The 57,922-nt window shown below is 39.8% G+C and overlaps 4 protein-coding genes across 4 annotated transcripts; 2 read left to right on the forward strand and 2 right to left on the reverse strand.

Moving 5' to 3' along the window:
- The first annotated feature begins 485 nt into the window (after positions 1-485).
- On the forward strand, positions 486-24,482 carry iqgap2 (IQ motif containing GTPase activating protein 2). Its single transcript, XM_058070059.1, has 38 exons — positions 486-827; positions 2,590-2,689; positions 6,467-6,623; positions 6,795-6,872; positions 7,962-8,038; positions 9,778-9,845; positions 9,982-10,095; positions 10,189-10,367; positions 11,293-11,380; positions 11,569-11,732; positions 11,875-11,962; positions 12,055-12,218; positions 12,326-12,486; positions 12,679-12,803; positions 12,939-13,102; positions 15,701-15,791; positions 16,336-16,503; positions 16,587-16,729; positions 16,822-16,992; positions 17,104-17,187; positions 17,286-17,357; positions 17,432-17,501; positions 17,592-17,800; positions 17,882-18,025; positions 18,100-18,263; positions 18,359-18,583; positions 18,861-19,001; positions 19,663-19,747; positions 19,819-20,051; positions 20,248-20,380; positions 20,453-20,555; positions 21,286-21,427; positions 22,539-22,626; positions 22,717-22,929; positions 23,002-23,162; positions 23,254-23,397; positions 23,690-23,798; positions 23,936-24,482. The coding sequence occupies exons 1-38, from the start codon at positions 782-784 to the stop codon at positions 24,047-24,049; spliced, it is 4,980 nt and encodes a 1,659-aa protein (XP_057926042.1). The 5' UTR covers positions 486-781; the 3' UTR covers positions 24,050-24,482.
- On the reverse strand, positions 10,486-15,068 carry f2rl2 (coagulation factor II (thrombin) receptor-like 2). The gene is made up of 2 exons (XM_058070070.1): positions 14,829-15,068; positions 10,486-14,521 (listed from the first exon to the last, which is right to left on the reverse strand). Exons 1-2 carry the CDS (start codon positions 14,890-14,892, stop codon positions 13,449-13,451), a joined length of 1,137 nt encoding a protein of 378 aa, XP_057926053.1. The 5' UTR covers positions 14,893-15,068; the 3' UTR covers positions 10,486-13,448.
- Positions 24,483-24,966: 484 nt separating the features above from the next.
- Positions 24,967-29,457, forward strand: f2r (coagulation factor II (thrombin) receptor). Its single transcript, XM_058071723.1, has 2 exons — positions 24,967-25,080; positions 25,664-29,457. Exons 1-2 carry the CDS (start codon positions 25,005-25,007, stop codon positions 26,854-26,856), a joined length of 1,269 nt encoding a protein of 422 aa, XP_057927706.1. The 5' UTR covers positions 24,967-25,004; the 3' UTR covers positions 26,857-29,457.
- A 15,811-nt stretch (positions 29,458-45,268) lies between these two features.
- On the reverse strand, positions 45,269-46,872 carry LOC131128559 (uncharacterized). The gene is made up of 6 exons (XM_058071501.1): positions 46,528-46,872; positions 46,098-46,240; positions 45,957-46,018; positions 45,747-45,884; positions 45,538-45,636; positions 45,269-45,466 (listed from the first exon to the last, which is right to left on the reverse strand). The coding sequence occupies exons 1-6, from the start codon at positions 46,705-46,707 to the stop codon at positions 45,450-45,452; spliced, it is 639 nt and encodes a 212-aa protein (XP_057927484.1). The 5' UTR covers positions 46,708-46,872; the 3' UTR covers positions 45,269-45,449.
- Between the last annotated feature and the right edge of the window lie 11,050 nt (positions 46,873-57,922).

Below are 57,922 nucleotides of genomic sequence, written 5' to 3' on the forward strand. Positions count from 1 at the left end.
GGGGAATTTTTAAAAACATTTTTAAAAATTTTGTTTTAAACTTAAATTTTCTTTTAAACTTTATTTTTACAATGTGCTGCAGACCAATAAAAAATGTTACCACTGACTTAGAAAATGCATAATTAATTTGTCATACAGTTCTAACCATTCATTCTTAAATTACACTTTGATCTTGTGTGATCATTTACAATACAGTACTCTAGTCTGTTCACTGCGTCCTTACTACAAAATAGTACATTTATTAATATTACCGTCATTATCATTATCGTTGGCATCATTAATTATAATAATAATTATTATTATTACTGATTACAATTATTATTTATCGTTGGTTTATCGTTAATGTCTCCAAAAGTCATTTTCACATTTCACTGACAAATAAAGCACTCAAACGCCACATTCCGAAAGACAAACAGAAGGTCTTCAGAAAAGTGGTGGTATTTACACATTTTTGTATTGCCATTGAACGTTACACAGGTAACCTTTTTGACCAGAAGGTGGCGCAGAAAGCTTGCTGTCGGTATAAACCTTTTTAACGTTTCCACATCATAGACACTTTGTCGAGGAGTCCCATCAAAGAGGTACACACAATGGGGACTATCTGTCACAAGGGAAGTTTCTGACGACTTTTGTTCTTGTTAATATTTTCGTTAATTTAAAAGAAAAACTTATCGCTTTGCTTCGCTTAAGTTTGTTAACTGACACTCATATACCAGCTCGTGTCTGGACGTTAGCTTAAAAAAAGTTGTTGGGGGTTCACTACCGGAGGAAACAAGGCAGGATGTATCATGAAGAAGCAGCTGCCCTACATAAGCCCCGCTATGGAAGTAAGTAGCACTTTTCATTCCGAATTATTATTTAAAAATAAAAAAAAATGGTTTCGATGACTGAAATAAGAAGTGGCGTCTGCTGGACATTTGATGAGCAGCAGGTGGTTGAGCAGCACCTGACTCGTTACCTGCAGGAGGTGTGTCTAAACAAACACAAATGTCCTCTGCATTGAAATAACAGGCAAACTAAATATTCACTAAATGATGTCTAAACTTTGGGATACCGATGCTGTCACTCCTGCACATTTGGACTTTTCCATCAACGCATGCGTTTTATCTATTGATTCAACATATCAGCCAATCTCCACATAAGGTCTTTTCTCATAGGTTAACGATTAACTGGAGTGTGAATATATACATTTTAAAAACGAATCAACGCACCACAATGCTTCATCGTGGAGTAAGACTTTACTGTAGTTTATCTTGTCACAGTAAACATGAGGGCAAAGTGCAAGTTTTAACAGATAAGACAAATCAATTGTGTCGTCAGTAGTTGAAGCAACAGTGTGCTGCCTTGCAGACTGCAGGGAAATGTTAGTTTAGCACACAAAGACAGCCCAAAGCTATAATTTGCAAATGTATGTTCACTTTAAGTTTGCATGTTCCCAATATGCTGTATAAGTTAATAAGTTAATACTGTATAAGATAATTACTACTCAAATCAGCATTTTTCTGTTCGAAATCCATGTGCTGGTGGTTCTCCTTCTCTCAAGGCTGCTCAGAAAGTTTGCAATAAGAACTCTGCAGCTGAAAAACAGAATGAGTCAACACCATTGAGCCAATAACTCAAGTCCCATGATGATGTGCACACAAAGGCAACAAAACCTCATCCTGTGGGTTAAATATAACACTGCACAAAACTGCAGGAAGTGCCCATGCTAGTCAGTAATGTTGATTTGTAGTAGTGTCAGTTGGGCTGTTCCACAGACAAAAATAAGTGAGACATCACTTCTGACTACAGAATATACGAACATAAGAATATGCCAAGTAGGTGCATGCAGCATATGATTCCAAGAGTATAAAATAAATGCATTCATATTAAGACAGTTATTGGGTATTGTCATGCTAATTAATGACTATGCGCTATCAATTTCCATCTCATCTTGGCCTTTTGAAGTCCATTGTTTAGGCTAATTAACTAGCTGGTTTAACCACTTTGACTTGGAACAAAGCATGAGTGAGCACACAACCTGCAGAAAAAATTCACATACTCTACATGCGAGTAAAGGTGTAAAGGTATAAAAAGTTCTGCCATTTATAAAGCACAGTAAACACAACGGTATTTTGTTTTAGTTTTTGTTCACGTGTACCTAATGAAGTGTCTGGTGATGTCATGTTCTTCTTGACCTCTGTGTGAAAATATGCATTCAAACAGGCCTTCAGAAATAAAAAAGCTCTCTACTTTTAATCCATATTTATGGGTGATTAACATCAATTGTCACTGCAGGGTTTTTCTTCCCAAGTTTTTCATACTTGATAGTGTTTGGAATGTATTAACACTAGACCAAAGGAATCTCATTGGATTAAATCACTACAATATTAACATTAATGAGCCACTTTTTCAGGAAAGTATCCTACAATTGATTTTGATTTTTTGATTTTTCCCCCAAATATCTTTACTGTGTTGACTGAAACCACCACTAACCCATATCTGGAAGATCCATTTCAAGTTATAGTGCACAAAATGCTTGCCTTATGGAAAAATCTCCCATTTTGACAATATAATGAGCAGTGACAGGATTGTATTTAATTTTTGCAGCCATTCAAGATGATGAGAGGCTTTCAGCAGAGGAGATGGATGAGCGAAGGCGGCAGAACATCGCCTATGAATACCTGTGTCACTTGGAAGAGGCCAAACGGTGAGACAGGGGAAAAAAAATAATCAAACGAGCTCCAAGTGACTTATTATTTGCCTTGTTATAACTCTTGGGGGTGTCAAGTCTTCGTGTTTGCATTTTGTATTGTAAGACTAGTTTAACTGTTGAACACAAGTTGTAGTTATTAGTGAGAATAACGCCAAATGAGTGAACCTGAAGACACAGGTGGTTAAATGATGCTGGCCATTGCATGTAGCTGTTGGGACATGTAACGGCAGTAATAAGATTCACATGAGATGATGACGCACTCCTGCAGGCACTTGAAGAGCTGCTGACTTTGTGGAAAGCAATTGTGCATTTCATCTCGCTCATCCCTGAGAGACTCAAATCAAACTAAATGCAATCCATATTTATCAGTGTATTGTCAGTTTTAGTAGTTAACCTGATTCGTTGTGACACAAGCACCAACAAACTTCCTATTGTCTTGACAACGGCATCTATCTCAGCAGGAAGTGCAGTTGAGTCTCTCCTTAACATACCAGTAGCTTTTATATTCTTGACATCTTCAACCGCTGATCTACTTGACTTGAGCCAGTTTGAATGCGTGTGCGTGTGCGCAGCCATCAGTGTTCTGTCTCAGAGCTGACTCTGTACTTCAACTTTGCCTATGTTATCTGTTTATGTGACAAAATAGGGATATTTACGCTCATAAAGACTCGTGTAAATAGTGAGGCAGTGTTTCAAATGTAATTGCTGCAAAAATCTGTAAGTCTTCCAGAAAACGTGCGCCACTCCTTCACTTCACTGGTAATGTTAAAATCCTTTGTTTCAACTGTGTGCATATGGCAACTCAAATTATTTTATCAGCACTCTTCTATTGTAATTAATTTTATATGTTTTGTTTATGGAATGATTCCAGAAAGGTTTTATGCTTTAAGGAATTTGCCCTTTTGAGTTTGTACTACCCTGTGTACAAATTGTGCTCTGTAAATAAACGTTCCTTGCTTTGCCAGGCTAGACCAAGCACAGACCCCATTACCTAGATTATGATTCTATTTTTTGACTGTGTTTTTAGTGGTCTTGCTTCCTTGTCCTGAGATACTTTACTCCAAACAGTTGCTTCCTTCCTGCTTCCCTCAAACACAACAATGTTGTTTAATTCTCTTGCTTCCTCTGCTACTCGCTAAACTATGGAAAAAAAGTAATGTTACCTCTATTCCGGGAAAGGTGTCAAATTGGATTAGGATTATGGCAGACCTCCTTATGAAGCGGAGAGAGTGAGGGATTAGGCTTCGCTCTATGGGGTCATAAGTCTGCGTTGGCTGAACAAGAATTGAAGCCACTCATCTCCAGCTTAGAGGACCTCTGGAAATAGCATTGCATGAACTAGGAGCATCTTTTTAAACTAATGTTTAATCCATTACTCAATGCACAAAGTGTCTGAACCTGAGGTGTTTAGACGCCAGTTTTCCCCAAGTTTGGGGTACAAATTTGACTAACAAAGATTATATGGCCCTTGTTGGTGGTCTTTCTCAAACATGTGTTTTTTCAGTTTGACTTTGTGCTCTCCTGCTCAAAAACCTGATAATTTTTCTAATCACCTGTATTTGTTGTTGTTTATTATGTATGGTTTGGTGCAGGTCCACTCCTGGACTGCCGTTTAAAGATAATTCACCACTTCCACCACCAAAGGGTGCGATTTCACAGATGCCAGACACTAAACAAACTCCAACCACCATGACAAGGCTTTGAGAAGCAATAGACTTGTGGCACACTTGAGTTTACAAAATTATGCTTGGATTCTTCTGGTGGGTGGCAATGTTAACAAAGAGAGGAAGTTTTGCACTGATAATTACAAACAGGAGAACTAGTCTCTCCTCCTCCAGGAGACATGCTCCTTCTACATTGTTCCAAATACAGGAAGTGACATTTCAAAGACAGGATGTTCCTCTATTCCCGCCAAATTTGTCCTCAGCTGTGTTAACAAGCTCTGAATTTGTTTCTCTATTACTAAGGTTTTCATGTGGATCTCTTCTACTGCTCTGTGATGTTCATAAAAAAATATATTTTCCACATGAGGTCATATTAGGAACCTTCATGTACTTGCTGCACACATTTTTATGGTTTTATGTATTGCCTCAGCACCCAGTGACATGTCTTTCTCCTTAAGTATACATCCTTTTGTTTTGAAATTGATTTTGTTTGTCTGTAATACAGTATTTACTGACACATACAATATTTTGTCAAACATACAGTACAAGTAGGTAACCTAAACATGGTGTGAGTGTGGGAGAGAACATGTTAATTGCTCTTTGACTGAGAAGAAACCTACAGCTAAGGGACTTGGAACCCTACAGTTTTTGGTAGATCATTTGTTCAGTTGTTAGCTGTGAACAAAGCACACACAAATACACATTTCCAGCTGCACAGAGATGCCAGGGCAAGGGTGGAACTTGTGAATATGGCGCCTCTCCAAGCCAGCCTGATAATGTGTAACAGATTCTCAAACCAGCATAATTCACAACCTAACAAATCATTTACCAAATACTTTAGCAGAAATCTCTCCACTGTGCAAGGGAGTAGCTGCTGTTCACGTCTCAAATTGAAGACACATCACATATGTTACACTTGAATATTTCTAACCTCATTTGGACACAACACATGGATTCTTGCAAGTAGAAGGTTCAAGTAGAACCTTGTTGCATGTTCCACAAGGCATCAGTAGCCTCATAATGTGGATGTAAAAGCTAGTATGAAACTAAAAAGTATTTTAAATGTTTAATGTACACACAGCATGATTGTCAAAGCAATCCCTGTTCTGCAGAGGCGGCTGCAAACACCTGTAAAGAAACACAGCATGCATGCATCAATTGCATGGACATTCACAGCAGTGTAACCTCAATACCTTTTGGTTGGTGCATATATGTGAATGAAGACTTTGATAATTAAAGTGACTCTGCAGTGAATGTCCACTTTGCTGGAGCGTTACAACCACCAACACTGAAACCATGCTGTGATCCACCATTACATTTGTTGCTAGTCGCTTTTTCCAGGAAAATGTATCTAGAGGGGTCTGAATACTTACGAAATATAGCGATAAAGTGGCTAAGTTGGAAACACTGATCCCTTCTGCTATGTCTTCCTATTTTCTGGCAGACTAGGTCCCTATGAGGTCTGTTAACAGGACCTGTTAACATGAGTTACAATGCATACCACCATCTGCAGTACAGAGTTGTAACAGCAAGCCCCATTTTCCTGGTGGGGCTCTGGTTACATACGAGTTCTGTTCCTAATAAAGACCACTGCTGTTGTTGTTGTCGCTTGTATAGGAGCAGATCCTGTTAACATGCTCAAAGACACTGTAGAGACCTGGCAGGTCTGTGTAGTGTGTAGGGTTGTAATTTCTAAATGTGTTTGACCATGACATGTGTCCTGACTGAGTGTGAGAAAGATGGCTCTGTGCAGAAAGGCATGGTTTTGCTGACAGTAGCCTGTTTTTATTATTGCAATAAAGAGATTGATTACAACTTCCGGATGAATGTTGCAATGCAATTTGGTTGCAACAGTCCAGTGTTGAGTGTATCTTTCCCTGGAACAAGTTTCCAAGCAAGTCTCATGTTTACAGGCCCAAAGTTTTTAATTCATTTATGGGAGTGTGTTCCTAACTGTGAAAGGACAAAACTCAGAAAACTATAAACCAAGGACCACAACAGCACAAATTTAGGGTTAAGGACATTTTTTTTCTTGCAATAAACATTTTTAGGAAATTTTAGAGAAGCTGTTTCCTGCTATATAATCTCTGTGCGTGTGCGTATTCAGGTGGATGGAGGCCTGTCTGGATGAAGATCTGCCCCCCACAACAGAATTGGAAGAGGGACTGAGGAACGGCGTCTACCTTGGCAAACTTGCGAACTTCTTTGCCCCTAAAATGGTGACCATAAAAAGGATCTATGACAAAGATCAGGCTCGATACAAGGTCCGTATTTATATATTATTTACTGTACTGTATATTCTATGCTGCATTTCTGCCAAGTATTTAATTGCCATCTCTGATGTTCTCACATTCTGAACCCTATTTCAGCAATTCACAAGATCATGTTACTGTATATGTGAGCCCGCCCCCTTCTTTTCTTGTCTTTTCTTTCAGAGCAAAGGGTTGCACTTCAGGCACACTGACAACACAGTGCAATGGCTTAGGGCCATGGAGTCAGTGGGTCTCCCAAAGGTAAGAGGTGTGCACAACCAACAGTAGCGCTCTTGTTTTGGCTAACACACCTACATACCGCATATGTACAAAAGGTGGTGCAGCCTGCCTTTAGCGACTACATCATGTAAGAAAGACATTTGTTATGACCAGTTGAGGTGGAGCGCATGCCGAATGTGATGGAAGTTGTGTGCTGTGTTTAGAGGCCCTCAGAAAATGTGTGTGTAAAGCCTGTGCAGCCTGTGTGTGTAAACAAGGAACAAGCAATTAACATATTAGCCATTCAGCTACTGGAGTTGTACAGTATATGTTCAGTGTTCTGTTGATAATACACAATTAATACATAAAACATTAATTTACAAATTTCCCCACTGAGGGACGAATAAAGGCATATCTTAATCTTAATCTCTTAAACATAGAATTACAGTATATATAACATAACATGTCTGAAATGATGATGTGCAGGAATTTGCAGGCAGTAGACTGCACTACCACCAAAGATAAAGACATAAATGTAATTTTTACCTTTTGGCATACTATGCTCAATTTTCTTGTTGGGGTTTGAAAATTCATGCAGGCAACGTGCGGGTCTCTCTAAATTTTCTCCATTTTTGCACAAAGCCAGCACGTACATTGGGATGTAACTCTGCTGTAAAGTGCACTTACAAATTGAACGGTGAATTTATGATCTTGGTCAAAGTGACTCATATTGAATATATATGAATATATTCACATTGATAATGAATTGTTTCATTAACTTATTTGATATTACTTACAACATGTTTTTGTAATATTTAGTCTGCTAAAAATGCACCACTGGGTGGACCAAGTGACCATTTGTCAACACATCTGAGAATAGAAGAAGTCCCTTTTTTAGTACAGCAACATGTGATATTGTTTCACTTGTGTTATATGGCCAATGCAATACTTAATGTAACTTGGCTGTCCATGTTCTCGCGCTTGACACTATCAAACAGAACAATATGAGATCCTAATAATTAATTGGCTGGCTCCTAACCTGCTTATAAACGAAAGAGTGTTTGTTTTACCCCTGACTGCTTGAAACAGAATCTAGACGCTCAGTCACACCTGTCTGGTGTCTACTTTCAGATATTCTACCCAGAAACGACAGATGTGTACGATCGCAAGAACATGCCCAAGGTGATATACTGCATACACGCATTGAGGTAAGAATTAAAGGGGCACTGTATACAGTATATAACGGTCTTATTAGCTTTTCAAGCCAAATAAGTCACAACACAATGCTTTTGTTTGTGAAAAGGCAGAATATGCTGTCGTCAAACTTGTCACACCTATCCATTGAGAGATTTTCACTTCAGTAAAAACAAAGTAAATGATGACAAGACTAAGTAAGCTAGCCACTTTCTTGCTTGGTAGATTGCCTGCAAGTCAGTGGTGACTTGCAATAAGAATGTGGTTTTGAATTGGCAATGGCAGGGATTCTCAAAGTGACACTGCTGATGGGAATGTCATGCAAATCCATGACAACAAATCCAAATGATCCCTATCAGTGTGCATGTCATGCTGCTGATTTTAAACAATGGAGAACTACTAAAGTCCATATACTTCATCAAGAGATGCAAAAGCCAAACCGGCTGAGATTACAGTTTGATTACATTTGATATTCATATGACCTAGTCTGTTTGATGCAAAATAAGGTTAGGACCGTCGCTGTGAATTTTAATTGAAAACCCCTGTCATATATAAAATAAGGTTGTTTGTTTAGTCATATGGAATCTTGTATGTACTGAAGTGATATGAAAATGTATTGTACTCAATTACAGATCATTAGCTACAATTGGTTCATATTCTGTTAAAATGAATAAGAGTGACCAGTACTACATATTAGATTTGTTACAGATGTTTGAGTGAGCAGTATTTCCCTTCAACCTTATTTCAGTGTAAATCTTCAACAGTATATACATTTTATTCAGGGTCATGACTTGCATGAACCAAAGTGTCCATTTATCTATCTGACCATCTGGTCAGCCTCACAGATTAGCTGCTTGGATTGTTTCTCTGTTGTGGTGTCTCTGTCAGGTCCTTTGAGAGTTTGTTTCCTTCCCAATTTATGCACACATGACTTCTACCTTCCTCTGAGTCAAACGGGGATCCCACAAGGCTGCCCTGCTTCCCCCGGCACAAATCCATGTACACATGGAGACAAAACAGCAGATGTTTTGTCAAGTACATGCAGCATGGTGGAAAAATGTCACACAACAACAATGTGATCTGAACAAACATGGCTTACAGTTGAACAGATCCTGCTGGTCAACAAGCAACATTTTTTTTTTCAATTGTCAATTGAACAAATATTGAACAAAAAGATTACAAAAGTGGTCACTCAGAGTCCATTTTGTTGTATGTGACACTCAAAAGAAAAACTTTGGACATCCCCACCCCCGGTAATTGACCAGATGATGGCGTCAAACTCCACTTCTTAGTGACTGTCACTGATGTTGGTCGGCTGATTCAGTGTTTGTCTGAATTTATATTTTATTTTATTTTTTAAAACAAACACCGTACAGTGTGCCGCATTTGTTTGAGTTGCTGTGATGCCCAAACCTCCAAAGGTATCTATAATTTATTACCACTTATCAGGTGCCTGCAGGGAAATGAAAGTTTGATGAAGTTTCTGGTCAACTGCCTGTTGAAGTCATGCTCCTGCATTATACTCATGTGGCTGCTGTCTGACAGTGCTTGTTGAGCCAACACTACCTCCTTGTGGTGTTTGTGTGATATGTGCAAGTAAAAAATGGTGGGCAGGAATAATCTCTACTAAGAAGGGGAAAAAAATAATCCTAACTATTTTATTATAGTTGTTTGTAGCTGCAGTTTGTTATAAGCTTCTCAGAGCTTCCTAAGGAGTTAATGCTAATCTTACACACAATGTTGTTTGTTTCAGCTTGTACTTGTACAAACTCGGTATTGCACCACAGATCCAGGACCTACTAGGAAAAGTGACTTTCACAGGTAATAACAATAGCACCATCGTTCCTACAGTTGAAGTAGAATGCAGTATTATGTATCAATATCATGTGGATAAGCAGTAGAAATTGAATGAATGAATGTTTGTCATAAATGACATGTTTTTCCATCTGCCCCCCAGAGGAAGAGATCAGTAACATGAGGAGTGAGCTTGAGAAGTATGGTATTCAAATGCCAGCTTTTAGTAAGATTGGAGGTATCTTGGCCAGTGAGCTCTCAGTGGATGAAGCAGCATGTAAGCCTTCAAACTTCATATCTACGTGTATATAAGTTGACATTTATCAAGTTTATTCAAACACTCAGTGTTTATTTTTGCTCTTGTCCTTAGTGCACGCTGCTGTGTTTGCCATCAATGAGGCGGTTGACAGGGGGCAGGCAACTGTGACCATGGCAGCCCTGAAAAATCCAAACGCCATGCTCAGGAACACCGAAGATGCTCTGGCCCAAGACTATCAGGACATGTTGAGGCAGGCCAAGACACGGAAACAGGATCAGTCCTCTGGCAGTGTAAGACACACACATACCACATCATTGTTGTTGTTTTTTTTAAATCTGTGTTTTAGTTTAAATGCTGATATACTAAATGTCTGTCTGTCATACATATAATCGCATTCTCTATGAACCTATTGACCGCAGTCATGCCTGAACAGAAAGAAGGTGGGATATGGTACGTTCGAACTACCACCCCAATTGCAGTACCAAAACCATGAGAGACGGCGCCATTCTTTGCACATTCATTACACTCCTAGTTATACAACTTAAACATAAAAGGACTCAACAAGAATAAGCAATCAACATCAGAAGACATCTTTTACCTACACCCGCATGTGTGTAATTTTGTTATTACAATGCCAGCATTACTCTCTGTGAACTTCATCATAATGTTGATCACAATAATCACAATTTGGATGCACACTTTCAGCATGTAAACTTTATTCACACTGAAAATGAATGTCTTCTTATTTGGCATCACCCCGCAACAAATGAGAGGTCAAATGAGATGAACAGCAATGAACATATCAGCCATTGTTTAAAGTATCAGTGGTGGCTCTTGATTTGTTTGGCTTGCTCTCACTCAATCACCAGAGTGAATAACCCTCTGATCAACTTGCAGAATTTCTTTTAGGGAGCATGAGAGTAAGACATCGCTACTTTGAAGTTGCCTGAGCAGATGGTTGCAATTTCATCAACTGTAGTGGCCCAGAAAATTGCTGCCTATACTGACTCACTCCATAAGCCTTGCCAGCACATTCCAGCTGCTGCAGTGTCAGCTGTACTTCACCAAACATTAATACACTGCATCACAAGCCAGCTCATCTCCCATTTGCTTTACAAGTACACCATAATCAAAAGGGAATGTAGGAATAACTGTGACATGCTCAAATAATATATACCAGTGTATGCAAAAACATATTTTTATCTTTATACCTAGTACTCCTCGGTTTCTACTGAAGAAAGAGATGTTTACGAGGAGCTGCTGACTCAGCAAGAGATTCAGAGCTGCATTGTCTTTGTCAACAGTAAGGAACAAACGTTTTTGCTGTTAACTCAAATCTTTGTTAGTTCGTGTTGCTGATAGACAAACTCTTTCTGTTGTCACTCACATACTGTCACTTATACTGTAAGCAAGTGTAATTGGAGCAAATTACAAAAAAAGTGTATAGTCCACATATATTACAACAAATTCTTTTTTTTTCCCTGTCTGCAGTCCAAGCAGCAGTGAGGCAGGTCAATCAAGCAGTATGTGCCCAAGATGAAGGTGCTCTGTTGGCTGCACTGAGGTTGCAAGCTCTGGCCCTGCTTGGTGTACTGGACACACACCGCAGCTGGTACCTGGAGCAATTTACCGCCTATTGTCAGCACAAATCCAAGGTATACTGAGTCCAAGCTTGCACGGCCTTCAAAACCATGCATATAACTGGGAAGAAATAAATTGTAACTTCAGTTGAAACAAATGCTCTAAATAATTTATTTACATATTGATGTCTCTCTGATATTGTAATTTTTCCTGCAGGATGGAGGAAAGGCAGTGCTGATAGACAAGGAGGAGATTCAGAGAGTTGTCAGCTCTTGCAATGACTTTGCTGAGGCAGAGAGACGAAGTAAGTGCTGTCTAATGGGGCACATTGATAGTTAAAAACCCCATAACATTTGTCAGTGCTTATGTCATGGTTAATCTGATCGTTTTGACCAGAACGTGAAGCAGTTTCCTTAATCAATACTGCCATTCGGCTTGGAGATTCATCTCGCACTGTCGAGGAGCTCATGAACCCTGAGGCCCAGCTTTGCATCGTCTACCCAACAGCTGCCAAGTTGTATCAGGATGAGCTTTTTAGTTTACAGCTGCAAGGGGGACGGGTAGGATATGACTTCCATCATTTTGACTCGTATTTGTTATGTTGATCCATATATAAATACTGAATAGATGGTCAAGTGGCACCTCATGCGTTTCTTTTATCATTCAGGCGGGCCTGAGCCACGAAGAGTTGAGTGTAGCTGTGGAGATGCTGTCAGCAGTCGCTGTGCTCAATGAGGTGTTGGACACCAAAGATCCACAGGCTGTGATTGAGCAACTGACAGACTCTCCTCTGGGTTTTACAAACATGGACCAAGACAACCTAAACAGGTAAGATATGCTGAAAAGATTGTCTTTAGGAATTTAGGTAATGAAACGTGACAATCTTCGCTGCACAGATGGTCTTTGAAGTTCAAAGTCTTGCTCCTCTTATTTCTCAGGCTAGTACAGTATCTGAAGTTGGTGTATATTTAATTTGATGATCTCATGTCTGACGTCTATTTGGTTCCTTCCTTTCATCAGGTATGCTGACACTCTTGTCAAATTGCGGGAAGAGACTCTTACCAAAGGTCAAGAGTTCCTCACCTGGAATGATGTTCAAAAGTGCATCGACACAGTCAACATTCAGGTCCAGGAAGAGCATGAACGTAAGAAAGTAATAGTCTTCCATCATAGCTTTGACTTTTGCAGATTTATGACTCATTTGTCTTAAATTGGACAATGTCTACCTTCTTTACAAACCCACAAATATACTAGTTTTAACATTTTTGTCCTCCATGCAGGCATCATAGCTATAGCCGAGATCAATGAAGCGTTGAACTCTGGAGATCATCAGCAGACACTTGCAGCCCTGCTCCTCCCCACAGCCAAGTTGACAGGGGTGAACCCAGCCATGGCCAAACACTACCATGACATCTTACACTACACCAAACTACTCCTCTGTCAGGTAATATGGTTTTAGAATCTAGAAATTGTATTGTTGATGGAATTGTAATTTGCTTACTTGCCGACTAAATAGTACAATTGTACTGTGGACAAAATCCAAAAGCTATGGATGCATCGTTGTCTGCCAGCTGATAATACCGTATAAATCTTTAAAACGTAATGTAGTTGTTGCGTAAATAGTTTATTTTTTAATTATGATACAGCATATTCCCGTCCCACCACTGTACACCTTTTTGGTTATTGTAAACACTGTTCAGTTAGTGTCTTGGGTTTTGTATATGAAATTGCGCTTCCTTGCTGTGTCTCAACAATGGTCTGGCAAGGCCATGCAGTTTCTGTGCACACATTCAGTCGCATATCATAACCGCCAGCCTCTCTGGTATCCTGCGGATGGAGATGAATTGTATCTCTGATGTAGCCGATTTAGACAGGAGCAAACACAGGAAAGGATCCAAACAACTGTGGAAGCAGCAGAGACATACAGCCCCTCTGTAGTATCCATAAAGTTTGTCGTCCCCACTGGAAAACAGGCAGGCGTAGTGTGCGATGTGCAGGATACCACTGGGCAAAAAACACACCACAAAGACGAGGAAAACCAGGGTGCTCACCCTGATGAAAGGTCTCCAGTCACATCCCGATTGTCCAAGATGATATACCACTGATGCATGTGCAAACAAGGAAATTACAAAGGGAACTACAAAGCCCAGACAAACCAGTACCAGTTTGTATGGCACCAAAAGTGAATGGGTTTTTTCTTCAAGGGGAAGCACATCGTGACAGGTGGTGACTCTCATCTGAGCAAGCCAATAGCTTTGCCGAACCAGGAGCTCTGGAACAATAGCCGCCCCGAATAGGAACCACACGATCACGCACGCCCACATTGCTAGTGCTGTCTTAGCCAGTCTCCTGTACAAGAAGGGCTTAACTATAGCCAGGTAGCGTTTCAGACTGATGCATGCTATAGTTTGTGCTGAGCAGTAGACATTTCCGTAAAACAAGGCTGTCATCAGCCTGCACGGGATTTCCCCAAATACCCAGTTGTTTCCACTGAAATGGTAGTGAACACGTAGTGCCAGGGAAAGGAGCAGCAACAGGTCCGATAAGGCCAGGTTCAGATAAAGCACAACTGTGGACAGGGACTTGGTTCGGAGTCTCACTCTCAGGAAAGCCAGAATGTAGGCATTGGAAGGGATACCCACAATCATAGCTAAAATGTAAGCTAAAGGAAGAATCCAGGTGCTGAAGACCCCTGTGGTGTATGCTGTTACAGCATCATCTGTGTCCACATCCAGCCAAGGGTCTCCACTGGGATGCAGGCTGATTGACAGCTGCTTTGTCAGATTCTGTAGGTACGTCTTGCCCTTGAAAGATTTTGGAACCACTTCAGATTTTGTGTGGTTTATTGTTCCGGTTCTATTCCCTGTTGGGATGGAAAAACATATTTTTATATTACTGACAATTATTCAAGCAAGATGTTATAAAGCTACAGCACTTCATCTTTTGCCATTATTAGTGTGTGTGTATAATGTCTGTATAGGGATAACAAATGTTTGCATTGATAGTGTTTAAAATTGATGCTTTACGTAAAGAAGTTATTATTTTGGTTGTTCTTGATTTTTAATAACTGTCCCTCATACAGAACTGTGCTATTTGCAAATACCCTAATTTCCATGAGACTTGGATTTTTAAAATGTACCGGTATTTATTTTTGAAGCAAATGTACTCACCATCGTGCTGGATGGTCAGCGCTGCCAGTTGACAAATGAGAAATCCAGTAAAGATTTCTGCCATCTCTCTTGGGTGGAGAAAAGTAAAATGTTGTCATTCAGTTTTTTTCAATAAGTGTAATAGTTCTCCACCGATGAAATTCACGTTGGGGCATCTCTCCACTGCTGAAGTACAACTGCTAGCGATGTGTACTTAAACTTGGCTTCCTCACAGAATACAAGCAGAGCTTGTCTGTTGTTTCGGTGGTGCAAGCACGTTTCCTGTCTAGCCTTGAAAACAGAATTCCCGAGCTGCCTGCGTCAGTAACTGCCCACTGACTCACTGGGGAGGGAGGATACAGCTTCATGGCTTATCATGAGCTGTGATATAAAATGCTGTATTTACATACATGTATTTACTTGCCATTTATTTCATAAATATCGAATTAAACAATATAACGCTGCTACTAAATTTTGTTCCAGATAGGGATCATCCACTTTAATAGAAGTTTTGTCTTTCTGGTTCCAATATAATCGTCTTTTGTGTAAGCATGATTTGATGATAGCCTCATTAACTTTTATACAACCTGCTTTTTGAAAATAATTTAATGGGAAAGAAATCCAGCAGAGCCAAATATAAACATGTTTTTTTTTTTTTTTAGTCCCTGAAGTTAATGGTGACTTCCTTCCTGTCGGCCCTGTGGTCAGAGATTGCTTGAACCCTCTCTAGGGTTCTCTAAAATTAACCTCAAAAGAAATTTAAAAGTTAAATCTGCTTTTATGGTTTGCTCGGTACATAGTCGCAGGGTTGGACAAGGACGTATTTGAATTGAAGCTACTGTTTCTTATTGAGTACCTATCTGAAAAATGAACTGATTTTCTCTGAATTGCAGACCTCAGGAGATGACTCTGCTGTGCTGTGGCTGGACCAAATCCAGGAGGCCATACATAGAGCCAACCAGGATGAAGAGGAGGCTCTCACAAGTGCGTAAATACAGTTGCATTTATTGAAATTACATTTGACACAGTATAGGTTTTTAGTCCTCCATTTTTTATAAACTGGGAAAAATAATGTGATAAATTATGAAATATAAAGTTGTAACACAGATGTGTGTAAACTACTATTCACATTGGAAAATCAATTGTACATTATACTCATATGGACTCTATGCCTTATATATGCTGATAATCACCTTTTTGATTTGACTGTTTGTGGCCAAGTCATGGTGACATTATGTTATCATTTTCTATCTTTTGTGGCAATGCAATAGTCAAGTTTATTTATATAGCCCTTAATCACAAAAGAGTCTCAAAGGGCTTTAGAACTTTGCAACAATCAACAACATCCCCTGGACCCCCAACCGTGTAAGGAAATACTAAAAAAAAAGAAACCTTGATTCAAATAACATAATCGTCCAAATACAATACAAACCGAAAACACATACATCATACAAAACAGGAGTAATGCCTACAACTTTTGGTTCCCACCGTTGCCATTCTTTGTTTATGTTTGTTTATATTTTGTTAGTGGCCGAAGCACTAGCTGACATCAACAAGATGGTGACAGAGGGTGTCTCCCAGAATACACTGCAGGCTTTACAATCACCAAATGCTGGAATGAGAGCAGTTCTTCCTGAATGTGCTGACACATATCAGAGTGAACTGGCACAGACACAAACAAACAAGGCAGATGAAGGTAATTAAACTATCAAATGCCATTTGGAAGAATGATCTTTATTGGAGGAACCAATGTGTACAGTGTGTGTGTTTTTCCCATAGGTAGTGCTGATAGTTTGTGGGTGAAGCACTGCATTAATGGCAGAAATGACTACTACTATAACCTAGAGACAAGACAAGGGAGCTGGGAGGAGCCAGAAAATTTTGAACACAATTGTAGCCACCTTACTAAAGAGGAAATTCAGGTACCATGTCCCCATTATGTAGCCATCAAGTGCATTGCACATTTATTTGAAGTTAAATTGCTTAAAAATGAAATAACTGTTCTCCCATTTAGAGTATTGTCAGTTGCGTGACTGCAGAATATAACAGGGGACAACTGTGGTTGGCCAGTGAGGATTTAGTGACTCAACTGCAGGCGAGGATCCGGGGTTTTCTGTGCAGGCGAAGGCATACACAGAGAATGGAGTATTTGCGTCAACAAGAACCGCATGTCATCAAACTGCAGGTAGAGTTTATTGAAGCTTGGTGGATATTGTTGGATTTAGTCATTTTTACATTCACAATTCTTACTTACCTGATACACATGTAAAATTACAATTTGACTTGTTTTCTACAGGCTTGCTGGAGAGGTTACAAACAGAGACAAATATACAAGGACAGAATTAAATTACTTCTTACAAATGTTGCCTCCGTTGTCAAGGTAATACATTATTTGCTTTACAATGTCACCAAATATTCCAATGTTTAAACACTTAAAATGACCATGGGTGTTTTTTTTTGGGGGGGGGGTTTCTTTAGATTCAGTCCCTGGTAAAAATGTGGAAAGCCAAACGTAAATACAATGAGCGTTTGCAGTACTTCAAAGACCATGTGAGTAACAATCATCCTAATGTACACATAGTTGATTATTCCACATATGTGTTTACATCTATTATTGTGTGTAGGAGAAGGATATTGTGACCATACAGGCTTTTCTAAAGGCCAATAAAGCCAGAGATGACTATAGAACCCTGAGTAAGTCAACATATTATTTTCCTGCACTTGTTGGAAAAAAAGTGTTATATATTTGATTTGTCTTTCTGATGGCTGTAATGTCAAAAAAAGCTGGGGCCAAGGACCCACCTCTATCAGTCGTGCGCAAGTTTGTCCACCTGCTGGAGCAGAGTGCTTTGGATCTGCAGGAGGAGCAGGAAGTGACAGGACTCAAGGAGGAAGTGGTCACCAAAATTCGCTCCAACCAGCAGATGGAGCAGGATTTGAACCTGATGGACATCAAGATTGGATTGCTGGTGAAGAACAGGATCACTCTGCAGGTGGCTAAACCTCACTTTAATACGTGCAAATATAGAAAAAATTAGTCACTGTCTAATCACACATTCTTTTTATCTTGAAAGGATGTTGTGTCCCATAATAAAAAAATGAAGAACGAGAAAAATAATGATGACCTGGCCACAGCAGACAAACTGGGAATAAAGGGGCTAAGTAAAGGAAAACGAAAGAAACTGGAGGCCTACCAACATCTTTTTTACCTCTTGCAGGTAAATCAGTAGTGTGTCTCTTCTGTATCTTACAATTGATCTCAAATGTTTTACGCGCTTGACTTCCCTTTCAGACCAATCCATCCTACTTGGCCAAACTCATCTTCCAGATGCCCCAAAACAAGTCTACAAAGTTTATGGACACTGTGATATTCACCCTGTACAACTATGCTTCCAACCAGCGAGAGGAATATTTATTGCTCAAACTATTCAAGACTGCTTTAGAAGAAGAAATCAAGTAACGCCTGCAGCACTCCTCTAAGTTCAAAATTCTGGCTGTTGGTTTATTAAGATGTTTCTGAGCTACTGTACATCGTTCTGGCTTGGTCTCAGGTCTAAGGTCGACCAGATTCAAGACATCGTCACAGGCAATCCCACAGTCATTAAGATGGTAGTGAGCTTCAACAGAGGGGCACGTGGCCACAACACACTGCGACAACTGCTTGCTCCTGTAGTCAGAGACATCATTGAGAACAAAAGTCTTGGCATCAACACTAACCCGGTGGATGTTTACAAAGCCTGGGTCAACCAGCTGGAGACAGCCACCGGAGAGGCCAGGTATAGTCAAGGACTTGGAAAGTTTGTTTTTTTAAGTTACATCATTTTGTGGTTTAATTTTTATTTCAATCAAAAACTCGCTTTTCAGATAAACACATTGGACATAGATGCTTTTTAGGTGCACAGCGTCAATATGCATTCATCAATTTTGTTTGAAAATCCTACCAACCTTCTATAAAATGCCAACTATACCTTATATGAAACCAAGAGTATTAGCTAAAAAGTATTTAAGTGTAGAGCATTAACAGAACTCTTTCTTTGTATTAATGTGCCACAGCAAGTTGCCTTATGAAGTGACTCCTGAACAGGCCATGTCACATGAGGAAGTACGCAGCAGGCTGGAGTCATCCAGTCTGGCACTTCGCTCCACAACAGATAAAGTCCTTAACTCCTTTGTGTCCTCTCTGGATAATATCCCGTAAGTTTTGACACTTGCAAATATCCATGTGCAATCTTTCATCTTTCTGAAAGTTTTAGCTTGCCAATGCTTTGAGCAGAAATCATGATTTTTAATGAATTTTACTTTAGTAATATTTTTCTTGTCCGTACTTGTTATTAAGTTCTTTTGCCCACTTCCTACTTTGCTCAGCTTTTCATATTTTTTTCTGATAGGAGGGGAAAAACATTTGTAGGGCCAAAGTCCTACCTATTTACCACTAGATGGTGCTGATGCTTCAACAAGACTGCGTACTGAGTATTGTCAGAATGTTCTAATATGGATGGATTTGGGGGGTTCTTGAGCTGGATGCCATACAAATCTAAATTAAGACCAAAAAATGGTTTTGACTAATCCACTGCATGCACAATGAACCTCAAATGTAATGAAGGTTTAAATATTTGAATCATATTATGCAACATTCAAATTTTTTTACATTGCTCTGTATTTGACAGAAGACGTCGTCAGGCATCAGTAATGGTTCAGCAATGAACACTTGAAAGAAGGGCAGAATTGTCCCAAGTGAATGACTTGGACACTTGGTGTTCTTTCCCTTCACTGTCATTTGAATTACATACTTTATAAGAACATTTATATCACATTTTGTTTTGTTTGTGTTCATTGTATTTTATTTTGCATACAGTTATGCCATGAGATATGTAGCAAAAGTTCTGAAGAACTGCCTCCACGAAAAGTTTCCAGAAGCATCAGAAGATGAGCTGTTGAAGGTAGAATCCTTCCCTTTTGCTTCACCAAGATGCATTCCACATATTTATGTCTTATTTCCACTCTATTACAGGTTGTAGGAAACCTGCTTTACTACCGCTACATGAATCCTGCCATCGTAGCTCCAGATGGGTTCGACATTATTGACCTGTCAGCGGGAGGCCAGCTCCATGTCGACCAGCGACGCAACCTTGGATCTGTGGCAAAGATGCTCCAGCATGCTGCTGCGAACAAGCTGTTTGAGGGCGAGAACGCACACATGACGCCTATGAATGATTTCATATCTCAAACATATGAGAAGTTCCGGTGAGAATTAACATTTAGTATTGATACTGCTACTGCTTTGATTGTGCATCTTATTTTTTACAATACATGTAAATGTAAACACACGATGACGTGAGGCAATGGATGTAATATAAAAAAGGGTGTAGAAAGACTTTCCTCTAACCTTTCTATTCCATTAAGCCCAACTATTACTGTGAAAACTCTTATTTTCTTGTAGGGTGTTTTTCCAGGCTGCCTGTGATGTCCCTGAACCTGAAGAGAAGTTTAATATTGACGAATATTCAGATATGGTGACCCTGAGCAAACCCATCATCTACATCTCTATTGAGGAGATAATCAATACTCATTCTGTAAGCTCATTGACAGACATTATTTTTGGGGTGTTTCATCAGTTAATGCTATTCACATCTGTGTTCCTCCAGCTACTTTTGGAACATCTGGAGGCCATCTCACCAGACCGCAATGACTTACTACATGAGCTTCTGCAGGACCTGGGAGATGTCCCTGATGTTGAGACATTACTTGGTAAAATCACATTTTTAAAGACTTAGTAGCTTTCTGTATGTGAGTGATGGGTAGTCAAGTGGAGGCATGTGTGGCAAAGCCTCCCTCACCAGTCACGATGGGGGGGAAAAAAACAAATAACACAACTCCATACATAGGGTCGAAAAATTAGAATAATGATCCCCTATTTTAAAAAAAAAAAAAAAAAAATCACTGAATTTTCCCGATCAAGTGAGGATGCCTACCATCACACTGCACACAGAGTTGGATCATGGCACCTCCTGGTTTTTGATAGCCAGCAATAATATAATGTTTCAGACACATTTATTATACACAATGACTTTCTACAGATGCAAGTGTGATGATCTTATTCTTGCAAGTCAGGAAATACAATACAAATGGGATGTACTTACAGTACCGCTGCATCCTGAAGGGGTCAGGTGTCCTTGAGCTGGAAGATCCTTGTCACTGCCGTTCTTCCATAGAGGAAAAAGCCAGTGTGTTTTTTGTTTGCTTTTTGACATCAGGACTAGATGGCAGAAATTCAAATGCATTCAATGTATTTTTATGCTCCAATGAATGACTGAATGACTTGGACACAATGGTTGATTACATACCCAAGCTCACCAGAAGGTGATCAGACTTTTACCACCTCCTCACCAGCCATGAACCTTACTGCACATCACTGGTATATGTATATTTAATATGTGTGTATGTTGTTAATCAATGAACATGTTACTGTTCAAATAAGGTGAAGGAGCTGTTCACAGCAATGATGCAAACAAGGAGACTGTCCTCAGCCAACTGGCCAAGACTGAGATCTCGCTGACACTCACCAGCAAGTTTGAGCTGCTTGAGGGTGATGACAAAGACTTGAAGACGCTTGTGACAAAGTAAGTCACATGACTATTTATTATGACAACACAGACATAGTCCAGCCTCTTTTTATCTGTTGGATCTGAAAGTAAAACTGCACCCCCCCATCCACAATTCTTATGTAAGAAATGAACTCACTAAATTGCAAACAACCCAAATTCCCATTTCTTCTTTTTGCATTTTGAAGTTCTATTAAACCTCCTTAAGATCCAACACTGCAAAATGTAAATTCATGCAATATTTCAACTGCTCTTAAAATGTTGATCAGGAATACCGTTTGGGATGACCCAAACAGCCCAATGGGGCAACTTCGTATTTGTTCTTCTATGAAGACATCTTGCAGGGTTAATGGATATGCGTATACAGTACATGTGTATATGAAACTTTGCTTCATTATATTTGACCTTTTTATGTGGCATGTTTCCTGCCTATCTCCAAGTGACACCATCTTTCTTTCCTGCACTTGAATCATTTCCTGTCCAAACAGGAAGAAGCTTGCTGGCTGTGGTTATCTTGCTGTAAACATGTATCCTTCTGTTTCTTGCAAAACTCTGACCTAAAATAGGAAAACAGTATAGTACATAATCGCAGTTGAAGCTGTCACCACATCAATTGCCTATTAATGTTAATTTTTTAATGTACATTTATACAAATGTCCTGTGAGTTTTCAAAATAACATCTTAACCTTAATTTGGCAAAACAAAGTATGTATGTAGGGATTTTCGCCTATAGATGTAGTATGTTTTCTCTCTAAATTAGGGATGTCTAATGCATTTGCAGCTCCTAGCTCATTTTTTGTTTTTTTTAATGGCCCACAGCACATTGATGCACATTGTGATGGCAAATAATTAAGACTACAAAAAACAGAAGTGAGTGAAGCAAAAACATAAAGGTGTAACATAATGAGAAAAAAAAGCAACTGTTGAAAAGAAATGTCTTCGCCACCCCCAAAATTGCAAATTGCAGAGTACGACAAATTCATACATGTTGGCAGGATTGTACAAATATTGAAAGTCCTCCTTGCATCTCACCACCCCCGACAGTTCACCGCTCCTCTGTATAACTCATTTAATGTAGTACAGTAAACAGATGCCTCATTGAATATGTGTGTGCTTTTACACATTTCAGGACAAAGAAGCTTATAGTAGATGTGGTTCGAATTCAACCTGGAGAGACGTTGCCTGAAATTCTAGAGACCCCAGCTACAGCTCCTCAGGTCACATTTTTTGCCCAAAATGCCAACTCCGCTCTTTCTAGAGTACATACTCTTTATTATGCTATGCTGTTTTTTTTCTTTGTCTCACAGGAGTCAGAACATACCAAAATAGTGGTGCGGCGGGCAGTTCAGGACGCTCAGACCCCAGAGGGTCTGAGGAGCAGCCCAGCAGTACTGGAAGACAGTCAGCTTCCCCTGGAGCAGAAGAAAAGAAAGATCCTGAGGAACCTTCGGAATTTGGAGCAAGCTAACCTCGTAACAGCCTCTAACAAATACCAAGACATCATCAATGACATTGCTAAGGTATGGAAGCAGCTCCCTCAGAAGTTTTGTTTGTCTTTATTTCCCAACTCATGAAACTAATTAAATTAACAGGATATTCGCTTCCAAAGACGCTACAGACAAAGGAGGAAGGCCGAGCTTGTGAAGCTTCAGCAGACACTTTTGGCACTCAATTCAAAAACAGCTTTCTACCAGGAGCAGATGAATTATTACGACACCTACATCAAGACCTGCCTGGACAACCTCAACCGCAAGTGAGGATGACTGTGCCCAATGGTTGGCCAGCTGCATGTTCACTTTGCTTCCGATGTCACTGCTTATGCTTCCACTGTGTTGTGTGGATAGGAATTCACGCAGATCCATTAAAATGGAAAGCAAAGGAGAAGATAAGGGCAGCAAGAAGTGGAAGCCTCCATCATTGAAGTACACTGGAGCAAGGCTGCATGAGAAAGGTGTCATTCTGGAGATCGAAGGACTGCAGACCAACCAGTGAGTGGAACTTGCTTTAAATCAGTTTAACAAAGTTTTAACCATTCAGGGTAACACTTTTACAAATCAGATTCATTTCACTACTAATGTGTTGATAGATTTAAAAAAAACACTCAATATTAATTAATATTAATGACAAGAAAGCTACACCCTTTGTCCTTCATACAAAATTAATCTGTGTGCATACAAAACATGGCATGCGCAATAATAGAGAATTGTTTTTACAGTAAATGATGGTTTCATTTTCCTGGACGTGCTGCATCAACACTTATCTGTTTCCTTTGCCTGCCAGGTTCAAAAATGTCATGTTTGACATTTCGCCGACTGAGGAAGTTGGGGATTTTGAGGTGAAAGCCAAGTTTATGGGAGTTGAGATGGCAAAAGTTCAGCTTCATTTCCAGGTAAACACATTTCCCAAATGACGCAGATGAGATGCTCAGAACATGTGATATTTCATGCCGTCAGCATTATTCGTAACACTGGAGAGAGAAATCATGTTCCTGCAGTCATTTGTGTGTGATGTGATTTGTGTGTCCAGGATCTCCTACAGCTCCAATATGAAGGCGTGGCTGTCATGAAGATGTTCGATAAAGCTAAAGTGAATGTCAACCTGCTAATTTTCCTCCTAAATAAGAAATTCTATGGCAAATGAATGCCAAATAATAATAACGAAAGAAAAGCACCAAGGTGTGTTTTCTGACAGCGCTCAGTTTGTTCAACAAAAATGTCAGGAAAAATGTATGTACTATTATTTCATCATATAATTTGATTGATTAAATCAAAATACATGTTACTGTTTTTTCCTTTTTTTGTCCCTCATGTGGAGAGTTAAATGTAAGGTATTTTAATTATTAAGATATTCTTATTTTGTATGTTAAAGAAACACTATTGTTCTTGTTCAATGAAACAGTTACATCCGACTCTGTGCATCTCTATTGGTTTCATGAATACTGTAGTTCACAGGTGCCTTTTTAATTAAAGATGAGTCATATTTTAATTAATAAAAGTTTTAAATGCTACAAATATTGTATTTTAATATGCATTGTCAGTGTAAAGTGATTTGACAACAAAGCAATGTATAATAAATGTCCAAAAATTATTTGGATGATTCTCTATTTTTTTTTAACCCCTCTGAGTTCTTGAACAAGTTGATACAAATGTGCATATTTGTTCAATGCACCTCTCCGAAAAACAAACTCTAGGCTCGTACTGGTGGATGACGGGTTTGTATTTGATGATAGTTTTACCCGATATATAAATTATACTATTATGTACGTATGTTTTACCATTGTGTTGAAAATCTTTCTTGCTGCTAATACTACTATTTAGATCCATTCTTGTCATGATCATTGACACAAGCCAACAAATAGCTGTCCTCTGCTATATCTGCCAGTAATTAGCAGCTCCTAACCCAAATATTAGCTCCCATTTCAAAGCAAAAAAATAAGCAGAGATATTCTGTCCATAAACGAAATGACCAATTCTGCTGAGGAGGAGTCAAGGGGGCGTGACAGCACCCTGACTGCAGTATTATAACACTGTTGGCATACTGATAAACAGACTGCTGGACTCCTTGCAAAGTAACTCCAAAACCACTTTGAGGAAATATGGCCACAGTTAACCCATCATTTTGGCTGTTGGTGATGTTTTGTATTTACAACTCAGCACTTGGCACCCATAATGGTAAGTATTTTAATATTTGTATGTAAATACAGACATGAACAAAGCAAAACAAAAATGCCCAAGTGGTCATTTCCTACTGGGTGAGGTTAAAGGGGTAATGTAAATATAATTCTATAGCTTACACTGCTATTCAGCTACACATAGTGTTTGGTCTGTCAGCATAATGTGATGGCATTTAAGAGAATAACATTCTGCCTATTTTAATTTACTTAAATGATACATCAATGATTTATCACCAGATAAGCATGCATCGTTGGCTTGTAAATATACTGCTTCCTATACAGCTTAATATATTTCATCATAGTAATAATATAGTTAAATAAATTATTGCCTCTCAAAACAAGAGCATAATCGTGTTTTAACTGTTCTTGTGTGTGTGCTCATTAGATTGTTCAGGTGTACCTAATGAAGTGTCCCATGAATGGTTCTGGCATGGCAGTTGTGTCAAGCTAAATGTGAATTACACTTGATTGTTCTTTCTCGTGTGTTATCTGCTGTCTTACTTCTTTTGTGTGTTCACATCATCAAATAAATGAACATTGGAGCCATCATTGATTTTATGTTTTTGTGTGCTTCATCAAAGCCTCAGAGCCTTTCCTGCGGACCTTCTCTGGCCGCCCTCTGAGAGAAGACGATGTGGACTACTTAGACTTGTCTGTGCTATACAATGATGACCCAGGTTCTGGCTCCTTGTCCCAGGCAGAGCCGGTGAGAAGACATCACAGCCCGCATCCTCATCGCAAGCAGTACTTTGTCTCGGAGGAGGCTAAGCTTTTCCTGAAGGGTTGCCTGTCGACCGCCTTCGTCCCAACTGTGTACACCTTTGTCTTCATCATCAGTGTACCCCTCAACCTTGTCGCTGCCGTGATTTTTGTGCATCCCGTCCGTCCCAGGAAGCCTGCTGTCATCTACATGTTGAACCTAGCCTCTGCTGACCTGCTTTTTGGCCTGCTCCTTCCTTTCAAGATGGTCTACCATTACCATGGCAACAACTGGACCTATGGCCCCTTCATGTGCAGTGTGGTGACGGCGGCCTTCTACTGCAACATGTACTGCTCTGTCTTGCTAATGGCGTGCATCAGCCTCGACCGCCTCCTGGCTGTCGTCTACCCCATGAACTCGCTGACGTGGCGCAGGTCTCAGACGGCATGGGCAGTTTGTGCCGCCATGTGGCTGCTGGCCCTCGCCGGGGCGGCACCTCTCTTAGCCGCAGGTCAAACTGCACACCTGCCCCACCTGCACATCACCACTTGCCATGACGTGCAAGATGCAGAAGAGCTAAAAGCTTATTATCGATACTTCTTCCCTATCTACTGTTCTGTGTTCTTCTTCATTCCTCTTATCATCACTGTGGTGTGCTACGTGCGCATTATCCAGGCCTTGGCAGCCTCCAACATCGAGAACCGCACCAAAAAGACTCGAGCGGTAGTCATGGCGGTCATCGTGCTGGTGGTGTTTGTGGTGTGCTTCACCCCAGCTAACATCATCCTCATGGTCCACTATGTCGAGGTCGCTCAGAAGTCCAGTGACACATCCTACAGGGCCTACCTGCTCGCTACATGTGTAGGCACCCTCAGCTGCTGCCTGGACCCCCTTATTTACTATTTCGGGTCATCTCAGTGCAGGAAACGGGTAGCGGCGCTGTTTGGACGCGGGGGACCGCATCAGTTGACGAGCAGCTTGCGCACAGAGAGCACCCGAACCAGCAGCAGGTCGTGCAAGATGGAGGTTGTTCAAAGTGGCCCGGGGGGCCAGTACAGCATGTTGGACACTTAAAAATGATGTATGTCTTAGTAGTGTGTAACAAGGAAAGAAATTGGGACACATCAGATAATTCATTTACTATATCAAGTTTTGGTGTTTGTTTCTATATTTCATATATTATCTGCATTTTGTTGTATAAACATTGGCTGGATTAGTCTTTACTTTTAGCAGTTGCACAGTCTGGTGAACAGAATAGGACCTTTATTCAAAGTCAGTAGACCTCCGCCAAGGTTGAAAGATATGAAGGACCTCTGCCAAGTCTCATGGGAGTTATGACATAGGTAAACAATTTTCATTCAGTTGCAGACGGTGAGGGAAAACAAGGGTAGAGTCGTCCCTCGCCACTTTGAATTCAGTGACTTCACTCTATCACGGTGTTCAAATATGTATTAACAATTCATGCTATTTTGTGGATGAATTTGCCATATTTTTACTCCAAAAATATGCCAATGGAAGCAAATTGTATGTATGTTTTGCCTCAAAGTAGCCACTCACGCTGTGGTGCAGCTCAAATTATACTTGCTCTCACGTCCGCCACGTCAATAAATGGTGATGCCATCTCAGAATGAAGTTAAACCGAAGCGTTTTCATAGGCTATTCTAAACTCATAACCTCAGTCCAAGTTACCATGGTGATATAGCCGCTTTAAAAGGGTACAGGCAAGCCTGGCTTTAGACTGGACACACCTTGCTAACTGTAAGAAGCAATATTTTCATCTGCTACATTCATTATGTACCCTGCCTCTCGCCCAGAGACAGCTGGGATAGGCTCCAGCATACCCATGACCCTGGTGAGGATAAGCGGTAGAAGATGGATGTATGAATGGGCATTCATTACGTCTGACATGGAAGATAAGCTTTCACCGCTGTCTGGACACCATTTTTTTTAACTATTTCATGCCTTAATGCAACACATCATGCACACTCACACAACTGAACCAAAGAATTTCAATCGCATGCACCATTATTTTATTTTCTCATTATTTTCACTAATCTGCCCAACATTATATATAGATACAGTTTGTATGTGGCCATATTTAATGTGTGACTCGTCCAATGACTGTGCGCATGTTCAAGACTGGGCAGCATGTTAATGTCACTTTAATGACATGTGGTTCAGTTACATTGTTGCACCGGACAAGGTCTAATATAGTCTATCCAAACAATACACATGTTAAGAGTGTATGTTTGGTCTGAGCAGCTACTGTATCTGTGTTAAGCGTTTTTTCACTCTGCAGTCTGCTTGTCATCAGGACACAGCTCTGGAACAGAAGGAGTGAGAGAGACATTTGTACAGGTTTTACAGAAAATCTCCATCTATTAGTAACTTGAATAAATAAGTATAATAAATACATAAAACGTGCAAGCAACACCAAGACCCGCTGACCTGTTATTCCATCATATTTATGGATTTTCTCTGGAAAATTCAAACAGTCCACTTGCTTTTGGAACACTTCAACATCTTTGGGATCTATTTGTCCGCTCCTTGCTGAAAAATTGGATATTACAGTGCATTTATTTTAAAAGGTCACATTCTATACCACTGATTGGTGGATGAGAGAAGTGCAGACTTACTGAACTGCAGGATGAATCTACCAGTCACGTCACCATTCCGGAAGGTGTCTGTCCACAGGAGGCAGTCGGAACAGGTCCTCAGGATGTGACCTTTGTGGTCTGCTAGATTTTCTTTGGAAACACTCAATTAATTATTTAATGAATAAACAAATTTTGATCCCTATATAAAATAAAACTTTTAATGATGCTGTAACAGTAATATGTGTCCCTCTAGTATTATATTCATTCATTTTCTACCTCTTTTTCCTTACGAGGGTCGCGGGGGCGCTGGAGCCTATCCCAGCTGTCTTTGGGCGAGAGGCGGGGTACACCCTGGACTGGTCGCAGGGCACATATAGACAAACAAACATTCACACTCACATTCATACCTATGGACAATTTGGAGTGGCCAATTAACCTAGCATGTTTTTGGAATGTGGGAGGAAACCGGAGTACCCGGAGAAAACCCACGCATGCACGGGGAGAACATGCAAACTCCACACAGAGATGGCTGAGGGTGGAATTGAACACTGGTCTCGTAGCTGTAAGGTCTGCGCGCTAACCACTCGACTGCTGTGCCGCCCTTCTAGTATTATATATTACCAGCAAACCTTCGCCAGTTTTGAAGTTTTTAATTGTAATCATGAAGAAAAAGCCTCCTTTCTCTTCCTCCCACCTTTGACCCACTCCTAGCTAGATGAATGCTGGAACCTATCCCAGCTGTCTTTGGGTGAGAGGCTGGGTACACCTTGGACTGGTCGCCAGCCAATCACAGGGCACATATAGACAAACAACCATTCACACTCACATTCATACCTATGGACAATTTGGAGTGGCCAATTAACCTAGCATGTTTTTGGAATATGGGAGGAAATTGGAGTACTTGGAGAAAACCCACACATGCACAGGGAGAACAGGCAAACTCCACACAGATGCCCGAGCAGGGAATCAAACCCACTGTATGTAATTTTTGCTCATCCACTTACTGCGAAACATGGTAGCAAGTCCAACAACTGTAGCATTGACTTCACCCAGAATACAACGATTGCTGTGTGGGACAAAGCATTTTACAAAATGTCATTTTAAAGTTTGTGAGTTTCCTAATAACGATCAAGTAACTTACAAGCAGCGATCACCCCATCGCAGTGTCACGATGTGACTCGCTGATGTCGGGGACAAGTCAATCCAAGAGCTTTTCATAGACTCCAATGCCTGATGGTACGACAGGGGGTCACCAGCTCCCATCACATACACCCATTTTCCAAATATCTGCAAGATCAACAATACAGACTGAGAGCGGGCTCTGATATTTAGTTGCATCATAAACACAGCGATTAATAGTCACAGCCGAGCGTTATCTTTGATGCAGTACTATGTCTACCAAAATAATACAATAAAATGACTTCATTTACCAGTTTTGGATCCTCTGGCATGAAAGGTTTGACCAGATCCTTGCAGTCCGGTGCAGAAGCACCACAAAGTGTGGCGAGAGGCAACAAAAAAGCAACCAAAGGCACACCAGTCATGTCTCACTGCCACACCACAAAGTGTGTTACTGGCTAACACCGCTGTCTCTGAGGGGCTCTCAAAGTGTAAAAAAAAAGGGGTGTGCAAATGTCTGGAAGGGGTAAAGAAAGGGTGTGTTCTGCACGGTAAATGCACCAAGGAACATTGGGAATAATCATGCTTTCACTGAGTGCTGAATGACCGTCTCAGCAGTCCTCTGTCGGCCTTGAAAGGACTCTGGGCGAAGTGCCATGACTCCTCTTGAATTCGCTGAAAACTTTTCTCTTGTGTAACAAGGCTTGTTTTTCTAGCAAAGGGTAGGTTGTGGTGACAATGTTACCCGGCAACAGTCTTTGTGGAAGTTTCCTGTAAAGAACAGTGAGGAGTTGGATAAATTGCACTTCCACTGCATGGTAGGAGTGAATAATGTTTTATTTTGTATATTCACCTAAATCTAATATTTTCTCCCTAAAACAATGTTTGTATGCATGTTGAAAGCATCAAATTATACCATTTTTACTTGGTCTACAAGTTATCACTAGCACAAGATCACATTTGAACATTTAGTATGTTAGTATGACATATTGTCTACATGTTTCACATTCTAGTTTGTAGAAGCAGGGGGCTCGGTCTTCCTGTTGTCAGGGCACAGATCTGAAACCAAAGCACAGAAAAATGATGCAGCAAGTAGGTTTGTATTTCATGTAAAGTGATACAAAGGTGAAAAAACAACACACTTGTGCCCATAAAGTAGTACTCAGCAGGGAAGTTAAGACAGGCCGCCTGTTTCTTGAAGGTCTCCAACTCGGATGGCTCGAGTTGACCAGTTCGGGCTTGAAAAGGAAGGAACAGAAATGGCTAATGAGGATAACAATACAAAGATAATTACATAATTTTAGAACTAAATTGATATATTTGATACAATCCAGACCAGGTTGTATACATCCCTATGAATTTTTCTAAAATCAAATCAAAGCATTGTGCAGCAATGCACGGGAAATGTCACCCATGTAAGTGATGCTCTGGATACTGACTGTTTTTCAGTAAAACAATTTTCATAATACAATACAATTATATTCATTGATCTATTCATTTAATGTTTTTGCATTGATCTTGTATGACACACACACTATAGAAGTAAATTTTTCTTTGTCTACACTATGGAACTATTCATTCATTCATTTTCTACCGCATATCCTCACAAGGGTAGTGGGGGGTGCTGGAGCCTATCCCAGCTGTGTTTGGGCGAGAGGCGGGGTTCACCCTGGACTGGTCGCCAGCCAATCACAGGGCACATATAGACAAACAACCATTCACACTCACATTCATACCTATGGACAATTTAGAGTCGCCAATTAACCTAGCATGTTTTTGGAATGTGGGAGGAACTCGAGTCTCCTCGCTGTGAGGCCTGCACGTATACCACTCGTCCGCCGTGCAGCCTACTATAGAAATATTTTCCATAAAATTTCCAAAATTCTGTGTGAGTCAGTTGTTTGCACAATTAAAGAAGAGCAACATACTAAAGAGGAAAAGATATCGGCCCAAAGATTTGCCATCTGGCAGGAGGGTGGTGTCTTCGGAAAAGAGGCAGTCGGCGCAGGTCTCGTAGTATTTGCCCTCATGATAGGAAGTATGGTTGTTGATGTTGACTGTGTAAAGAAGAAAACAACCCAAATACATTTGGAATGATATTCATTTAGGTCCAGCAGTATTTGTTCACCACCATAATAAAACATTTAACGTGACTGAAGTGAAGGTTTTGAATTTGAAGACGTTAAAAATATAGCATTACCATTTATAGATATTTTATACACAATACATCCATTTTCAAAGGTTTCAAGTGTATTATGATTGTAGCAAGTGATGTTTGGGGCCTAATTACACAACCAGAGTCCTCCCAAGAGATGCATTTACAGGCTTTCATTTGCTGCTTCTTGATGTTACACAAAAAGTCTCAAGTTGCTTCTTGCAATAACTTGCAGGAACTGAAAAGGTGAATAAAAACAGAAGTCAAGGAAATGGGAGGTAAACATTCAGGTTATATAAAGGGCCTGCAAACCACTGGTAGTACTGGTATATGGGTTTTTGAATGCTACCAGTTTTTATACACTGTCTTTTCCGTTTCCGTACAACATTGAGCATGACACACCTTGTTAGCCTTGTCCTGTGTCGTTTCACAGAAGGGAGTGCCCAAATAAAGCATCCTACGGGTTGGGGACTCACGGCCCATGCATTGTTTACTGCGTGCAACTACAAAATCACAAAAGGTCAGAAAACTATTGGATTAACGAAATAACTCATCGCAAAGTTTGCTCCTCGTAGTCTTTCCCAACGAGCGTCTTCAATAAAAGTAAATGTGATAAATGCTCATTTATCCATTTCTTTTCTAAATTTTAATTATTTAGTATCGTCCAATAATCCATTGTCCAATAATTAAAACCAATGGTTAGATTTACAGTATGATTATGTCGAATGCTGAATGCTTTTGAGCCTGTGAAAATGGATTGTCCACCGAAATTCCAAAAAAGGATATTACATAAACCACTCACATCTTCGGTCACATTTGATTGCTTTGTTTCAAATCCATTGTGGTGGTGAATAAAGACCAAAATCATACAAACTCCAAATACTTTTGGATCTGTACATGCATGAGAGAGTCATTATATGAGGCGATGCCTACAGGTGGCGTGACTGGTCATTCCCGTGACGGTAACATCAGCTGATCCCTGAAGACATTTATCATCAGTCCTGTAGGGTGAAAGTGGAGATAGAAATTTATTTATTTTTACTCGTCTGTGCAGCACTTTGGAAACTCTGTTTATAAAATGTGCTATATAAATAAAGTGGATTGGATTGGATTGGAGAAAGGAGATCTGATGATGACGAAACAAAGACTGAAAAGTGGTGTCCTTACAGGCGGTCAGCCCAGTAGAGGGAGATGACCCCGTTCTGTGAGGATGGAGACAATTCTATCCATGAGGCGTTCACTACCACCAGGTCGTTCTTGAGGCCAGGCTCATCCCATGAGCCGACATGGAGGATCCATTTCCCAAAGACCTGACAACACACAGGTTAATGCATTAATTATGTAGTGAAAAATATCCACTGTTTATCAGAACAAAAAAAAACACCACCATGTGAATAAACAATATTGTGATTAATCACAATTTACAAACTCCATACAGAGATGCCCAAGCAGAAATAACCACTCGGCCACCGTTTGGCTTAATAATAATGTATTGTTATTAACATTATTATTATTGTCAATAACAATACTACTGCTACTACTATAATTAATACTAATAATTAATACCCATTGAAACATATTTAATGGAAATTATTTTTATTTTTTTCAACCAAAAAAATTATGAAACATAACATAAAATTATGGAACATAATTAATGTTATGCAGCATTAAACATTAATTTACATGAATCATTAAAGTGTTAAAATCATCCAAATATCAAAATACTGTCAATGCTATATGTGTACATAGTTTTGAATATATATATATATATATATATATATATATATATATATATATATATATATATATATATATATATATATATATATATATATATATATATATATATATATATATATATATATATACTATATTAATGCTGCATAACATTAATTATGTTCCATAATTTTATGTTATGTTCCATAACTTTTTTTGTTGAAAAAAAAAATAACTTCCATAATATATCCATTATATATATATATATATATATATATATATATATATATATATATATATATATATATATATATATATATATCAGTAATACTTTCACAGCACACAGCATCTCAAGGCCTTATAATAACATGAATACTACTTACCGTAATTCATTTTATGATTTTTTTATTTTCAGTAAAAAATCAGTTATGTAACCATAGGGTTTGAAATCCATTGACTCATTTTGAAAAAAAATAAAATAAAGGCATATCTTTAAACGTGATATTTTTACACCAGTTTTTTGTTATTGTTAGAGTCACATGTGTGAGTGAATTATAATAATCACATGTGAGAGAGCATGGCTGATTTTATCAATAAGATTCTAGGAATGTAATTAATTTGAAATAAAAAATAAAATACTAAAAAGGATCAAAGTGCCATAATACGTATACCGACTGATATCGAGATATGTTGACACACGTACTTACAGGGCTGTGGTCATCCAGTAACAGAGGTTTCACCAGCTCTTTGCAGTCAGGTTCAGAGGATGCAGCACACAGAGAGGTGAACGCCAGCACAACAACCAGCAACCGTGCAGACATGGCTGAAGATAGCAGATCACCCACCACAGAGCTCACTGATGTCAGGGAGGCTGCTGCAAGTTCCCCCCCTCAATGATGTGTTGTGTAACAGTGGGCTGGAACACACACATGTCCCAAGGAAGAGGAGCACTTCACATTTCAGGTCCAGCCACCAGGGGACATTGTGGCCTATTTATTTAGTTATATAACTGCGAGCTGGCAGTGTATGAATAGCAGGACCTCTGGGTCTTTTATTCTGCAGGCATCCTTTTGGTCAACTTATACACACAAACACTCAGAAGAAGCAACACAAGCACAGAATCAGGGGCCAAACAAGTTATTTTACTATCAACAGTGGCTTCAATAGTGGCTATAACACATTCACCTATTTCATTCATTCATTCATTCATTCATTCATTCATTTTCTACTGCTTTTTCCTCACGAGGGTCGCGGAGGGTGCTGGAGCCTATCCCAGCTGTCTTTGGGTGACTCCAAATTGTCCATAGGTATGAATGTGAGTGTGAATGGTTGTTTGTCTATATGTGTCCTGTGATTGGCTGGCAACCAGTCCAGGGTTTACCCCGCCTCTCGCCCGAACACAGCTGGGATAGGCTCCAGCACCCCCGCGACCCTCTTGAGGATAAGCGGTAGAAAATGAGTGAATGAATATCGGGGATTATTTGGACCCAAAGTTCACAGTACTCTGGACAGAGGTTCTCAAACAAAAACTGCCACATGTTTAACTTAAGTTTCAATGTCCAAGCATGTCAAAATACTAGTAAATATTTGACTTTGTATCCATAAAACACATCAGACAATAGAGCCAGTTGTCTTTTTAATCTGTTACAACCAAAGAAACAAACATGATTACATCTGTAACAATCATTAAGACTTAGGAGGCAAGTCTTAGTCTAGTAAGTCTAGTCTTTGTCTTTAGGATGTTTTATTCTATTGTTGGACCTCTTCTGGGCACAGATCTGGAAGAGAGAGAAGCCTTACAGGTCACATGTGATTGTGTCAAAGTGAGACAGAATAGGAAACCTCGTACCTGTGTTATCTCCAAAGAGAATCTCTTTAGTGAAATTGAGGCATGCGGCCTGTTTCTTGAAAACCTCCAGCTGAGCATCATCCACAGTTGTAGTCCTCGCTATTTCACATAGAGACAATCTTATGACGACATCATATTTGTGGGACTAATTAGTATGAAACAAGACTCACTTAAAAGGAAGAGGAATCTGCCTTTTATGGGGTTCAAATTAGGAATCTTCGCAGTCATGTGGTCAACAAGAAGGAGGCAGTCAGGACATGTTTGCAGATATTTCTCGGAATGGTCCTCATCAGGGGTGCTGTACTGACCTGTTAAATATAAAGAGGTAGCTTTCAATCAGTCTCAGAACTCATACAAACAGATAACTGTTCACACCAAAGATCATACAATAGGATCAAATCAAATCAAATCAACTTTATTTGTATAGCACTTTTCCTGCAAAGACATGCAACGCAAAGTGCTTTACAGAATTCAAACAATTACCAATTAACAATTAGGAGTGGATTCCATGTTGACTATGTGAGCTATGTAGAGCATTACACTATGAATATCAGGTCCAATCTATTAGAATACACTTACTTTCAACTGTTGCAGCATCTCGTGGAAAAGATGAACTTGCGTTTTCATACGTGCATTTTCCATCTCTAGTGAGGGAAAAGTAAACCATTAATATTATGTTACCCATTGTGTGTAAAATTTGATCGTAAAAAGAGAAGTCACATTTTGTCTGCCCATTTCATCGAGACGCTATCACTGTCAGGGACAATGGTGAACTGAATCCAGGAGTTGGTCATTTTTTTAAGCTCAGTCATGAAATCTTCATTGTCTGTTGTCCCAGCATGGGCAAGCCATTTTCCAGATAACTACGGACATAAATGCACAAATAAAAGAAGCACATGAGGAAAAAATAGAGTTCTTCTACATTTTCTGGTCAAATGTGAAAAAATATACCAAGTTCCGATCCGTCATAGGTTTCACAAGCTCATCACAGGTGGGATCAGATGCCGTAGTCACAGCGGACAGAGCCAGCAGGCCTAAACAAAGGTGAACAAACATGATGAATTGCTGAGACCACAAAGACTGCCTGTGGATACTGCAAGAAAGGGGACCAAATATATAGCATTAGAGTCACAGATATGGTTATGCAAGAAAGGACTTCGGACCTGGACCTGAATGGACTGTTAACAAATTTTGTCTCTTATCCGAGATTGACTTGTCCACATGGGTACACTCTGAATTATCTTTTGTTGAAAAAAAAATGCATTCATCCATCCATTTTCTATGTGTCGGATCAGTAAATAGTCATGTCCACATGGGAACAGATGACTGGGTGAAAGTAATGTACTATACATATAAGGTGTACAGATTGAACTTAAAGGCGTACTTTCACTTGTCTGGACTCATGGCAAAGTGGAATTACTTTTGCAAGTCACTTTGGCGTATATGACAAAAAATATATCAGGGGAATGTTGACTATTAGTCATTCCAGTGTAAATATTTACATATTATATTGGTTTTCTGGCAGCAGTACACAACCGGTCACTTCTGGTCACATGACGGAGATGATGAGGCGGCTTTGCCAGATTTTGTCACTCTGGACGTCATTAAAAAACTAATGTTTCAGTGCACTCACGACACCGTTGAAATGCTAAAATATGAAGTACCAAAACACTTTTGACCTGAAAAACATTCCCATGTGGACAGGCAACTCATGCAAGGTTAGCAACCATTTTGTTCTTTTGTCAAATGCAATCTGTTCCAGTGTCTGTACTGATCAGTGTGGAGAGTGGTGGGGGCTGGTGGGGACAAAACAGAAGGGACAACCTCAAATGGGACCTATTATGTTCATTTTCTGTGCTTTGTATGGACTTGTGGACTAGTATAGAGCAGGATAACCTAGTGCTTCCAGATTCAGCACCTCCTTCCGCAGTGTTTTCATGGACTTCCTGCTTCTGACCCAAACAGGCTGTTTAATTTAGTCTACCCCGGCCCTCCTCTGGGTACGCTGTGATTGGTTACACTTCTAAGCGCTCCTGAGGACTTCCGTATTCGTAGGTCTGCTTTTACTGAGTGCAGGCAGTCTGGAGCCCATATAAGGAAGTCAAGATTAGAAAAAAACTCTGTAAAACCGAGCGTCCAGAGCCATAAGTAAGTCACTGATGGGGATGTCATACAACTTCATAACAAGAAATCCATATAACCATTTTACAAGAATGAGCCGATGCTTGACAGAGCAGCAAACGGTGTTAACAAAGCCAATTTCTCGTCCAATCATACTGTGATGGCACCGTTCAAATGAATGGTTGATGTAGAAAGCTCATTTACCTCGGTTGTTTACCACTTTGGGTTGAAATGAAATTAGAATTCAAGCTGTAGCAGTAATCCAGGAGCAGGAGCTGCAATAGCAAATTGCAGAATTGCTCTGCATGGCTAAATTGTTGAAATGAATACACATGAAGAAAGATGGTAGATATTATTTGAACAGACATTAAACCAACCCATCCATTAAACCAATCAAAGTTAAGAAACAGAAGTTGCCAATATTTCTCTCGGGTCCTGGTCCGAATTCCTTGCTTGCATAATCATGTTTATCTCTCTCTCATGTTGTATAATTGGTCCTCTTTTTTGCATCCAATGACAGTCTTCCTACTCTCAGTGTGATGGAGCAGTAGTTTCTACGCAATATTTTCACTTGTCCTCATTATGGTCATAGAGGTATGCTGGAACCTACCATAGCTTGCTTTTGAGGCAGACTTGTTACCAGCCAATTGCAGGGCACATGTAGATAAACAACAATTGATATTCACATTCATACCTATGGACAATTTGGAGTCACTAGTTCATCCAGTGGTTGCCAAATGTTTTTTGCTGCGCCCCCCTTTTAAAGTTTAAATAATGCACATACGCAACATACAATCTGTTCAGGAGAAAATATGTTGCACATGTAGCTCTCGGAATGACTCAGCACACTTCAGGGACAGCTCTCAGTGTCACAAGGGGGTTAGTGAAACCTGACCTTATTGGACTGCATCCTGATATGGCCTCAACACAAACCCAACTAAACATCATCCCATTGAACCAGTCAACAGATTTTGTCAATATTCCTCTTCGGTCCAGGTCCCAAGTCCTTGTTTGCCTCTTCCTCATAATATGTAACCTGGCCTCTTCCAGTCCTCCTGTTCTCTGCATGGTGTTGTCCAATTATCAGCAAAAATCTCATCATGTTTTATCATTTATGTTTAGGTCTGCTGGCGCTCTCCTCTCTGACTACTGCATCTGATCCCAGCTGTGAAGAGCTTCTTGTTCCCTTGGCCAACCGCAGCCAGGTATGTCGTCTCATTCGGTATTAAAGCTGCTTTCCATTTCCCTGAAAACATAGTCTTGTATTTTTCAATGTGTGTTTGTGTCCATAGATATCTGGAAAATGGATCTATTATGTTGAAACATCAGACAATGATGAATTCCTGAAGGAAATTAAAACATTTATGAGCTCCTGGCTTGAATTCTCACCTGTACCCAACACTGATACTTTTGGAATTACATGGAGAGACAAAATGTAGTGATTTATTTATTCACTCTGATTTCATCTTTTAAACAAATTACATCACAGAATAATAACAATTATTTTGCTTTCTCCTTACAAGAGCTGGAAAATGTACTCCTGAAAACGTTACTGCAACTTTTACAAGCTCTCCAACGGTTGAAGGTAATTCTAATAGATCTGATATGGTATTGATAGCTTAGTGTTGCATTCCAGGACTATTGGTGTGAACAGTTGTTTGTTTCCATGTGATCTGGGATTGACTGGTAATTGGTACATATTGAATGACACCACATATCAAATATAGTATCTTATATCATATAGCCAATTTCAGCACCTCCCGTGACCATCATACTGAGAAATACTTTAAGTCATGTCCTGACTGCCTACTCGTCATCGCCCACACTACACCGAGAATTCCTGAAGGGGGACCCGTAAAAGGCAGAGGCCTCTTCCTCTTAAGTAAGTGTACATTTGACTTGCACTATTTATTCCACCCCAAAATGAGCTTAATGGGTTCATTGTGACATCATAAGCGTATCTCTGTGTTCAACAGCGAGGACTGGAAGTGTAGATGCTGCTCAACTGGAGATTTTCAAGAAACAGGCTGCATGCCTCAACTTCACCAAAGAGTTGCACTTTGGAGACAACACAGGTAAGATACTTCCTATTGTGTTCCGACACAATCACACGTAACCTGTAAGGCTCCTCTCTCTTCTAGATTTGTGTCCAGACGCGGGCCAACAATAAAACAAAAACATCCAAGAGACAAAGACTACAACAAGCACCTTTACATCACGTCTATCCTCAGAGAGATACTGTAGATAAATGTGTGTGTGTGTGTTTGAAGTCTTATTGCTTGTTACAGAGCTTCTAACTTGCAATATACGTATACAGATGACCCAATAAATGAAATAATACAATCATATTGAACCTTAATTCAAATGATATACAATTATAACGACAGATTTTATATATAATATCAATAATAGTATTTAAATAATAATACAATAATATAATAAAATGGTATGTATTGCAATAAATCTGAAAAAAATAAACCAAAGGTCAATATTGTACTTCACAATATTGTTTGCTTTTCGAAAAAGATTAAAAACACAACTATTATTTATGGTATATTTATATCCTGAACAGTTTACACTGAGATGGCATGAAGGATTGAAATGGCCTACAGCCAATCAGGACGCAATGGGTGGTGCAGACAGAAGAGAGAAAAGAGAGAGAGATATATACACTGCCATCTGTGCATAAGCACAGAACTACAACACATACCTTTCCACAATGCAATTCTTCTTAAAGGGCCAGGCTCAAAGACAGTGAGTGTGAGAAAGGTGAACCGTGATGGAGCAAGGCATCACTGCACTGTATATCTGGACTGATATAGTAGCAATCATACAATATATTTGTCCTGTCATCACTCACTGAGGATCCTTGAAGATTGGTGCACAGGATCAAGCAAGAATTTTCTAGAACCAGAAAAATTAATTTGATTTGATTTTGCAGAAAAAAAAAAAAACTGTTGTCTGAGGCTGTATGTGTCCAATGAGACACCGTGTGGTGACATTACTCACTGGTTGTACTGTCAGTGATCAATCATGCCACTTTTTTTCTGAAATTTCAACTATTTTAACTTCTCATAATATCTTCCCAGCAGAGAAGTTCCTTGGCCATGGCTGCCGAGCACAGCAATGATACATTCAGCTGCCTCTGTCCACTAGAGGGAGGTCATGCTTACTCAATAAATGCACAAGGGGTTAGTGAAACCTGGCCTTGTTTGAGTGTGCCCTGATTTGGCCTTAAAGCAAAACAAACTACACATAATCCCATGAAACCAAGTTAGTGTGTACCATGCAGTATTGAGTTGGCCTGTTAAGCTCAAAGAACAAAGTGATGGAAGTGATCATTGTAAGTCCTTCAAGAAATTTAAACAGAGAAACAATTACCGTAATTTCCAGTGTTTTTGTCAAACCTTGAACTCATACAACAGTGGCACCAATTTATGACTATGTTCTAATCTTGTGACAGCTCCTTTCTTTCAGCACTACTACTAATTATTTAAATCATGTACCTGCTCACTAGTCAGTGAGGAAACGGTAGCTCTTTCTTGGCAGCAACCAATTATGGTAATAAGGGAACTCACAACGAGTTCATCAAACCATAGGAACCCATCAGAAATCACAGGACGTCATTATTTAGGAAAACAGTATGACTCATGCTCTCACCTGTGATAGAACGCTAAAATTATCACACAGCAACTTAACACTGAAAAGGTAGCTAAGAAATGTACAAGACGAGTAGTTTTAACTTATTTCCCTAATGCATTTATTGAGTAAGCATGACCTCCCTCTAGTGGGCAGCTGAATTAATCATTGCCGTGCCCGGCAACCATGGCCAAGGAACTGCTCTGCTTTGAGCCTGGCCCTTTAAGAAGAATTGCATTGTGGAAAGGTGAGTGTTGTAGTTCTGTGCTTTAGCACAGATGGCAGTGTCGCTCTCTCTCTCTCTCTTCTCCCTCTTCTGTCAGCACCGCTTATTGTCTTCTGCGTCCTGATTGGCTGTAGACCATTTCAATCCTTCATGCCATCTCAGTGTAAACTGCTCAGTGTATAAATATACCAGAAATAGTAGTTGTGTTTTTAATCTTTTCAAAAAGCAAACAATATTGTAAAGTACAATATTGACTTTTGATTTACGTAATTTTTTCCGACTTATTACAATACATAAAATTTTATTTTTGTAAATATTATATTATTGTATTATTATTTACATACTATTATTGATATTATATATAAAATCTGTCATTATAACTGTATATCATTTGAATTAAGGATCAGTATTATTGTATTATTTCATTTATTGGGTCATCTGTATATATTGCAAGTTAGAAGCTCTGTAACAAGCAATAAGACTTCAAACACACACACACACACATTTATCTACAGTATCTCTCTGAGGATAGACGTGATGTAAAGGTGCTTGTTGTAGTCTTTGTCTCTTGGATGTTTTTGTTTTATTGTTGGCCCGCTTCTGGACACAGATCTAGAAGAGACAGGAGCCTTACAGGTTACGTGTGATTGTGTTGGAACACAATAGGAAGTATCTTACCTGTGTTGTCTCCAAAGTGCAACTCTTTGGTGAAGTTGAGGCATGCAGCCTGTTTCTTGAAAATCTCCAGTTGAGCAGCATCTACACTTCCAGTCCTCGCTGTTGAACACAGAGATACGCTTATGATGTCACAATTAAACTCCTTTTGGGGTGGAATAAATAGTGCAAGTCAAATGTACACTTACATAAGAGGAAGAAGACTCCGCCTTTTTCGGGTCCCCCTTCAGGAATTCTCTGAGGTGTAATTGTTGTTTGGGCGACGACGAGTACACAGTCAGGACATGCCTTAAAGTATTTCTCAGAATGGTTGCCACGGAAGGTGCTGAAATTGACTATATGATATAAACATTTTAAAAAGGTGCAATGTAGTGTCATTCAATATGTACCCATGCATCCACCCAGCACTGATTCTTATGTCCAGGGAGGTTGCCAGTCAATCCCAGATCACATGGAAACAAACAACCGTTCATACCAATAGTCCTGGAATGCAACACTAAGCTATCAATACCATATCAGATCTATTAGAATTACCTTCAACCGTTGGAGAGCTTGTAAAAGTTGCATTAACGCTTTCAGGAGTACATTTTCCAGCTCTTGTAAGGAGAAAGCAAAATAATTGTTATTATTCTGTGATGTCATTTGTTAAAAAGATGAAATCAGAGTGAATAAATAAATCATTACATTTTGTCTGTCCATGTAATTCCTAAAGTATCAGTGTTGGGTACAGGTGAGAATTCAACCCGGGAGCTCATGAATGTTTTAATTTCATTCAGGAATTCATCATTGTCTGATGTTTCAACATAAAAGATCCAATTTCCAGATATCTATGGACACAAACACACATTGAAACATACAAGACTATGTTTTCAGGGAAATTGGAAAGCAGCTTTAATACCGAATGAGATTTAGGACGACATACCTGGCTGCGGTTGACCAAGGGAACAAAAAGCTCTTCACAGCTGGGATCAGATGCAGTAGTCAGAGAGGAGAGCGCCAGCAGACCTAAACATAAATGATAAAACATGATGAGATTTTTGCTGATAATTGGACAACACTATGCAGAGACCAGGAGGACTGATGTGACCGTGGATGCAAGGAAGATGCCAGGTTACATATTATGAGAAAGAGGTAAACAAGGACTTGGGACCTGGACCGAAGAGGAATATTGACAAAATATGTTGACTGGTTCAATGGGATGATGTTTAGTTGGTTTTGTGTTGAGGCCATATCAGGATGCATGAGGTCAGGTTTCACTAACCCCCCTGTGACACTGAGAACTGTCCCTGCGGGTGATCCCCTCTGGGTCACCAATATTTTTTCTTTTGCGGGCTACTTTTACAAAATGAAAAGGTTCAAGAGTTAGTCTTTTTTTTGTAACATTTTGTAACATTGTAACATTCATAGTTTATTTCAAGTCAAACAAAGCCAATATCATTTCAGCCTGCACTTATTCAGGCTATGTGTCATTGCTTCATAACACAACATTATATAATTTGAATTTTATGTTTGTTTCTGTTATGCAGTCCTATTCCGAGCAGAAGACACCACATTGGTTATGCGGCACATACAGCCTGGGCACATGCATGGACATTAGCAATCAACAACCATGTTGGAGCTGTGGAGATGTATCATATGCATGTCGTGTATAGAGTGTGAATAGATGTGTAACCAAGCCTCAGGTTTCCCATCTATATGTACATCTGCCATTTCATACGCTAGTTTTCCATCTGACTATGGTGGATTGCCAAGCTTCTTTCAAATGACAATTTAATTATTTTGTTTACATTTTTGTGGAAAATATAGACATTTTTCTTTCATTCTGTTCTTTTAGCCCCTATTGCTTGCATATGGGCTGCACTGTGCTTGAGTGGTTAGCACGCAGGCCTCACAAGTTCAAGTCCACTCTCGGCCATCTCTGTGTTGAATTTGCATCTTCTTTCCATGTATGCATGGGTTTTCTCTGGGTACTCCGGTTTCTTCCCACATTCCAAAAACATGTTAGGTTAATTGGTGACTCCAAATTGTCCAGAGGTATTGAAGGAAACTCACAGCCTCTCTGTACTTCGAGGCAAGTTCCTTGTGGGTGTGGAGTGGAGGGTGGGAGGCATCAATACACGAACCAAGATAGAATACGCCCCAAGATTTATTCCTGACACCACAAACCTAATCCAGACGTCCGGGCTTATCACAGCCCCTGTCTGCCTACCATTTAAGCAGGTCTTAGAACAGCGTAGCTGCAAAAAGCACCTTCTCTCCCTGCCCAGCTGTTTTTACATATTTCAGATTGTGCAGATGCGGTATCGGCCGGCTAATAAGAAGTTGCCACCGCCCTGGACTGCAGCAGATGTTATCCAGTCAGACAAGTACCCCCAATCCTGAGTGAGTGTGAATGGTTGTTTGTCTATATGTGCCCTGTGATTGGTTGGTGACCAGTCCATGGTCTACCCCGCCTCTCGCCTGAAGACAGCTGGGATAGGCTCCAGCACAACCACGACCCTCGTGAGGATAAGCGGTCGGAAATGAATGAATGAACGATAGCATATGCCAGCCAGTGGTTGCGTTGTAATTTGAGCCGGAGACATACACCAGCTTTGAATGCACATAAATGATTTAAATAAAAAAAAAAACAAATCTGCACATCCACACCACACAATTGAGCATAATTTCCAGTGTTTAAACTTTGTCGAACTTTGAACTTGACACTAATTTATGACCATGTTCTAATCTTGTGACACCTTTACTTCAGCACTCCTACTAATTGTGTAAATCATGTACCTGCTCACTAGTCAGTGAGGAAACAGTAGCTCTTGGCAGTCTCCAATTATGATAGTAAGGGAACTCACAACAAGTTTATCAACCCATAGGAAACCATCGGAACAGTCTGACTCATGGTGCCATCTTTGATAGACTAAAATGATCACACAGCAACTTAACACTGAAAAGGTAGCTAAGAAATATACAAGACAAGTAACAATACAAGTAAAAAAAAAACCCAACTATGTTTATTTATTTCCCTAAAGCATGCTAGGTGCGCTTCATGTAAGGATGTTGTACGTTTCACTCACCGGGGACGTACATTTGTGGGCATCGTATGAGGCTCGTGCAACACACTCACTTCGATTGCAAGATGGCGGTACTGGCTTCTTATTACACCTACAGCTATCATGACAAGAAAACCAGTCCATGGAGGTCGGGAGAACCAGAGTATTGCCATAACCGGGCTACGTACACAAAGTATATATACATATATATTGTATATACATATATGTGGTTGGTTATAGTAAATTTGTTACTGCTGCTGTCACACATGACTTTTCGCTTGCTGTTATGATTTATTGTAGTTTGCTGTTTACATGCCATTAAATGATGCTATCAGCACACACGTGTCACAGTAAATCATGTTGTTCCTTTATTGTGTTATCACCTGCATGAAAGGTAGAGGTTCTGCAACAAGCAATACAATTGACATAGCTCTACACTAAGAGCTTGCAGCGTCTCCCGCTGTGCAGATGACAGTTGTAGATTACATCTGTAGGACGTTTTGTTTCTTTACTTTTGAACGACCATCTATTCTGGACACTGATCTGGAAGAGAGAGGAGGCTTACAGATCACATGTGATTGTGTCAAAGTGAAACAGCATTGGAAGCATCTTACCTGTGAGGTCTCCAAAATGAAGATCTTCACTTAAGTTGAGGCACGTGGCCTTCTTCTTGAAAACCTCGAGGTGAGCATCATCTAATCTTCCAGACTTTGCTGTTGCACGCAGAGACAAACTTATATTTTCCTGATTTTATTGTGTGTCAAACAGTATTTTGTATGTTATATAGAACTTGCTTTGATGTGGAGATGGAGTGTGGACTCACTTAACAAGAAGATATTTGTCTTTTTTACCAGTTCCCCGTCATTGGTCCTCTCCATGTTGTTGTCGAACCAGAAGAGACAGTCAGGACACATCTTCAGAAATCTCCCCTTGTGTTCTTGACCGTAGAAGTTAAGGATAACTATTAGACATCGGAGAAATTGTGATTCAGTACTGTGACTATACCGAATAGGAAATGATCAGAATTACTTACATCCTTCACTGGCACAGCTACTTGAAGTGGAAGTAGTACTTTGAATAAAGCATGTCCCATTACTTGTAAGGAGAAAAGTCATTATTCTCACGTTACTCACTTCGACAAAATGTTTAAGAAGAAACTAAAAGGAATATTTACATTCTGTTTGCCCATTTCATGGTGAAGTCATGACTATTGGGGACAGGTGAAAGGTCAATCCAGGAGCTGCTGACTGCTTTAAGGACGTTCATGTAACCTTCATTGTCTGATGTTATAACATGAAGTATCCATTTTCCAGATACCTGTGGAAAGACACACACATCGAGTCTTGGAGTATTTGTTTTACTTCCAAGAATATTCTGTACATATATTGCATCATCCACGCACATATAAACATTCCATTTACCATGTTTCATATTCCATGTTTTCCACCATTCCCATCAATACATTTACTACATAGTACGTACATTAAACTGCAATATATTCACTTTCAGAATGCATGAAATACACAACCTGCAAAAAGTCAAAGCATACAAAGTCTGTATGGATATTTACATGTGAAACGGGTGTGAAGGATAACATAACATACCAGATTGATGTCCTCCACAGGTTCTAGGAGATCTAGGCAGCCGGGATCAGATGCAGCAGTCAGAGAAAAGAGAGCCAACACACTTAAACAAAAGTGATAAAACATGTTGATGTGTTTGATGCCAACACCACACTGAGAGCTGAAAGATAGATGCAAGGTAGACAACCATTTATATAACATGAGAGAAGGACGGACATTATTATGCAAGCAAGTACTCGGTGTGTGGATTTGTTAATATTGACTTTGGATAAGCAGCTATGACTACGGATTCAAAACAGACGAGAATGAAATGCATCTATGTCTTTTTGTCACAGTTCTCTCACAAGGGAAAGGTTACTTTGTGGTTTCCACACACCTTTTTTTTTAGTGTTTTCAGCTGTGCTACTTGTGTCTTCCCAGTCTTCCATCATTAGTGCACCTGCATCTTGTTCTGATCTATGTCTCCTCCTGCTCTCTGCTCAGCTCTCTCTCTAGGTGTTAATATTGCTACTTATTTAATTCCCACTTTTCTGTTCTATCATCTAGTTCAGTGGTCGGCAAACTCTTGCACTCTTTAGCCTCCCTATTGGGGCTCCCTTCCCTGAGCTCAGTCATTTTTTATTTTTTTTACACCAAAGTTGAGGAAATGTAGATTTTGAAAAAGAGTTTGAAATATCCAACTCACAGCTGCTCAACATGAGATTGTAAGGAGGTGGGAGCCGTTCATTGATGGACAATACATTAAATAATAAAATCAGAGTATCTCTTGATTGAGCATCTCAGAATTAAAAAAATAAACAGGAAATTGTGTTTTTATTGTAAAACTCCAAACTCTCTGCAAAGACAGTCAAGTACACGGGGTACATATACATGTATGACTAAACAACCATTCACACTCACATTCATACCTATGGACAATTTGGAGTCGCCAATTAACCTAGCATGTTTTTGGAATGTGGGAGGAAACCGGAGTACCTGGAGAAAACCCATGCATGCAAAGGGAGAACATGCCAACTCCACACAGAGATGCCCGAGGGTGGAATCGAACCCAGATCTTCACGATCTCCTGACTGACTGACAGTAGCAATGTGAGTCTGAGCTGCTATTGATGAAGTATTGACAGTTTTTCTTGGGTGTTTTGCATCTGCCTGCAGAGTATGCAGCACACTTGTTTAAAAATGAGTAATTTCTCATTTATCGCATTTAACGCATTTAATTGGTTCCAGACCCAACAAAAGTGTTTCTTAAGCCTCCTAGCTGAGGAGAGGGAAGCCAGTGATCTTCTGTGCTGTGTTGATGACCCTCTGGAGTGCTTTCCTCTGATCCACTGTGCAGCTGGTGTGCCATATGCATATGCGGTACGTCAAAAGGCTGCCCATAGAACCCCTGTAAAAGAACACAAGTGATGTCTCTGGGTGATGTTATTCTTCCTGAGCACTCTCAGAAAGTACAGTTTCTGCTGGGCTTTTTTTCAGTAGCTCAGAAGTGTTTACTCTACAGGTCAAGTCCTCCTCAATGTGTACTCCCAGGAAGTGTGTTGGAATAATTGTACATAAAGTTATCCTATTTTTACTATATTCTTATGACCTATTTTTACTATATTCTTATGACCTATTTTTCTTATGACCTACAAACATTTCGTATCACTCACATAACAAAGTAAGATTAACTCTGTACATGTGTTTCATATCACTCACATAACAATGTCAGATTAATGCTGTGACGCCTGCACTTGTGGTGTACATCATGATTAAGGGAAAACAGAACATGACAGAACATTCCTTAGCAGATAGTTTTAACACCCTCAGGGGACATAGGCACGGGTCAGAAGTAGATATGACCTCAAAGGGTATGTGTGTGTGTGTCCAGAGAATCACATGCCAAGGATGAGATATCTACACATATGGATAACATGTTGTGCAAAGAAACTGGTTTCAACTAGAATGATTAAACCCCCCTTCCCTCAGCTATTTGATTGTACAGGGCCTCCCTTCAATAAAAAGGCAAGAGGGCAGGAACTGCTTCAGAGTGAGGTGGCGAATTGTTACTGAACGGTTCCTGATCACTCTCCTTGCAAGTAAAAAGAAACTCATCTCTCTGCGTCTTCCTTTGTACAGGCAGTGTTTTTCTACAAGTGTCGGGGTTTAAACCTGACATTTTATTGGTCCTTCGAGCCGGATTCCAAGACACCTGACGATCCCAGCGGGCAAGCGAGATCCAGGCAAGACTGTGGCCACAGCATTAAGACCCTTTCCGGGACTGGTCCCTCTCTTGCGGGCTGGGATCCGACGGTTGAAGGAAATCCAGAGACGCAGAGATTGTGAGTACAAATTTTGTTTAAAAGGAATGGATGTGTCAAAAAAGTAAAATAGACAATAAAAGAACTTTAAAGAGAGGGTTCTAAAGAAAACAGAGAAAAGAATAAAAAAATAAGTGACAAACCCTGCAGGTCACAAAGGTGACAAACCCTGCAGGTCACAAAGGTGAAATAGACAAACCCTGCAGGTAAAAAAGGTGACAAAGAAAGTACTTTAAAGAAAACAGAGAAAAGAATAAAAAAAGTAAGTGTACCAAACCCTGACAATTCTAGGCTCTATCAGGTCCGACAGTTAAATTCCGTAGGTGGAGTAGACGCCCCTAGTTGAAACAGACTAGTTAAATTCTACATAGGATGGCGGAGTCCTCTGGGCGGTAAAAATAAAAGGCGCGCGCAGTGTGAGTGTGTGAATGTGTGAGTGTGTGAATGAAAATACAATTACCACTAGGTAACTGTGTTTTATACCAAACCAACAAGAAGTAAATGGTGAGCCTTTGTGGATGCTTGTAGGCAAGAAAATTCCACCTGAAAAGGTTGAAGAGAATTTTACCACAAAAGGTTGTTGATCACCATCTTGTTGAAAATAACCCCAGTGTTAGAACACGACAGGTGTTAAGAACCACTGGGTCCAAATTTAGTTCAAAATGGGGAAGGGACAAAGTAATGAAAAACAAAAGGTCCTTGAAGAACTCCCATGCAAAGACTGGAAGATAGTTGAAAAAGAGGATAGTCTAGCAGTAAACCCCCTATATTATTGGATAAAACAGTACAAATTCAACAGAAAATTATTCACGGCATGTATTAGGGAGTTACAACAAAACATAGAAAAGAAATGTAAGCAAAACGAGAAAGAAAGCAAAAAGGCGAGGAGAAAATGAAGGAAGGAAGAAAAGCGAGAGATAGAGCAGAAAGTGAAGGTTGTAAAAAGGAAGAGTTATATAAGATAGTAAGGGAAATTTTACTTCATGAATATCAGAAAGATGAAGAAAAAGTAATGAAAGAAAAAGACTCAGACACATTTTATACACAAAAGGAAGGTAACGAAAGAAGGGTTATGCCAACTCGGAGAAGATTTGGAGGAAGAGGTAGAGGAACAGGTAGACAGAATATACAAAACTATCCCAACAATGCTGGATGTTGGAATTGCGGTGAAGAAGGTCACTTCTCCCGTGATTGTGTCAAAGGCCAGTACAAAAGGAACCAAAAGCGATATTCAGCACGACTAGACTTGTCTTAACAAATACAACCAGAACCAAATGATGAACCAGTAGTATAATTACAAGTACAACCAAATAAAACTAAATTCATATGAAGGAATAAAACCAGCAATAGAAGATTTGTTAAAAAATTTAAGTCTTAGTAGAATGCGATAACCCACCACGTAATATCCCTATTTTCCCAGTGAGAAAAGTGCCACTCTCTGTGGGATGGAGAATGATAAAGGACAAGTTGTAAATCAAGCTGTGGTGGCAAGAGCACCTTGTGTGCCTGACCCACACACATTGTTAAATTCTTTACCAACAGATGTCACATGTTTCACCGTAGTAGACATCAGGCATTCTTCTCCATTCAAATAGAGAAAGAAAGTTCAGGTTCGCATTTATGTTTGCAGAAAGAATAAAAAACAAATAAATATATATATAATTTATTCACAAGCAATGATGGCCAGTATGTCCACGTTTCAACCCCCAAATGGAAGCCAGAAATTATTATATGTAGATGACATCCTACTAGCGTCACAAGATAGGAAGTCATGTGAAGAAGACAATAGCCTTATTGCACCATAGCGAAAGAAGGCCATAAAGTGAGTAAAGACAAACTACAATTTTGTAAGCAATCAGTGAAGTATTTAGGCCATCAGTTGGCAGGACAAGGGCGAACCATTCTAACAGACAGAAAACAAGCAATCTTGAACGAAGCTAAACCACATTTAACACTTGAGCGATGCACCACGCTCAACCCAGCTACCCTTCCACCATTCCCTGAGGAAGACCAACCACATGATTGTTATGAGCTAACAACACAAACTGCAAAGTGTACACCAGACCTATTAGATCAGACACTAACATAAAGGGGTGATTTGGTAGATGGTTCCACAAAGAAAAAATATTTGGGAAGAACAATAACAGGCTATGCAGTCTTAGCGCTTACAGAAGCATGCAAATTAATGAAAGGTCAAAAGGTGACAATTTATACTGATAGCCAATATGTATATTCAACAGTACATATCTTTGCACAATATTGGCAAAACAGAGGTATGACAACATCAACGAGAAAACCAGTAACTCATGCAGGATTATTAACAACTTTACTAGAAGCAGTGCAATTGCCAAAACAAATTGCTGTATGTAAATGCACGGCACGTACTAATAATTCGGATCCAATATCTTTAGGAAATATGTTCGCTGATAAAATGGTAAAACAAGCGGCACTAAAGGAACTGAACCATCTTAACACAGAAAAAATTACAAGTACACTTTGAGATCCTGGCAGACATTTAACAACAGAGTCCGAAGCGAGAAATTGACCACTGGCTAAGGAATAAAGCAACCCTGTACAAAAATGTTAATATGTCGATAGATAATAAAACAATCTTGAAGAATTTTTTTTTGCATAAGTGGGACGCTATTTTTGAGCCATGGTTTTACACATGTCTCAACAGGAGGGATATGTGATATGTGCCATGCCACACTATTAACACCCACTTTACTACGTATGGATTTTTGTATTTTTGTAGGATTTAATTCTTATTCAATAAATTTTTGTAGAGCATGTTTAGCGTGTGCAAAACACAATGCCCAGGGCAGCTTGCGACCTCGGCGTGGCCAATTTCAAAAACCACAATACTTATTTCAAGAAATACACATGGACTTCATTGAACTCAACAACAGTGAAGGGAAAAAATTCTGTTTCGTGATAATAGACTCATTTTCAAAATGGATAGAACTGTTTCCTACAAAACATCCAGATGCACTAACAGTAGCTAAAACTCTATGCAAAGACATAATTCCACGCTATGGTATTCGAGAAAAAAAATTTACAGTGATAAACTATGACTAAATTATGCATCTCCATCTTAGTTTTTACCCTAACTGTACCTATTTGCGTCATGATAATAGCATTGTGGTATCTGCTGTAGATTTGTAGCTCCTCAACGACCTTCAGAGGAAGTCCGGCTACAAAGGGGGCTGTAATTCTAGTTTGCAGTCGTCTCAAACCGGTGAAGATTGTCCACAACTCTGTTGCGTCATTAGGAGGGGTTGCAGGTCTGCAGGTAAGATGATCACTCAGACGCATAAAAATAATAATAATAATAATTAATTAGCAGCAGTAGGAGGACTGATCGGAATAATAATAGTAATGTCACTGCTACTATGGGAAAAGAATCTTAACATGCAGAAAAGAAGGGTGGGGGACCCTAACCAATCACAAGCACAGGTCAACAAAAAACCTTGGATAATTAAGTGGGCATACAACAACTCCATATGTATGACCATAGCCCCAAATTCGACTACCGAACTCCAAATACCCATATCATCGTTGAAAGGATTTACAAATAGACATCAGGTGTCAGGGAAGACATATGCTAGTTACTGGTGGTATGTTACTGGACACGTGTTAGATTTAAGTTGGGACACATTGATTACCACACAGGAAGGTGATTACTGGGCACCTGGTACCACATTAGAAGCCAGGCATTTCCATAATAAAATTATGTTAAAGAAACGTGGGGCCATATTAAGTATGACATTTGCCTTTAGCTCAGCTAAGCTCAACCCATATGACCGACCATTGGGCACTATTTTAAATACCTCGTGTTGGGGTTTCCTTTTATGGGCCTACTCTTCTGGGGCAGATCCCTACTTTCCTATAATTATTTGTGAAAATCAAACCATGACCCCTGCTGAAATGCCAATCACAAATAACTACACACGTCACGCTGGAGTTAAAATAGCCGTAATTCGAAATGCAGATGATTGGTTTCAGGTCACTACGGGCATCTCACAACAAAGTAATAACTGGCTGCTGCTAGTGGAACAGGCAGCAAATATGTCAAATCAAGGAGATTGTGTAGTATGTATGGGAGCCAGACCACTGTTAAGGGAAAATAAATAAATAAATAAATAAATGAAATAAATAATTTGTTCACAATGGGATAAGGTCTATCCTCTTACTTCCACTAAAAAAAAACAAAAAACAGTATTTTCTAAAAAGGTAGCTGCAGGAAACTTCTCATGCATAAACAGAACAGGTGTTGGAATCAAATTAGGAAGATTGAATGATACTCAGTGTAAATCAATAGAGATGGTAGACATAATATTCAAACCTAGAATCAAAGAGATCAGTGTCAGGGTGGGATAAAAATGATTCCACCTACATAGACAGTATTGGAGTCCCTGATGAATACAAATTAGTCAACCAGATAGCAGCAGGTTTTGAATCATCGATTTGCTGGTGGTGCACAATTAACAAAAATGTAGACAAATCAACTACATCCACTATAACGTGCAGAAATTAGGAAACAACACTGAAAGAGGGTTCTCCGCCATCCATGAACAACTGTCAGCTACCTCCCTCATGGCTTTCCAAAACAGAATTGCTGTTGACATGCTCTTGGCAGAGAAGGGCGGAGTATGTGCCATTTTTGGTGATCAGTGCTGCACGTTCATTCCGAACAACACGGCAGCGGACGGGAGTCTCACCAAGGCCTTAGAAAGTCTAAGGTCCCCTAACAGCAAGATGAAAGACCATTCTGGAGTTGACACGTCAATGTGGGATGGTTTTGGAGACGTATTTGGCAAATATAAACAACTGATAATGTCAGTTTTAATGTTAATCGCTGTATTTGCAGCTATTCTCACCTTATGTGGATGTTGTTGCATTCCCTGCATTAGAGTTTTGTGCACCAGGCTAATCACCACTGCTATCCAACCAATTAAGCAAGAGGTGTCAAAAATGTATGCCCTCCTTACTACAAAAGGGGAGCCCCAAGAAGACAGCTACGATGAAGACACCGAAACTGAAGAGATACATGACAAAACATCATGGCATTTTCAGGACTTGTTTTCCGATCCAGGAGATTATGCAGCTGACCTCCGAGTGTACCTTTTGCGCTATGGGACTGAAAAAGAAGAGGTCAACGGAGGATGGGAGAATATAGTGCAAAATGAATAAACAGGAGGGAAATGTTGGAATAATTGTACATAAAGTTATCCTATTTTTACTATATTCTTATGACCTATTTTTACTATATTCTTATGACCTATTTTTCTTATGACCTACAAACATTTCGTATCACTCACATAACAAAGTAAGATTAACTCTGTACATGTGTTTCATATCACTCACATAACAATGTCAGATTAATGCTGTGACGCCTGCACTTGTGGTGTACATCATGATTAAGGGAAAACAGAACATGACAGAACATTCCTTAGCAGATAGTTTTAACACCCTCAGGGGACATAGGCACGGGTCAGAAGTAGATATGACCTCAAAGGGTATGTGTGTGTGTGTCCAGAGAATCACATGCCAAGGATGAGATATCTACACATATGGATAACATGTTGTGCAAAGAAACTGGTTTCAACTAGAATGATTAAACCCCCCTTCCCTCAGCTATTTGATTGTACAGGGCCTCCCTTCAATAAAAAGGCAAGAGGGCAGGAACTGCTTCAGAGTGAGGTGGCGAATTGTTACTGAACGGTTCCTGATCACTCTCCTTGCAAGTAAAAAGAAACTCATCTCTCTGCGTCTTCCTTTGTACAGGCAGTGTTTTTCTACAAGTGTCGGGGTTTAAACCTGACAAAGTGGAAGTCAGCCACCCTCTCCGCCGAGCCCCCGCTTATGAATAGCAGTGCTATTTCAGATTTTTTTTCTTTCTGTAGTCTATGATCAGTTCTTTCGTCTTTGAGGTGTTGAGGAGCAGATTATTCTCCCTACACCACAGCTGCTCCACCTCGTCCCTGTAAGCAGACTCATCCCCTCCACAGATGACCCCAACCACTGCAGTGTCATCTGCAAATTTGATGATGGTGTTGCTGTTGTGAGTAGGGGTGCAGTCTTGAGTATAGAAGGTGTAGAGCAGGGGGGCTCAGCACACTGCCCTGTGGGGTGCCGGTACTGAGGCTGAGAGTATTCTTGTGTACTTCAGCTTTGTTCCTCATTGTCCATCCATCCATTTTATGTGCTGCTTATCCTCATCAGGGGAAAACTGGAGCTCAATCAAAGACATGTGACCTAACATGCATGTTTTGGGATTTGAACACAGGTCTTCCCGATACCTGATCTTCTTGATGTGTGGCCAACATGCTAACCACTTAGCAACCACTGTTGCTCATTCTCTTCTGGGTAATTTCTCTGCCTATTTTGGGGGGAGTTATTCTCCAGTTAGGGCTCATATTCCATTTCCAAAGTGTTGCTTTGTTTTGCAGACAATTTTGTAAAATAAAGTCTGTGTTGACTGCACTTACTATCATGTCTTTGCATCCTGAGGTGATGGATAGACACGAGTAAAACACAACACCACTACTCGTATTATAATGAAGGAACTTTGAAGTTCTCATTTTCTTTAATATGTTTTTATGTATAGCTACTGCTGTTGTTTGCATGTACCACAGTGGTTTCAAATCACATTACAATTTATTGCTTTACAGGTAAGCCTGAAGATAGGCAATGATGTGAAGGTGACAGTATTGCAGTCTCTGTCTTTACGTCTCTATGATGATTTTGTTCTATGGTTGGCCCTCTTCTGGACACAGATCTGGAAGACAGAGGAGCCTTACAGGTCATGTGTGATTGTGTCGAAATGAGTGTTACAGAATAGGAGGCCTCTTACCTGTGCTGTCTCCACCCAGCAACTCATTTTTCAAGTTGAGGCATGCAACCTGTTTCTTGAAAGTCTCTAGGTGAGCATCATCTAGATTTCCAGACCGAGCTGTTGCATATGAGATAATCAGGTATAGTATATTGTGTGTTATAGACGGATTTGATGTGGAGATGAAACAGGAAGTCAAATGTCAAATGTAGACTCACTGAACAAGAAGATGTTTGTATCTCTCACAAGCTCAGGGGTCCCCGCCAAAGTATTGTCAACCCAGAGAAGGCAGTCGGTACACGTTTTCAGGAACTTCCCCTTGTGTTTTTCACCGTACATGATATTGGTAACTAGAAGTTATAAATATGAATATTTAATGTACAAGAGATGTACGGTCAATGAGTCTCAGAATCTCTCAGAAAGTACTTACATTCCACATCTGTACTACTTGAATACATCAAAGTACTGTTGGAATAAATGCATTTTCCATCATTTCTAAAGAGAAAGCAACATAAATCATTAATATCCTTCATAAATGTCCAATAAATGTCCAACAAAAAAAAACTTACGTTTTGTCTGCCCCTTTCATTATGAGGTTATTGCTGTTAGGCACGGGTGCAACTTCCATCCAGGAGCTTTTGAATGTTTTATATTCATTCATTAAGTCTTCATTGTCTGATGTTCCAACTTGTATGATCCATTTACCAGATATCTATGACACACAAACACACACACACACACAATTCAAAAGTTGTGTGACTAAAACCTGTTGTTTTTTTACTTCCATAACTATTCTAATAAATAAATGAATCTAATATCACTGTCATTCAACATGTTTTATCATGAATGTCAGCGTTCCCGGAAGCAATGGTCAGGTTTCTTGTGTGTGAAAATGTATGACGAAAAGTTCTCCAAGTCTGCACCCCTGGTTATAACATTGGACTAAATGTGTGTATTTAAATGAATGGTGAGCCAGTGAGTTGTGCATATGTGTGTGTGTCTGGACTGCCGGTAACCCGTGACGGATGAGCTCTGTCACTGGATTGGAGCAGTTATTTTCAGAGCTTCTGACACCTTGACTCTTAAACGATGACATTGAACTTTACATTATTAAACTGAAATAACTACATTATTTATGATCTCTGTTTTACCAATAATTTTCTGGATGGATGAAAGGCAACACTGGATAAAAATACTATACATCAGGGTCATATGCTTAATCTAAACGCAATGCAAAGCAGCTGATATTTGCATATTTATATGTGAAAAACACATGTTCACCACAACGTACCAGGTTCCGGTCATCCAGAGGTACTACAAGTTCTTCACAGCTGGGATCGGATGCAGCAATCAGACAGCAGAAAGCCAGCAGACCTAAAGAAATGCGAACAAACATGATGAACTATTTGATGACAAGTGGACACCACGCTGAGAGCAGGAAGACTGTCCATAGATGCGACAAAGAGGGCCAGTTATATAGCATGACAGAAATTCTTGTGCAAGCAAGGACTTAGGACCTGGACCTGAGAGTAATATCGATCACCTCCGTGTTTACATTTGTTTGCTAAGTGTATATTTTCAAAAGTCTGGATAAATAGCACACATGTCCTTGACATGTGAGTGTTTGAATTGGTTGGGAAAATGGAGGAGTAGTTAGCGGACAAAAAATTAGGCGGAATAAGAAAGATTAGAAAGAGGGGGAGGAGGAATAAATAGATGATGGGACCACCACCAAATGTTACTGTGGGTAGCAAGTTTGTCTTGGAATACTGTGTTCTTCTTCTGCTATGCATATGTCCAAATAATAATAATAAATCAGTTCACAGCACCTTTTTCCAAAATGAAGCTGGCTTGTCCAAATTTGCTTTAGCATACCTCAAGCGACTCTGTTTGTGCGTAGAAAAGGCTTCTGCTGCATGACTCTTCAGTACAGCATCTCCTTATGCAAAATGTACTGAATAGTTGAACGATGCACAGCGACACCATCTGCATCAAGATCATGTTGTAGGTCTTTGGAGCTGGTCTGTGGGTTGAGTCCGTGGATTAGCTTGGTTAACAGCTTGTGCAGTTTGTGCCTGGGCACGCCCATATAAGGAAGGCACCGGCTGTGACATCACAGTGAGCAGGTGTAACAAAAAAACTCTCTGAAACCGAGCATTCAGAGTCATCCTTCTTTCAGGGCTCACTTCCAAATATGCAAACCTGATTATCTTTATTCCGTCTTGCCCCGTCCCCCTTGAAGGATTTCATTCAACTAAAGGTCATGAGCGAGATGGGCACAA

Source organism: Doryrhamphus excisus, chromosome 4 (genome assembly GCF_030265055.1).
Source record: "Doryrhamphus excisus isolate RoL2022-K1 chromosome 4, RoL_Dexc_1.0, whole genome shotgun sequence".
In the NCBI taxonomy this organism is placed as follows: domain Eukaryota; kingdom Metazoa; phylum Chordata; class Actinopteri; order Syngnathiformes; family Syngnathidae; genus Doryrhamphus; species Doryrhamphus excisus.

Excerpts from the sequence above, each read along its gene's own strand:
- f2rl2 (XM_058070070.1), bottom strand. The coding sequence starts at position 14,892 with ATGGCAGAAATCTTTACTGGATTTCTCATTTGTCAACTGGCAGCGCTG. Across the intron at positions 14,522-14,828 it reads GCTGACCATCCAGCACGATG|GGAATAGAACCGGAACAATA; the intron begins GTGAGTACATTT and ends CCATCCCAACAG.
- iqgap2 (XM_058070059.1), top strand. The coding sequence starts at position 782 with ATGTATCATGAAGAAGCAGCTGCCCTACATAAGCCCCGCTATGGAA. Across the intron at positions 6,873-7,961 it reads AGTCAGTGGGTCTCCCAAAG|ATATTCTACCCAGAAACGAC; the intron begins GTAAGAGGTGTG and ends GTCTACTTTCAG. Across the intron at positions 19,748-19,818 it reads CAGAAGATGAGCTGTTGAAG|GTTGTAGGAAACCTGCTTTA; the intron begins GTAGAATCCTTC and ends ACTCTATTACAG.
- f2r (XM_058071723.1), top strand. The coding sequence starts at position 25,005 with ATGGCCACAGTTAACCCATCATTTTGGCTGTTGGTGATGTTTTGTATT. Across the intron at positions 25,081-25,663 it reads AGCACTTGGCACCCATAATG|CCTCAGAGCCTTTCCTGCGG; the intron begins GTAAGTATTTTA and ends GCTTCATCAAAG.
- LOC131128559 (XM_058071501.1), bottom strand. The coding sequence starts at position 46,707 with ATGTTATATAAATGGTTGTCTACCTTGCATCTATCTTTCAGCTCTCAG. Across the intron at positions 46,241-46,527 it reads CTGTGGAGGACATCAATCTG|GTATCTGGAAAATGGATACT; the intron begins GTATGTTATGTT and ends GTCTTTCCACAG. Across the intron at positions 45,885-45,956 it reads TAGCTGTGCCAGTGAAGGAT|TTATCCTTAACTTCTACGGT; the intron begins GTAAGTAATTCT and ends GATGTCTAATAG.